The sequence below is a fragment of the Thermobia domestica genome, chromosome 6 (genome assembly GCF_964235325.1).
Source record: "Thermobia domestica chromosome 6, izTheDome1.hap1.1, whole genome shotgun sequence".
NCBI classification, from domain to species: Eukaryota; Metazoa; Arthropoda; class Insecta; order Zygentoma; family Lepismatidae; genus Thermobia; species Thermobia domestica.
The window spans coordinates 156,733,604-156,805,692 of NC_137459.1; positions in this window are offsets into that span (position 1 = coordinate 156,733,604).

Here is a 72,089-nt window from a genome sequence, read left to right on the forward strand (position 1 = left end):
ATTATGAAAACAACTGGCTTTAGTACGCAGGCCATTGACATTTTGAAAGCACAAAGAAAATGTTTGGTTTTGATGTTTTGAATTTGATGGGTCACTGATTCTACCAAAAGAATAGTTACTTACTGGAAATGTTGGCTTCTGTTGTCTCTGATGGCAATTTTCCCGGCCATTTATTTTGGCGCTTGAACTGCACCCCTAGTGCGAGGGTTCTGTTGTTTCCCTGCCCCGCCTAACACTGCCTTCCTTTTGTACCCGAGGGGTCATCCACCTTCCGTGTTTTTCGCCTTTGGATTTCTCTTGAAAGCTGTTTTCAGTATTGCTAACCACACGCACTTTTTCTCTATCCACACTCTCGCCTTTATCTTCGTTACTGGTACACACCCCAGAATTATTAGAAACACTAGCACTAGCACTAAATTCACTTCTCTTGTTATTTTCATCACTGTTACGACTTTCGCGGAAAATTTTAAACACTGTGTTACTTGTTGTGTCAGCACGATAGATATCCCCTTCAATCTTCAGTTTATTAAACACTAACACTGCGTACCTTCCTTCCTTCCTTGCCTCTTGTAGTTTTTCAGACAATAATCGTCTTTCAGCAGGCACGTAGCCAGGATTTCGTGAAGGGGGGGGGGGGTCCGAGACATGAGATACTGTGGTCATCAAACCAGAGGCTCGATCATTCTAAACTATTTTATTGAAACATATATTGGTTCGTTTAGCCTGGATTTCGTAATGAGGGGGGGGGGGGTAACAAGAAATACTGGAGGCCCAGGAGCTCGATCAATCTAATTACCTCACTGGCAACATATATTTGTTTGTTAGAAGAATAAAATGAGAATATGTTGGTAAGTATTTTAATAAACTATGAAGAAATCTCGAGTAAAATAATAAAAAGACGTATTTAAAAATATTTTACAATATTTACGTCCTTCCTCTCTTTATCCAAATATAAGAATTTTCCTTTTATTATGATCTCAACTATTACAGGGTGTTTCAAAACAATATCAACAACGTTTGGGAGATGATTCTTGATATCAAGAGGAGACAAAAAGTATAGACCAACCTGGGTGCTCAAAGGCTTCCTTTTGGAGTTATAGGTTCCCGAAAACATGAAAAAGTGAACTTTAAAGGCCCATAGCTCCAAAAGTATGGGACCTATGTGCCCTATGCAAATTTCCATGTTTCAGAATCATGTGGTACCTCCGCAACAATTTTTATAGAGGTAGTTGTGACTACTTCAAATTATATGCCCGTAACTATACCCCCTCTATAAAAATGGTTGTGGAAGTACCTCAGGATTCTGAAAAGTGCATTTTTGGATAGGGCATATAATAGTTCCTAAGTGAAGTCTTGACCCGACTACAATAGGTCCTATAATTGTGAGGCTATGGATCTTTAAAGTTAATTCTTTCATGTTTTCGCAGCCTATAAGTCCAAAAGGAAGCATTTGTGCACCCAGATAGGTCTATACTTTTTGTCTTATCCTAGTGTCAGGAATCACCTCCCAAACGTCGGTATTGTTTTGAAACACCCTGTATAAAAAGTAGATATTCACTATTATAAAAAGTGCAAGCTCAATAATGTCTTGTAAAATATTTTTCAATATCTGCATTCCTTTGTATGTTAAATCAAGTGTTAACAGAACTTTCTTTCCTCATAAATTTTTGTTTTTATTATTCCGCCAACTACTGTCTGTTCCAAATCACAGGTTAAAGGAGGAGTAGAAAATTGTTTTTGAAATAATATATTTGATACTGCAGAGAAGCGATAACAAAATACAGTACAACCCCTGAAATCCGAACCCCGGAAATCCGAAAACCCGGTAAATCCGAACACGTTCTCAGAAAAAAAAAAAATATCTACAGCTGGAAAATGAAAAAAAAATAGATTTAATCACACAAATTTAGTTTCTTTAAGGTTTTAACATTTTTAGACTTAATGCTTATTCAAAACGTTATAAAATACAGTTAAGTTTAGATAAAATAGGAAATAGTTTACGTCTACTTACGTATTTAAAAAAATCCAAAACAATGAAATCATTTTAGGTTAACTGGATTACGATTACTGATTGTACACCCGCCATTTAAGGTCACTGCCCTTTCGACCACTAGGCCACCCTGTCTAACCTCAGTCGTTGTTTTACCGCCAACTCAGTGGCGAAATAAGTACGTAATATTATTTCCCGGGTAATCCGAACCCCCCGAAATCCGAACAGGCTTCAGCCCCAATTAGTTCGGATTTGAGGGGTTGTACTGTATTATGATAAAAAATTGTCCACGCTGTTACACAACGGCACTATGCTTTCGGAAGCTTGAAATCTCCGAGACTAGTAGCAGAAATTCTGAGAATTCCGTAAGTTTTCTAGAAATTTCAAATTCCCTGACTCTGCCAGGATATCTCGCTCACCTCACCACCATATAAGCTTCCTGTAGTTTTTTGTTTTTATTTTTAACGCTGATCCTTCTTTTTCTCATTTTATTTTGTTTCATTCTTTCTTATTTTTTTCATTTCTGGTCTTGAAGGGGGGGGTCCGGACCCCCCGGACCCCCCCCCTTTGCTACGTGCCTGCTTTCAGCAAGCACTTTTTCTGAAAACTGCTCATGAATATACACACGGGATCCCTGCAACTTGGATTTCGCTTCCAAAATTTCTGCTTTCTTTTTGTACCGCAGAAATTTCACAACTATACCCGACTGGTTACGCCCCCTACCTAAGAGATGTGCACGTTCTATGTCATCATGTTCTATGTTAATCCCCAACTTTTTTTCTATAATATCTTTCACGGCCGCCTCACAGTCTTTCCATGACGGTCGCAAGCCTTCACTTTTGACCTGCACATTTCGGAAGATAAGATTGTTTCTCTTGCTCTGATTTTCGTTATATAGTCACACTTCATTTCAAGTTCATCAATTTTCTGTCGCAAATCACTGTTCTCGTCCTGCAAGTGAGCCACTTTTGCTTCTAGATTTTTCACTTCCTTTGAAAGGTCATCAAACTTCGACTGTAATTTGTCAATTTTTGCATCAATTAATCCAATCTTGTTCACATTCGGTTCCATGCTGTTTAACTTTTGAAGGATGTCTTCTATTTTTTATTCAAGAGCTTTGCTCACTGGCCCTGGATTTGTTTCAATGTTATCTATCAACAGCGCTATCAGCACAATTGCTAGGCAGATCGCCTTCCCACTTCTATATTTCTCCGTTGTTACAAGTTCTTCCTTCGAAACTTTCATTTCGAATGCTGCACTGAACCTGCCTATAGCAGCGCGCCACTGCTGAATTGTAATGCCCATTGGGATGGAAACACTGATCACTCAGAGCTAATCCAAGACACGTCTGTTCTCTTCGACGGAAGAGTGATAAAAAGTGTGTCCTATACGAAGCTCCACGGCGCCGTCATCATTGGTTAGCATCCCATGAACCGATTTCAAAACAGCAGAAACCAGCACTGTACCAGAAGAAGGTCCTTCTGTGTGTTTGGTGCATCGTGCATCGGGAACTGCTACCAGCTGGTCAGAGTATCAGTTCAACTGTGTATTGTCAGCAGTTGAGCTGTGCTCAACAAGAACTCAAAACTCTGGAGCCATCACTTCTGAATTGCAAATGGGTCCTCGTTTACGGGACAACGCTAAGTCCCACGTGGCTAGGATGACTCAGGACACCATTTTCCGCCTTGGATGGGAAACAATATTGCAACCACTATATTCCCCGGGTATTGCACTGTCCGATTATCACCTGTTCCATTCTTTGGAGAATCACCTTAGAGGACGCCAGTTCAAATCCCTAATAAAAGTCCAAAATGCACCTCATACTTTCTTCGTTTCACGGCCCACCAAGTTCTACCGCGATGGATTGCATGGCCTTCCAGAACGTCTTCAGAAGGTCGTTGATGCTGATGGGACTATTTTTTATCTTCCAGGTTAGGTGACATATCGATGTTTGAAGGTGGTGGGTGAAAAAGCAACAAAACTTTTCTTGGTTACCTTTATATTTAAATTTAAGACCTTGTATACAGAACCTGTCTACACAAGATTGGTTTTCTTTGAAATTTCACTTAATTTCTTTATGGTTTCCTGACAAAAATATGTATTTATTATTCGTGACTAAAACAAAACAGAATTATTTTATTACACTGAGTAGAAATAAAAGAGAGCGAATGAAATCCAAATTGAATAAAAACATTGTTTCTCACCAAATTTTCCATCCTCTATGTCTTTTAAAACACTTGTTAAAGCATATAAAATATACTGTACTTACAAATCAGTTTAGTACCTTTGTTTTATGGCTGTATTTGTAGTACCTTGTTAAAACGTTTGTCTTCAAACTGTCAAATATAAATCGCAGTAAATTGTGTAATCTGCTGTCACAAAAAAGTATCCTATTTTTCGATCGGTATAAGGAAGAGATACTATACTATTTTTCGATCGGTATGGAAATACAATATTTCTCCATACTATTTTACCATAAATTATTAATTGTCAATAAACTTTGTTACTTTTAAATGAATGAAGCGAGATAATTTTACTATGATGTTTTAAAAGTTGCTCATTTGGGGGGCCAGGAAACCATTTGGGGGGGCCGGGCCCCGATGGGCCCCCCTTGGCTACACCCCTGCTAAGAGGGAAGGGGGTTCAAATATTTCCCATAAACCAATTGTCCCCGTGCGAAGGATGAACGTTTTAGCTAGTCTTCTATATATATAAAAATGAATATATGTGTATGTATGTGTGCATGTATATTTCAACATAACTCTGGAACGACTGGAGCAATTTTAACCAAACTTGTTCATGCAACTCTATCCATCACGACTCTGGAATTCACAAAAGAAATAATAAACACTTCTGACCAGAGTATATACACTTGTTTATTAAAAACTAAATTACAGTGTAACGGTTTCGACAACTTAACGTTGCCTTCATCAGACACTAACTGAAAGAGATATCTTAGATATATAAACTTGATCACATATTGGCCGTATTGCCTACAATCTAGGAAAGGATACTGTTGAGAAAAGACCCCTCCTAGCACACCTAGAAGGGAGTGGGAGGTAGGGGACATTTAAAAATGATTCGGGTGGGGTAAATAAGTTGATTGGGACAATTCGGATGCCCTTTATGTCCATGTTCAGCCCACTATTTTGGTAGCACTCCCTACACCTCCTAGAGGGGCGTAGGGAGTAAGGAACGTGTAAGAATTATAAAGAAATGATCAATTATAGTCCATGCAATTCATAGTTCTTGGAGTCCCTGAGATGAATAGTAACACTCATTAAACCGTTTAAGTCCACGTTTACCCTTCATTAGCAACCCTATGGCGGTGGGAAGCAAGTGACTACAAAAAATAATCAAGAACGACTGATAACAGCATCGCATCCATAATTCTTGGCAACACTGAGATTAATAGTCACATACCCGATAGAGTAAAGTCCAAGCTCATCCTTTATCGGCATTTAGGGTGGAAACGGGGAAAATATAAAATGTAGCAAATGACCGAGATTAGCGTGGAATCCAAACTTGTCGTGGTCGCTAAGGTATTAAGTGGTAATCCTGATGACATTTAAACCCAAGTTGAGACAAGAATGGGCATGTCAGGCCATTGGAAATCTACAGGGGAGTTGCTCGTACATATTATACAGGAATTACTCAAAATATTTTGAAAAAAAAAAAAAAAAAAAAACATTCAGTTATGTATTTTACTTGCATTAAGGACACTAAAGTTGGATCAATTGTAAAATATGCAGAATGTATTTTATTACTGTGTACTTTCAGTGTGTCCCGAATTCGCTACATTCAGCAGCTAGGCTACAGTTCGCGACAGTAAAAAGTCTTTGCGTATTTAATGTTTACAATATTACAAATAATCTCTAAATTATGCAGTCAGCCTTTTATCTTAATTTCCAACTCTGTGTCATATTCTACACAGTTATAGTTTCTACTATTCGTGGAATTCTATAAATTCAAAGTGTCACAGCTCTCGAAAACCCTGATTCTCAGGCCACTTGGTCAGCAACTCACGACCGCTACATGTTGGAAACGAGTATATCGCCAGGGTTTTCTAGTCTAGGTGGCTGTCATGCCTCTACGTATCTTCCCAGTTTACCTCACGACGCTGGATAGACAGCTGAATTTGGGATGCTCCGAACAGGACTGCCCAGACAAGAATCCACTACCTAACCACCAAACCATGACCATGACCATGAATAAAATTTTAGTTCTTTAAAAAATTTCTCAGTACCTGCCCCGAATCAGTGTACGGAATAGTTTTTATTGCAGTGGAAGGTAACAATAACTTACATATATCTCATAGTACTGACTTGTAGCAATTTGTAAGGAAAAGATATGAAGTGTGTGGAATTCCACACTCTCCAGGTCTTCTCACCCCCTCTTAGGTCCGCAGTCTGGAAACTAAGACAGATTCTTAGACGATTTCTCGGGGAGCTAACTTGAATACACCTTACATTCATAAATATAAACCAATAAACAATTGAAAGTTTCAGGTGGCTGAAGTTCATCACATCTACGGGTTGGGCCTGCCTTGCTCCTGTGTCCAGTATTTCTTTCTTTCTTTCTTTTTTCAGTATAGCAATAAAAACACAATCTCTAGTGCGTATTATTTCATTATTACATATAAAAAAATATTCAATAATATTTATCAACATCTAAAAATAATAATCAATATTTTTAGATGTTGATAAATATTGCTATTATTGATAAATAATGATTATTACTGCCGAATGCTGCGAAAAATGGATACAGCACAATTTTGTAATGTCTCGAGAAACAATTGGACCAAAGTTGGCACCGTTGTGCCTATATAACGTAAGAACATTTATAAGTGTTAGACATTTTTTTATAGTGTCAATACTTTAGTGTTTTCCACAAAAATAATAGATGAAACCAAGAACACGTTGTTTTCTTGCCGCCAAAATTATCACAAAAGCAAAAGTAGACAAAATAGTCAATACATGGTTGACTAAACAGGGATGAGGTGAGCTGTACGCCGCGAATTCGTTGCAGTCAGTTTCTGCTGCTACTGTCACACATAACTTTCAGAAGCAGGAGTTAATGCTGTTTCGCGATTAGTGACTGCCATCCAAATGGGAATAAAAATGTATATTTTGATGTAGGTGTATGCATGTTTGTATATTCCGATGTAACTCTGAAACGCCTGAAGGAAATTCAACCAAACTTGCTAGACATTGACCTACAATCTGAAATGTATTGTGGGAGTAGGACATCCCAAAGAGTGGTTAGAAGGGGTGACATGTAAAACTAATTCATAACGACCGATATTAGTGCTGAATTCATAGTTTTCCGATAGCTGAAATGAACAGTGACGCTCCAAATGCGTTTAAGTTCAAGTCAGTTAATTGACAGAGAGGGAGAATAAAGGATGAAAATGGCTGAGATTAGTGTCGAATTCATAGTTTTCCGAGTCCGGAAAACGTCTAACCCACTTGAAATGACTTTTGGAAGATAGTTAGTACCCACCTGAAGCTGGATTTTTCAATCGTATCAATGTGATTAATAGCACATTCTGGAAGTATAGGTTGTTTCAAAATTTATCCCGAAAGTAGAGTATCTTCTATATTTTTATCATTACCTTTTCATTAAATTACGTACGTTAAGGGAAAGGGAATTTAAACATTTTTCATAAATCATTCTCCCCGTGCGAAGAACGAGCATTGAAGCTAGTATACACAGGTAGTTACAACAAACGAGTCCAGAGGCAGGTATGGAAAATTAATTGCTTACAAGAAAACAATAATACCATTATCAGACAACGGTAAGTCGTTTCGCTAAATGCTTCAACATATAAGGTAAAGAAAATAAAAAGGTAAAAATAGTGAAACTCCCAAATGGCATCATCCCCAACTTTGTATCCTTCTCTCCATTGATTTTTCATTTTGTTCTTTCCTTCCTATCTGATGAGGTACTTAACGAAAGCACTTGATCAAAAATATATTTTTTAAAGATAAGTTATTATTAAAAGTAAAAATAAATAAATAAATAAAAAGTGAGACTGCGATAATAGTAAAAAAAATAAAATAATGAAGACTATTTGGAAAATGTAAAATCTGAACTAAGTAAGTACAATATTGAAAATAATGTAAATAATGTGAGATCCAAGTGAGATCTAGGTAAGGTTGCAGAAAATATTAATAGATATTTCATTGAATCAATAAATAAAGATAAAGAAATGACAAAACATGTAATGGATTTCGAAAATCATATTCCTTTTTTATGAATTTTCTACATTTGTGGAACCTGAAACGTCAAAATAAATTTAAAATCTCGCAAAATAGAAATTTCAAATGGGCTTTATTTCCCTCAAAATAATGTGAATTTTATGTAAATTGTAATTCTGTCCTCTTTTTTTTTCAGAAAATAAAGTAAAAAGAAAAAATAAGCAGGCATTAAAGATATCTGAATTCCGATACAAGTTTTATGACTTAGGGGAGAACGAAAAGGACTTGAAGGAAGCACATTTTTAAACTTGAACGACCAACTGCTAAAAACATGTAAAATGCAGATAAATACATATAAAACCAAAGTGATAAAGTGCAAAAGAGCAGGAGAGGAAGGGGTAAACGTATGGCTAGATGGGAAGAATCGAAGACGTTAAGACGTTCCCCTATTTAGGAAGTCTAATATCCTCGGACGGAAGAAGTGAAAAAGACGTAAGTTCCATAATAGCTCAGGCCAAACAAGCATTCAATAGGAAAAGGGGATTGCTAACATCAAGGAATGTGTCATTGGACGTTCGGAAACTATTTATTAAGACCATGACGCTTTACGGATCAGAGACGTGGACATTGAGAAAAGATGGAAGTATTTGAAATGTGGTGTTGGCGCCGAATACTACGCATATCATGGACCGAAAGAAAAAAGAATGAAGACGTTCTAAAGAAAGCTAATGAAGGACGATAGATCATGAAGATAATAGGAAAAAGAAGAAATACCATGCTTGGCCATCTTATTCGGCACTCTGATTGGATCACCGTGCTAATAGAGGGAAAGGCAGAAGGAAAACCGGGAAGAGGAAGATCAAGGATAAAGTATGTAGATGCAGTTACGAAGAAGAGGTGTTATCAAAGTATAAAACAGCTCTCCTAAGGGAGAGAAAAGTTTTAAAATGTCCATGTTGCCCACCAACCTACGGTTGATGTGAACAAGAAGAAGTGCTCCCCCTAACACATTCACGCCTTCCTCCTCCCCAACTTCTCTGACTGGCTGCGGACTTGCTAAGCGTTCCTTGCTTCTGGCATTAGGCTATTCCATTCGCCTTTGGAAAAGGGTTCAAGAGGAAGTTCTACTTAGCGCATTTAGTTATTATTTCTTTTTAAATAACAATATACAAGATTTGACCATTTTTCAACACTGGAGCTATATGAAACGTAAACCTACAAAATAATATAAAATTTAGTTTACCTGTATTCCCTCAAGCAAAAGAGCACAAATCAGACCCGTAGCCAGCCCAAAAATGTAGCGGTCCCGATCCAACCATATTATACTTCATTTGCAAGCGTACAAAAAAATTTTAGGGGGTCCAGTAAAAATTTAGGAGGTCCTGGCTCCCTGCCCCCGTGGATAAGTGCCTGACACAAGTCTCCATAAATTAAACACACATCAAAAGCGAGCCGTTGTATATATTAATTATATAACCTCAATTAAACTTCTAATATTACTATTGTTATAATTAAAAACAATAGTTTTCGTATGTATCATGTAAGAACGTCACATTACCATTTTTAACTTCATATTTATTGTGTTAACTAGTACAATTAAATAACTTAAAATGTATATAAAAATAATAAAACTGGTATTAAACATAAACACATCGTTACGCAGGAGTATTAATTTTTCGTGTAAAAGAAATTGGTTATTCGTTTCCATATAAAAACTAGCGCCGCCTAGTAGCAAATGTATAAAATACTCGCATTTAAGTTGTAATAACAAAAAGTTCATACACAATGCAGGACTGTCATCTTTGCTATTCTTAATTGGTTCATTTTAACGATGACAGCGCTACACTATGTCTACATTTTGCGTCATTAGTTTAAATACGAGTATTTTATACATTTGCTACTAGGTGGCGCTAGTTATGTGAACAATAGTCTGATTAGGCGGGAAGCGATTCTAATTCGATCTCTCGTGACGCAACGTGAAGATTGAGATTTAAATTTGAATTCAAGGATTCTACGTAGAAATGTGATTGTCCAATGTTAGGGCTTAATTTTATCTGTTGTCTATATTTTAGTGTACCTAGCATACAGTGGTAACAGGCAAAATTTTTGCTCCCAAAAAAGATGTACTATGCAGTTGTGTATATACAACAGCTAGGTTAGTTACTGAAACACAATTGACCGTTCAGAGTTTTGATCATCATGTAATAAAGATAATACTATTTGTTTCTGAGGAGTCATCAAATTGGTCTATCATAAAGTAATACTTGCTTCTCCTGACGGTATGCATACCAAGGTGGTGAAATATGTAGTATGTTAGCCTTCTTTGTGAATACGCAAACATGATAGACAAATCCCATCTATGTATGCACTCGATTGTATACAGTGTTGCTAACAACCTCTGAAGAAAACAGGATAGATGGCCTTCAGAATTAAGCTTTTCTAAGCAAAAAATGGTTAGATGTTGAACTGCTAACTTATAACACAAATTGTGATTTTTAAACCCCTTTTTTGTGTGTGATTATAAGTGAGTTATAGTAAAATTTGAAATGTTGAATTTTATTCACTAAAGAATAACAAGCAACATACATGACTAAATTACAATAAAATCCATCAAGAACTCATGTAATTTGTGAAAGTCAACAGCCGTATTATCAGTTGAATTAAAATAAATCAACATCAATGACGTCACAGCTACCCGAGATGCTGGAACTAGATGCACCATCGTTGAATTGTGGATTGGTTGTGTTTGTAGACTACCAAGGTCCCAATTTTCAGAAGTACTTCTTTCGGCAGGTCATAGTCCTTACAAACCCTTCTTATTTCTCCGTAGACCCACACGAATCATTATGACTGCATTGGGAGTTTTCTAGCTAGTTAGATAACCTATTTATTTCCTTTAATAAACAAAAACAATCTCTGTGGCTTGAAGAACCGAACAGTTTACTAAATTTATGTTTGGTAACTTCCATTCTTGCACTGAAATGCGAAAATTAAAATAATTAAAAAGTAGCAAAAAGGGTACTTACGGAAGCGACATTGAAATTCTTTCTGAGTCGATAAATACTGTTAAGTAGATGTAAATCTGTGGGTGGGGAGCCAAGAAGAATGAATAACAAGTGTTAGTTGTGTAATAATCTTTCTGTCTAGAGAAATCAACTAATACAATAATATATAATGACAAATAGTCTATCTTTTGTTTAGAAATTACACTTTATTTTCATGGAAAGAGTATTTTTAGAATTAATTTAACGGTTAATAAAAAAAAGCTCAAAATTGCAAAACAGTTTCATAAAATAACCTGTATTTAAGGTATAAGCATTTTTTACATTTGTATGGTTAAATGCCTCACCAGTTAGGCTAGATTTAGCCAAACATAGGCTAAATTGGCATCACTGATTGTATATTTCAGATTCCCCGGAGAACTATAAATATTTAAATATATGGTGGGCTAAGGTATGGTTAAACCACATTGAGCATTGGAGATCTATCTCGGATGAAAATTCTCCCATGTCACTCTCTGAAATCCTCACTGATGATAACACTTCCAATTTATTCTCCAGATACCACGAAAAATAAATAAATAAATAAATGAATAAGCTTATTTGGATAAACTTGATGTGTGTTAGGATTTGCTCTTGAGTTTAGCCTAAACCAACACCAAAACCATTGTGCAAATAGCACACGCCCCTGTACATTCGTGCTCTCTAATCATTAAATGCTACTCGCAAGCTTTCTTTCTCTCCACTTCGAATACTTTCTGGTGGATAACTTAATCTCTGTATTGAGTTGGTAGTAGAATACAAGTTTTTAAGGCATAATAATTATTAAGTGTTCTGCCTTTTTGCAGGTCCTGGACATATTTTTTTCTTTTTTTTTATAGTTTAGTTTAGGTTTGGGCTTCGAAATGATTTTTCCACGTTTCTCGATCTTCAGTTTCTTCTTTCAACTCCCAATGTTTTTGTCTATTTTTTTCAAATCATCGATCAGCTGTGTTCTTCCTACTCGTCACATTCGTTCCATCTTTCCTTCTATGGCTGTGTGGGGAAGACAATTTCATCGCAAGGTATGTCCAATCCAATTGGCTCTCATGGGATGCTGGCTACGCGTTCTCTTCTCTCCTACCCGTTTTAAAACATATTTGTTTGTTACTCTCTCTCTGTTCATATTATCTTATCCATTCCTCTATAAGAGATAAAACTCCAGAAATATCGACTCTGTAAAATTAGTTTCTGATCGCCCCTCGTAGTAAATGTTTATTTTCCATACCATCTTTCTCAAGGAGGATTAAACCTCGAAATCCCTTTTGGTGTCCCGCTGGTTCCACCCACATGACAAATCGAACTAAGGACACTTTTGCTGTAGAGATAAGTCTTTTAGTTCTGAACTACCCTGACTCCGTAAACTTCATTGTGTATTAACAAAGGAAAAAAATACACAGGAAAAATAGGAAGAAAAGTATGTCTGAAGAATGTCATTAAAAGTTATGTGTAAACAAAAATGACAAAGTGATGATTCTACATAAAATTAGTAAAGAGAGGTATTAATTGAATACAGGTACAATTGACAATCAGTAAATAATGTTAAAAGTAATTACTAATCCCAAAATGCTAAAATTTACCATTTGAAAACTAAAATGTGTGTGAAGGAAACATAACTGTTACTTCCATTGGTTTTGCAATTGCAAGTATCCACTATGTGTCAATATACCCGTATTTAAAGCAATTAGCAGTGGTCATCAACAGGACATAGACAAGAAAGTACAAGAGTGCATAAGGAAACATGACATGAACAGTAGGGTTCTCATTTTGTCCTGGTTTGTCTCAACCCAACACAAAATTTGCGTTCTAGTCCGCGATAATTGTCATAACGGTTTAATTGATTGTCTAATTTTTGGCCATGCGTTGCGATCCGCAAGTTTTGCAAAAATCTATACAGAATGGTGTCTGAGAAATGTAAAATGATTCAAATCGCATCCCCTATAATGGAAATTGATTCCTACGTTTCGAGCGTTCTTTCTATTATTATTATTATTATTATTATTATTATTATTATTATTATTATTATTATTATTATTATTATTATTACTTCCCTTTCAGAGTACCAAGTATTGAAGATTAGAATTTTCAAAAATGCTGCAGAAGATATGGTACAATCTTGTGTTTAATGATCAGTTCATATACCACAATTTTGCCAGCTAGGCTAAAGGAAACGGTAATGATAAGAAATGTATGAAATGGTGAAGTGAAGAAAGTGGGAGGAAACGGAAAGATCCCGAGAAAATCCACGCACACGGTGTTTGTCCACCGCGAAGTCCTCTTGGCACGAGCTGGGATCGAAAGAGATACACCACGTACCAGAGGTGAAAGGCTCTACTACTAAACCATCGAGGCTTTCCCTCCTAAAGAGGGACATTTTAATGAAAATGACAGGATAAAATACCCAGTTCAAGACACAGTACATACTGTGTCCAGAAATTCGTATCAAATGGTTCATTGTTTTTCTTTATGTTGTAACATACAACGTTTTCTTATTTCATTATTGGACTATAGTAGACCAGCTGAAATGCCTATTCTTCATAGTGGTTGTGTAAATCGATGAAGAATATTTGAATTCCTTATGTATCCTTAGGATATTCATTTCAATGAAAGTGTAATGATAAAATCCGTGAAGTCCTCCCTTGCAGAAATCCTTCTCATTTTCCATGAAAGGGAATGTCACTATTCATCTCAGCCATCCCAGGAACTATAGACTGGTCACCAATTAGTCGTTTTCAATTATTTTAATTTAACTCCCTCCAATGAGGAATGAAATTCCATGCCAATGAGGAATGAATTTGTATTTAAAAGAAATCGTAGCACTATCAATTTCAGCGACCCCGAAAATGATCGATAGAACACTACTATCGGTCGATTTTGATTATTTTTGTATGTATTCCCTTCACCTCTTTACAACTCCATGACTAAAATTTAATAAGGACCTAAGTTAGGCCACGATGCGCTCATATACCAAAAGTCGTCCACATCAGTGAATGGTCTAAGAGTAGTTATCGAGAGAAAAATGGTTACATTCATCTTCATTTATATGGATATAAATGGAATTGTGACAAATTTCCGAAAGATTTTACTCACAAGCTATTCAAACCTTCAAGTAAATGTCTCTCCTAAATTCATACTATTGAAATTTTTATTTATTATCAGTGAAAAAACCTCTGCTGTAATTGTCTTCAAGGTATAATAGTTATTTGCGTTTAATTTTCTTTGTGTATCTCCACACAACAGCATCTATTGACTGTAATTTGTAATGTTACTTCAGTAGCTTGCAACAAATGCTCCTAGGTGGCACCTGCATCGCATGTGTTCTTGCAGCATTTCAAACCATCAACTCGATACATTTAATTTTCGTTATATATTTCACCACATCATCTGTTGTCTGTAACTTGCAACAATGTTTCATCTTGTTGTTTCAGTAGCTTCCAGCAAATGCTCATAGGTGGCGCATATGTTGTTTTATTAAACCATCAAAACAGTAAGTTCATTTTAAGTCTGTCATTATTATTGTTGTATTTGTGAAATTAAAAGCAATTACTGACAAATAAAGGCGTACATAATTACGCACGTACAATTCTGTGAGTGAGGAAAGGAAAATTGAGCACCCTGGTCAAATAGGCATACACGTGTAAGCACAAACAAAATAATGGCAAAATATAAATTAAAATATGACTTCATGTTGTTTACAATTACGTTTTTTTATTGCATGCACTTAAAAATAAATATGATTTCAGTTGTGAGTAAACTGGATGCAACACAGAACGTAGAAATGTTTATTGTAAGTTTTAAACTAAGTTATATTATTTATATATATATAAGGAACTTAACTATATATATATATATATATATATATATATATATATATAAGGAACTATATATAAAGGAACTTAAATATATCTTTCATCTGATGCTTAACTTGAGCAAATTTCAAATTTAAAAAATGCATATCCTAGCATGGTTTGAACCTTTCACCTTGTCCATGAGAAAAAGAAATCGGTTGGTGGTAGTGGTTTACATAGTTGGAGTAAGTTGTCCCTCCTACAGCCAGCATTAGATAGGGGAGAGGCAGGGACTTCATGCAGCACCTCATGAGACTCCGGACGCTATGTGCACCTGATCTCCCCCAGGGAACCGGAGGAGATCCTACCATTTCCGATTTCCAGCCTCCATGCACGCTGGATTACAGATGTTTGTCACAACACCCAGCCACCAAACAACAATCAAATTCCTCTACTTAAGTAAATTTGATTTGGTGTAAGAAGCAAGTGTAGTAATTTCCAGACCAGTAGGCTTAAATATCGCTATAAATGAAATAATGATTGCATAATGGGCAGATAAAACTGCTAGAAACAATGACGACCGAAGCCGTAAGGTAGATAGTTGTTCATGTGTACAATGTTTAAATATAGTATGAAAGTCCAATAGGGAATGTATTAGGTCCCATATTATTTTTAATTTATATAAATGATTTGTGTAATTTAAAAATGGACGGGCATAAACAATCATTTGCTCATGACACCTCTCATATTTACTGGTAAAATATGGACAGATGTATTCAAGAAAACTGAAGCAGAAATAAAAACAAGTGAAACAATGGCTTGATAATCATCAGTTAGTACTAAATGCTGAAAAAAAAACAAAAAAAACAAAAAAAAAACAGGTATGTAACTTTAGCAGGACAGCCGGAAAACATGTCACAAAAATTACATTATTGTCAAAATATTGAAAAATGTAACTGTAGTCCTCTTATTAGCGAAAATAAAGTAAAATACTTAGGTATATTTATTGATAAGCATCTAAAATGGTCTTCTCACATCACACATGTCGCCACAATCCTAAGAAAATTATTATATAAAGGACCTCGCACTTTTCTTATGGAAAGTGGCTTTCGGCTAATGTTGTTGAAACTTCGCTGGTTCATAGTTCTTAACATATGGATCAAAAGTCTCAATGGGCACAAAGACGGAAATCCACTCCTTCCCCCCAAAAAACCGCCTCCAAGTAGCTGGGGGGGGGGATTGAACTGATTTCAGCATGTAAAAGAATTGATTGTTTTAATCAACCCAACAAGGAATCCAAACAAGAACAGTTTTCACTGTCAAACTACTCCACTTGACACCCCCCCCCCCCACGAGTTACCCTACGGATTTTTCAGATTACTGTATTTTATAGTTGCACGTATGTGTTGAAATACCTACAGTTTTGGTATCACCGATATAATGGGTTTCGGGTATTGCTGATTACGAATCTGCGGTTAGTCGAATCTGCAACTCAGTTCTACGAAAGGAATCGCATAGCTGGAGCTATTTTGAACAGATGCCATCCCGTTATTTTCATGCAAGATGCAACCATTGAATTAGCTAGAGAAATGAGAAATAGGTCAATCATGCCGAACGTTGTTAAAGCAAGAGTGGAGGTAGATAATCCTATTAGAAGGAACGGTCAATGGGTACCGCTGAATGAGCAAGACCTAATTGATTTCCCTGTACTTAACTTCAACTACTTACGAGATTTGACTGTAGGCACATATCAAGTAGATCTCTCATCCTCTTACGTCCAAGATAAACTAATACGAGATAACGATGAGCAATTCCAGCTTGACGAAAACGTAACTGAACCGGGATTCCTGCGCATACGTCTCTACTCAAGGTTCCACAATGTAACTAAGCATCAAGTTTTCATAGCATATGTAGCCAATGATAAAGATGACCAGGATTATGATCAAAATGTTATTCAAGGTTACTACTGTACATGTCAAAGCGGTGCTCGTACATTAGGTACATGTGCGCACGTTGCAAGTGTCTTGTGGTATTTAGGCCATGCACGACATTTACAGAATATTAGATATCCCGATGACTCATTGCTAAGTACCACATTAGATGCTGCAAACCGAAATGATGAAAATAATGAACAGATAATTGATGAATTATTTTAACACCGTTCAGCATTAAGATATCTGTGGTGGGTTTTGGTAAAGGTCAAGGGTGCAGAATAATTCTACATGGTGGCTGAAGTATCAAGGAATGTTGCGTACTTAAACAGCGATCTAAAAACACTCTATTCTACTACGATTTATGGCTTCGACGTTTTTGTCCACCATATTGGATCTGCAATCTTGAATTCAAGAATTTTTACCTCAGATTCGTAACCAACGACCCAAAATACCCTAGTAAACAGCTATTTGTGGCTACATTCAGGAGTTTCGTGTTTTTGATCCGTCATATTGATCCTCCATCTTGAATTCTAGAACTATCGCCTCAGATTCGTAATCAGCGATACGTGAAACCCATTATATCGTCGGTGAGACCAAAACTTTAGGTATTTCAACACATACGCGCAACTATAAACTACAGTAATATGGAACATCCGTAAGGTAATTCCCGGGGGGGGGGGGATATGTGGGGGAAAAGGGCGGTGTCAAGTGGGGTAGTTTGATAGTCTAACATGTGGTTGTTTGGGGTCCTTGTTGGGTTGGTTAAAACAATCAATTGTTTTACATGCTGAAATCAGTTCAATCCCCCCAGCTACTCGGAGGCTGTTTTTTGGGGGGAAGGAGCGGATTTCGGTCTTTGTGCCCATTGAGACTTTTGATCCACATGTTAAGAACTATCAACCAGCGAAGTTTCAACAACATTAGCCGAAATCCACTTTCCATAAGAAAAGTGCGAGGTCCTTTGTTCATTTACGAAACATTGCAAGCATAAAAATATTACGTACTGTATATTATGCTCTTGTAAATTGTGTATTTATATATGGCATATTCATTTAGGGTGCTGCTTACCCTACTCATTTAAAACCTTTGATCATTCATAAAAATAATATTGTAAGAATATGTTTAAAAAAGGGACTTGAAAGTAGACTAGATAGACTCTATGACCAAGTTTTAGTGTTAACACTTTCAAAATTATATTTGCAGAAGGTATTAATATATGTTAAAAATAATAGTAACAAATGCGACGTAATAAAACATATGTATATAACCAGAAATGTGACAAACAAAAATTTAGAAATTAAAGCAACGAGTAAATCTATAACTCAATACCAAACATATTACAGAGCTCGGAAGATCTATAATGAACTCCCACTCCGAATCAAAGAGGAAGGTAATTTCAAAACATATAAAAGGTTAATTTTACAGTGGTTAAAAGAATCAAAAAGTATTTTAAAAAACTACTGTTAGCTAAAAGTGAGAATTATAAACCTCATATGTTACGGTAAGGAAATAAATAAATAAAACACGAGAATCAGGCTCACACACAAGCATTTGCTTATGTGAGCCATTTTCTATCTTTTCTTTATTCTCTGCTTAAGAAATACAAAAATTTCCCAATATAGAAATAAGTGCATTGAATCTGCCCGACACCGGAAGATAGACATGACTTCTGGAAGTCCGAAGTCCTGTCATCTCTGAACACCGGGTACGTTAAACTCTATTAATAAAGGGAATCTAGGAAGTCCGATTTCCTTTGGAGAAGTAATAGCACTTACAAGTAGGAAATTTGACTGGTTAATTTCTATAGCAGTTAATTTTTCCTTATACTTTTATTTTATTCCATTAATATTTTGTATATTGTTATTTTTATAATTTAGTATGTTTATGTATTTTTATGTATATTCTTCAATATGTTGGATACTATGAATATATTACATTTTCTTCTTTCTTTAAATAAATAAATAAATAAAATAAATTATAGCAAGAAAAGTCCAACTTTATTTCTGCAACAAATGTGTGTAAATTAATAATATATCAGCCGACATATGACTACAAATTCATTAATTTCTTGAAACATAAATGTGAAGAGGAAGATGTAAGGCCAATACATAATAATTGTAAATGCACCTAAAGAAATGTGGTTATTTTTTTAAAAATGTGGTTAAGTTTAAAAAAACTAGAAATAATTGCTCGAGAATTAGCGTTCTTTTATTAAATAATTCCTATTCCCTTTCGGAAAGAAAATAAAATGAAATCTTTCAGTTTAACGGTCACGATTATGCCCTTTAGGCTAAGGGAGACTGATTAAGGCAAGTGAATGATATTGAACGAATTGCGGGAGGAAACGGGAGTACCCCGAGAAAACCCACAGATACGATATTGTTCAACACAAATTTACTCGGCTGGGGAAAGAACAAGGGACCACTAAGCCACCGTGGCAACCCCATTGCAAAAGATATGCACAGTTGAACATCTATCCCTGTAGTTGGGCGCAATGTTTACCGGCTACCACAGTTTCTGAGAAGGCATTGTGCATAGTTTTCTGAGAAGAAGGCATAGTTTTGGATTTGGGGGGCCAAAATTAGATAAAAACAGAATGTTTAAGGTGAAAGTGAGTTGATGTTACGGAAATGTAATTACTAAGTGAAGCTAATACTAAGTTAACCTGAACAAACAAAAAATACACCGAGAAAGCCGATCTCTACAAACCATGAATGGAAGTACAAACCTAACCTAATCTGAGCAAACAAAAAACACAGAAAATACAACAAGAATGCAGAAATACTGAAAATAAAGAAAACAAAAATAAATGGACTCACCAGGGAAGAGCAATGATAAGCACCTTCTCCTATCGATTGTTGCTGTGACTAGGAAAGTGACTGTGGCTCGCGAGTGAAATGCCAGGTTGAAGTTGTGTTTGTTTTAAAAAAGATAAGATTACCAACTCATGTTGATTCTTTTGTTGTTATTGTTTATTGCCATCACAGGTTAAAAAATTTCGTCGCGTTTTTGGCCTACTTCTTACAAGAAGCAATGCTATTCTGATTCTAAAGATTCAAAATTCATGCATCTGCTTCTGTTACAATGTACGAAAATTCGATCATATTTTGCCTATTCTGAACAGCAATAGCATGTTGACAATATTCAGAAGACGAGATTTGCATTATTGCTCTCTCATTTATAAAATTCTTAAAACGACACGTGCAGCGTGTTTATACAAGAAACTCCCTGCTAATTCAACTATTTACACTCACTTAACACGCAAAAGAAATACCTTTGATATTCCACACCATAGACTGAAGCAAACCACTGCAACATTTTCAGTATTAGCTCCAAGGTCATGGAATGCTCTACCAAATGTAGTAAAAGAAGCTAAAACATTTAATTCCTCCAAGAAAATGTTAACAGTGTATTTACTCAGACAACAAAGTTTAAAATTCAGGTACCCATGATTTGTATTCTATCACTCTAACCACGTAAATGAAATCAGACTTGACCTGCTACACCTTTTTATTAAGTAATCATGCATTGTAGAAATACTTCATCACCCTCCCCCCCCCCTGCATTGTCAATTACATGCATAACTTATTTTGTCCCTACGTTATTGATCGGTTTGTGTTCGTTTTCATGTTTGTATTTGTATGTTTTTTTTTCTTTCTTCACTTGTAGTATTTGTGTGTGTGTGTTTTGTTAAAAGTACCACTTTTCTTCTTTTCTTTTTCTTTATCATCTTAATGTATACCTGTATTTTTTGCTGTATATCACGGTATCTTTTGAACTCGATTGATTGTCCGTGTGCGTGGGTTTTCTCGGGGTTCTCCCGTTTCCTCCCACTTTCTTCATTCCGCCATTTCATTCATTTCTCATAATCACCGTCTCCTTTAGCCTAACCGGCATAACCGTGGGACGTAAAACTCAAAGATTTCATTTCATTTCATTTTTCGATTGATTGTATCTTTTTTGTATAACTGAATGTACTTCTGTGACAAGGGTTAGGTGGTAGAGCAGCAATATGCTGAACCTCGCCCGCTTGAATAAAGCCTTTTTCAATTCAATTCAATTCAATTCGATTAAAAGTTCAAGGTTGTTTCAAGATAAATGGTCCACCATGTATCGCGTTTCCAAGGTTTCGTTACGTAAACATCCTTGGAAAAATGTGACTCACGACACAATGCGAAATATACAACAAGCAGTTATAACTTGTATGCCATCAGCGATAGATCGCTTACTACTGGTGCATGGGGTCCCTGGCTCGATTCCAGATCACAAGTGTGCTTTCTGGTAGACAAGTACCGTGTGCGTTGATTCTCCCATTTTATTCATTCCATTATTTCATATTATTTACCATCACCCTCTCTTAGTCTCGGAGCATATTCGTGGGACGTTAACTAAAGAGAGAATAAAAAGAAAACAAGCAGGTATGCCCATCCCAAATTAAAAGCTAAATTTTGCGTTACTTCGATACAAACCTATATATAATTGGGCATTGGAGTCGGTTCATGGTGAAAATTCGAGTAATTTTAACATTCATTAGTTTTAGCGTTTTTTTTTTTTCTGTACAAGATAGAAATCTAAGTCTACCAAAACCCATTTTGATATGCTTTACGTCAACTAGCTCACAAGTTTGCTGTTTTATTTCAGAATTATTATTTACAAACTGTGGAAAAGTGCCTCCCTGATAAAATGTACAAGCCACTCAGCTAACTTCTAGATAAGATAAGTGTTGTTCTAATGTAATAAGTCTCAAAGGAAATTATGCTTTGTTGATTTTGGGAGACAACAGATAATAGGTAAACAAGGATTTGCATTTTTAAGTGACCTAGAAACAGAGTCACCTAATATCTACGACAAAGCAATAGTTCGGTTTCTTCATTATTATTTTTTGCAGTCTTCGTATAAGTACTGTCTTGCACTGTTTGCGTTTTTTTATTTATTTTTTTTAAATGTTAACATATGTTCAATAAGCTCATAACATATTCCTTGACCTTCTAAACTATCACAGGTTGTTCAAAAAAAAAAAAAAAAAAATGATGTTGAACGTCGAATTTTTGCTGACAGATGTCAGCAATTTTCAAGACGTAGATAAAGTTTTCAGTCGTGATAGAATGTAAGAAATTAGTTATGTACGTTAAAACTGCTTCCTGCTCCACAAAACACACACACCTTAAATCTTTGTTTCTTTCTCAATGTTTAGTGACGAGGTTGGGGCTGGCAATGATGTTACTCCAAACTTTGTTCGAAGTACTCATGTTCTAAATTGATTCCGATCCCTCCGTTTGAGTTAAAAATTATCGCAAGCCTTTATGTGCTTCTATGAATGATAAGAACTTTTGATTCGATTAACTTAATCCGATGTTGTACTTTGTAATATTTCAAATTTTTGATAATCCTATTGTTGGGACATAGTTGTTTTTTGCATCCAGAATTTATTTTTTCTGTCTCGTTTGTGTATTCCATTTCATCATGAATATATGTGTCTTAGAATATACATGGGACTTCATAAATACTGCAAAATCAAACTGATTAGTGAGAAAACTTTTATAACTTTTTTCTTCAGTGTTCCTTGGGACCACAAATGTTGTACTAAAAATATGCTTTCTTAAAAACTTTTTGTAATTTGTTTGAAATCAAATGAAATAAAGGAAAACTTTTTATGGTATATTTGTTTTAATATTTGTTTTAATATTTTCTGTTTTGAGCGATTTTCCGAAATGGTGTAATTATTGTTCTCATGGTATAATAAAAGTGTTAATTTTAGAACAGAGAATTAATTTTCTACGTATTATTAGCTTTTGTTCTATTTGAACTTGTCAAATTTGCATTTTGTGTGTTGGGTGCCTGATACATCCTCCCGGTAAACCTTTGTGGTCTTCCTTTTGTATATATGTTTTCAAAACTCTATAGAGCACGAAGATTTTTTTTTTTTTTTTTTACGGAAGTTGCATTTTTATTATTTTTGTATCTAACCTCTATCGAGTAGGGGCTCGGTAGCTCAGTGGTAGAGCGTTCACCTCCGGTGCTTGGGGTCGTTGGTTAGATCCCAGCTCGCGCCGTGTGGACTTTGTGGTGGACAAACACCGTGCTCTTGGGTTTTCTTGGGGTTCTCTCGTTTCCTCCCACTTTCTTCATTCAACCATTTCATTCATTTTTCGTAATCACCGTCTCCTTTAGCCTAGCCGGCATAATCGTGGGACGTAAAACTCAAAGATTTCATTTCATTTTCCTCTATCGAGTTCTGAAAAAAACGCTCATGATTTGTATTCTATAAACACTGCAAATTTCGAGATTTACCAATTCTGTTTTTTTTTGGTAGCATAAAAAGCATACCTATCCCATATATACCACCCTTTTCTCAAAATTTGCTCTATCGAGTTTTGAAAAACCGGTCCTCATATCGTCAGGTCAAGAGCATATACACAATTACCAATTCTAGTTTTCTTTGTTTCGTCGATGTTGCAGTGTATGAAACTTTAGACTTCTGTATAGAAGTTCTCAGTATTTTTCTCATGTAAAGATAACATACTGTCCACAAAATGGTAATATTGTAGTAGTAATATTAGTAGTAGAGTTGTAATTGCGTAGAATTGTAATTAGAATCGTAATTGTAAAATTTCAGTTCCAAAAAGATTCAGAACTGCATTTGCTAAGAAAAAGGATTAATGATTATTTAAGGATATGAATTGACGCATGCTTATAACAATTTGTATACGTACAGTTTCATTTATCGGATTTAATAATTAATGTACTGATAAACTGTACTGTTTCGTGTTCCGTGACACCTTCTTCAGCAGATCGGGAAACTCCTAAGCAATCCATCTCACTTCTCAAAATTTATTCTTGCACAATTTTAATATGAAAACGTAAATTCCCTTCCAGTAGAAAATACAGCTGTGTCGAGTCTCTCTTAACATTTTAATTTACCCAGACACAATATTCGAGAAGTTAAACTGTTGCATTGATCGTCGTCCTACACCGAAAGAAACGTATATGGATCATTTTTCATTAGCACAAAGAGCCTAAGTTTGAATCTAGAGAAAGGAAGTTTCGATAGGAAATGAGTTTTTATTATCAAAAATAACAATTTCAAAAAAGAATCTTTCTGTCACTTAAAAATTACTTACGGTTTTAATGGAAGACAAAATTTTCTAAGTTAGTGATTTTGTAAGTGAAAGGCACGCTTTAAATCCCAGAATAAGGTTTAGGAACAAATCACAATTGTCAAGATTTAATTACTACCCAGAAATTTATCAAACCACAAAGAGACCTGGCAACAAACAATTGAAGGAAGGTTTCCACTAATTCAGCGAAACGAAAAAGAAGAAACATTCAAAAGCACTATATTCAATAAATAAGACCTTTGATTTGCCGTCCGTGTTTATTTTATTTGATTGACGTTTCAAGCACATTAAGTGCGTTTATCTTCAGACTTGTAATGATTCTGGGATCTGTTATACATTATTGTGGTATAATTTTTATTTTTACGTTGTTATGATCTTATATTCTAATATTTGACAATTAAATATTATAAGAAGTTACAATTTGATTCAAATCTATATTAACCGTTTTTGGTTAATATTAATATTAATTCATTTAAGATATTCTGTATCAACTAAAACCAATTTCAATGTACGGGGCACAAATTTCAACTCACAAGTCACTGTGTACACAAAACCATAACCATCACTCGACTTTAAGGCTCAAATCTTTTGTCAAGTGAACTTTGTGGTGGACAAACACCGTGTCTGTGGGTTTTCTCGGGGTTCTCCCGTTTCCTCCCACTTTCTTCATTCCACCATTTCACTCATCTCTCATCATCACCGTCTCCTTTAGCCTAACCGGCATAACCGTGGGACGTAAAACTCAAAGATTTCATTTCATTTCAAATCTTTTGTTTAATTTTAAGATTGTGGATTATAGGAGACTGAAATCTACGACTAGGCCCTAGAATTCTATAACTGTGGGATACAGAAGCTAGTACTCAGAATAAATAGAATACAGTGGCGGAAATTCCGTGCAAGAATAACCGCTGTTTCACTAAATATGTTGTAGTAGACATCTTGTCAAATGAGTCTGAATGAATACTAGACGTTATAACATTTTTCGGACCCGTTTCGTACTTAAATTGTTATACGTTATTGTAGCTAAGCGTAACATCATCGGCAAGGGCAGTCACTGAGACGTTTCTGAGATCAAGTAGATGATGATCTTTACGATGGTGATCTCCACGTTTATTTTTATACAAACGCGTAACAGTATGGGAGAACCGGATTCTATTTCTGGCGTGAGTTCATGTGGTTCGGATTCCACGTTAAGGTGTAGGTTCACGCCTCATATGGCCTCGCTTCTGAAGGGAACTCTGAACACAAAATGAAATGAAATGAAACAAATGCGTGAAGTGAAAGGTGTTTTGTAGTCTAATATATACGAAAAATTCATATATGTATATTATACACAATTGCAGAATATTTTGATGATGAAGTTTTTACGAAAAAATACAGATTAAGAATAAGGGAAAGGCATTATTTAGAAAATTTACTAGTAAAATCTAGTAATTTAGAAAAAAAATGTAACATTTAAGGAACTTATTTCTATAGGTGCCACATCTCTAAGTAAAGTGATAAAGTAGAAATTCCTTAATAAATTCAAATGCCTAATCATCTAATCCAAACAGATTAAGGATTAGATCACAAATATCTACAATTATCCACAATGTAAACTTTCTAACGTACAGATTGACAGGTTGTTAGCATAAAAAAAATGGTGCAAATATACGACCTTTTAAAGGAAAAATCAATACCTACTTGTAGAATAATACTAATTTGATTGGTTCATTTATATTTCATACCCCTACTCTTGTCCACGCCTATCCTTTATAATATAGATGCACAATTACATATGATGACTACAAAATAAGGGGGGAAAAGCATTAGGCCTGTAGCCACGTGTGTATGAGAATTTTCAGTCTGAACCAATTTCTGATCTGTGGACATGTATCAGATCTTCCCTTACTGTTCCTATTAACTTACAAAAATATAGATACTGGCAGTACAAGAAAACATCCAATTATGAGTAATTCACCATACATTTTAAACAACTTGTGCGGAAATTCTTTTCATGTTTTTAATATTACCTATGATACCAATACTACTGAATTCAAATTTTCAAGCGTTATTTAAATTTAATATCTGACGATGAACAAGCTGACTTAATTTAACCTCAAACTGTATAAATACACAAAATGTTTAACATCAAAAGAAACAATTCACAGAACATATGAACTAGCTCATTTCACTTAAAACGTTTATCGAATTGTGTCTATCGATTTTTTTTTTTTTTTTTTTTTTTGAACTAATGATATTTCTGCAAATAATGCAGGTAATGGCTATATTTGTATTTATTACATAAGCTTCAGGATATAGAAAATTTTCAACCCAAAATACAAAGAAGGTAGTTTTCTACAATTTGAGCTTTATTTCGTGGAAATGTTCGCATGTATGAAAAAAAAAATCTAATTTTTCAAACATTATACCTTGATTCTTAAAATCAGACCGAAAATCTAAGAAGTACTCAATGACGATTTAATCTCTTATTTCTCAAATTTGCTTCAGAATCAGCTAGTAATTACCAAGAAATAAGATACACTTTCTTTTCGTTTCTTACTTTGAATTTTTCTTCTCTTTTAACATATTAGGTTAACAAACATAAAATTATTTTATATCACAAATAGGGTTTATAATTTTTGTTACGGATCAGATAATCGATTGTTGTGAAAGTCAACAAAGTTTTTTTTATATATTATTATTATTATTATTATTATTATTATTATTATTATTATTATTATTATTATTATTATTATTATTATTATTATTATTATTATTATTATTTTGCAATATATCTCAACTACACCTTGTGGTTACCGAAATAAATGAAAGTAAAGAAATGTGGTCCGTCAAACTAATGTGGGATCCAAACCAAAATTATCAACGAATGACAGAACTTTAATTACGTAATGGTTCCTCCCTTCCACATATTAGAGTACGTTTGTTTTCGTTTGACATGCTTCCCACCTAAAGGATGGATCAGTCTGTAACGCGTTCTTGCCATGATACGATCAAGTTACGATTACAATATGCTAGGAAACACACAAAGCGCAACACCATTCCCAAATCACTGTAACACATTTGTTTGCGTGTGGCAACCAAGCACTTCAACTACCCGCCAAATAGCAATGGCCTCATTTGATGGGCTGGCTGACAACTAACGTCACCTACACGACAAAGCCAATAAGACGTCTATTGAATTAAAACATTCACGTGAGTGCAAGCAGAAAATCTTGAAAAGCCAATCATATGCACTGGAGGGAAGCGTGCAAAGATAAAACAAACATATTCTAGTTATTAACTGTGTGTTATTCACCAATTCTGCCTTTGGTTAAAAAAAAAAAAAAAAAAAAAAAAAAAAAAAAAAAAAGAACGTAATTTTTTTTAAAAATGAAAGAAATAGCCTGCAAAATGTTTCTTCTCTTAATTTAGTTTTCACGGTTTATTTCTTCATGAACTTATTTTAAACAATTACTCCTTCCTATTCAAAAATTCAAATCAAGACATAAAATTCAAACAAGTTTCAATTAATTTAAAGGTTATTCAGTCCACGGCGCACTTCCTAAAATCACAACTTTTTGAAAAAAATCACAAGAAAAAGATGCCAGTATTCATTTACTCGGAATCGCTTAGTTTAATATACGTTCTTTTTCACTGAATTTGTTTGGGTAATAATTGATTTTATTTAGGCATTTTTTTTCTTTAGGTACACACACTAAATGCTTTAAGCAACTAAACACAGCGCACAAATAATCTGCATAGAATTTCTCGGAAAATAGATGCCACTAGTTAAAAAGAAATACTTTGTTATGTACTAAAATTTGCTGTCGAGAAAATTTAGTGCGGTGGCCAGAACCTTTGAAAAAAAATTTAATGATATGATATTTTGAGTTTTATGTGCGAAAATTTTACGTCCTTTTACGGGGAAAAAAATAAATATCACGATTTTCTGGAAAACTGTGAATGTAGATTTACACTTATCCACTAATTTTGCACTTAGTTTTACCAATATCAAGCGGTTACCGAGTTGCTAGAGAAAAAAGGTATAATTACAACCGGTTCTCGGAATTCATAATTTAAGCCCGATCGCTTGGCAGGCACGGTTAAACATTTAGCAAATTCACATTCATTGTGTTCCTTATAAAATGGACTGAGAATATGATAACCTCAAGAAAACCCTTGATCTAAATATGGCATGCTATTTTCCGTCTGTTTCACGTGATTTTAAAAATGAGAGTCGTAAAAAGTTAAAAAAAAAAGCAAACATTTCCGTTTCTGCCCTTAAGAAATCGATTCAAATAAAACTTGGTGATAATGTCCTGATTCTTTCAAGAAAAATTAACATTTCTCCCAGAGGAAGGTTTCGAATGTCTTAAAAATAGTAACTATTGAACGTCTCCTTTCTCTAATATAACAATTTTTCGTTGTGAGGGGTCCAAAGTTTGGACTTAGTCTATTACAAATAACCATTTTGATTGACTAGTAATTGAACGATCCTCTTTTTGTGTGTGTGTGTTTGTGTTTGTGTGTGTTTGTGTGTGTGTGTGTGTGTGTGTGTGTGTGTGTGTGTGTACTAGAGAGAAAATTAATACTACTTACAAGAAGAGGGTACGATATCAGATCTCGAGTTGCAAATAAGAGTTATATATCCTTAAAGAGCATGAAGTGGTCAGTTAATTACCAAGTTATTACCTTCAGTCTGCCAATAGAGCAAAAGTGATGGGACTTCAAAGGTAACATGGGGTCTATGGTAAAACATAAGAAAGAAAGCGATTCTCCTGTCTCTCCTATGTATTTGGGAAGGTGAGATAGCGATTCGAATGACACGTTCAAGCCACACAATTGACGTAGAGAGTAGAAGGGATCGAATGATCCAAAGAAAAGCAGTTTGCACAATGTGCACATCTTACAACAACGAACAAAAACAACGAGCTTTACAACAAATTTGTTCCTGCGAATGTCACATTCACAAAGAAATTGATCTTGGCTGGATGCATAGGACTAGTGCAGCCCCTGGACGTGTACTTTTTCCGTCCTTACAAGAACTTTTCCAAGTTCGTCACTGACACAATCGTACCTTCCCAGCACCGTGACAAATTCTTGAATCTCCAATCGTTTACGCTGTATCAGCTCTGTGCTTCCCCGTTCCACAACATAGTTCGATTTGCTTTCTACAAAACAGGATACCTGGATATCGAACCGGAAGCATTCCAGACACCCATTCAGTATTCCTTCCACTTTCTTACCACTCAACTGTGTTATCACTGCGAGTCGATGGCCATTGTAAGATGTGCATATTCTACAAACTGCTTTTCTTTGGATTTTTCGATCCTTTCTACTCTCCACATCAACTGTGTGGCTTAAACATGTTTGAGTCGCTATCTCACCTTCCGAATTGCATGGGAAAGATGGGAGAAATGCTTTCTTTCTTGTCTTTGCCATATCTCCCCATGTTACATTTAAAGTCCCATTACTTTATCCGTATTGGTGGACAGCAGCTAATAACTTGGAAATTAACTGACTACTTAATGCTCTTTAAGGATATATAAGTCTTATTGCGCAACTCGAGTCCTTGTATTGTACCCTCTGCTTGATAGTAGTATTCACTTTCTCTTTAGAACAAAAATAAATAAATAAATAAATAAATAAATAAATAAATAAAATTTAAAAAAATAAGGACGGATCGTTCAATTACGAGTCAATCGAAATGGTTATTCCTTATCATCTTTTGTCAGAGGACGTGTACAAGGTAGAAGTAATAACAGGTAATTAAAGGAGGAGAGAGAGTGAGAGGAAATTAAAATTATGTAAATCCTGAATTAAAGATGTTGATTCTCCACTTCATTTGTACTCTTTCTGCTCTTAACTAACTAACTAACTCTATGGCCTATGGAACCCGGAGGTTAAGTGCCGCGTTCACAAAAGCTCTCCACTGACTTCTATCCTTAGCTAATTGCATCCAGTTTCTACTTTGTATTCCTATCTCTGCGAGATCCATCTTAATATTATCCTCCCATCTGCGCCTAGGTCTTCCTAATGGTCGTTTTCCTATGGGTCTACCAGTTAAGACTTTGAAAGCGTTTCTACTTTCTTCCATTCTAGCTACATGACCTGCCCACCTAAGCCTCCTAGACTTGACGACCCTAACAATGTTGGGTAAACCGTATAAACTATGTAGTTCCTCGTTATGAAGCTTCCGCCATTCCCCATTCTCGTTCCTCTTGGGTCCGAATATTCTTCTCAGGATCCTGTTCTCAAATACTTTCAGTCTATGTTCTTCCCTCAGAGTAAGCGACCATGTTTCACAACCATACAGAACAACAGGCATGATTATCGTTTTATATATTTTAAGCTTCAAATTCCTCGACAGAATTCGCGACGACAAGAGATTTTGAACCGAGTAGTAACACGAGTTCCCTGCTTTTAGTCGACATTTAATTTCTTCGTGAATATGATTTTCGTCTGTTAATATTGATCCTAAATATTTGAAAGTATCCACTTTATCAAAAGCATTATTTAATATTTTAACGCCTCCACAATTTGCCGTATTACGGTCCCGACGCACTTGCATGTATTTAGTTTTCTCTGCATTTACTTCTAAACCCATGTCCCTGCAAGCGTTTAATAAGATCTCTGCATTTATTTCTACTGTTCTTCTATCATCCCCTATTAAATTTACATCATCAGCATATGCCATAACCTGGTGAATGCCGTTCAACTCTAGGCCCTGGTTGCTATCTTTGATTTTCCTTATGGCGTATTCCAGCACGAAGTTAAATAATAATGGCGACAACGCATCTCCTTGTTTCAGGCCATTTTCGACGTGAAAGCTCGTGGACAAAAATTTTCCTACCCGGACTTTACTTTGCTCTTATATAAACACTCTTTCTGCTCTTATAAAAACAATTTAGTTCTATTATTTTTTCTGAAAATGGAAATTTAAAAATGTTATTTTATTAAAACTGTTCTAATGATTGTTTTATGCCTCCGATTTCGTATATATATATATATATATATATATATATATATATATATATATATATATATATATATATATATTTTTTTTTTTTTTGAGTGGAAACGAAAATGCTAGATAAAACGTAGAAAGATTCTAACTTGGTTTCACAGTACTTTCATAACATTCTTCAAACTTACTTGGTTTGAAATCGCACCAGACAATCCCCACGCACGGGGAATCTGTTTTCTTTTTTTTTCAATTATCTCAAAAAGTGTTTTCAAGATATTTGTCTGTGAGGCTCTAGGTTCCTAGCCAATCTTCTTTTTTTTTTTTTTTTTTAAAACTCCAACTATCTGGAAAACGGCCAAAATTTTCGGCTTTATGATTAAAAGAATACTTTTTTTTTTTTTTTTAATGTTTTCGGAAACTAGTGTGTACTATCCCGATGGTGAAGAATATTGTCTCATACATTTATTTTGCTAACACACGGATTAAATTTTCTGGAAAAATGTATGACGTTTACTTAATTGTCTATAATATCACCAATTATTAATTTAATATTGTCAAGATTTTTGTAAATGAAAAAAAATGTATGAAATCAGTTCTCATAATTTATTTTCCGAGTAATATTCTAAGTTTTTATTTATTGTTTTAAATCTAAAGCATTTACAATTTATCACTTGTATCTAGAAAGGTTCCATCTCCACCCTTAGTACTGAAAAAAGAAATTGTGATGATGAAATGAGGAGAGAAATTTAGACGATAGAAGAAGTACAACATAAAGAAGAATTTACTAAGTATATCACTATCAGGGAAAGTACACAAAAAGTCAAAATCGGTTCTGTAAGTCATACCTGGTGAACAGTTCAAGTGGTCAAAGAGAGCATTCAGATGAACAGACACGGAAAAACAAGAGACATGTATTGCAAGAGATGAAAGAAATAAATTACAAAAAGTGGAACTGTGTAGATACACGGATACTACATAATGAAAACAGTTAATGTATGTAAAATAATATGCTGTTTGATGAACTAGACAAAATCTAATTTTTCTTCATTCCACTAACTTGAGATGTGTATACCACCACAGACATGTAGGAACTCCTGCATTTTGAGTGGAAATGCGTCTGAAACCACAACTACGTTGCTGTACACGTAGCTGTTAGATTCAATAATTTTAAAGTTCCGTGGTGATCTCTTAAACTACTTATCACTAACGAATTAAACTCAGGAATTAAAGATGTCAAAGTCACCATTTGAAAATGTAAATTCCAATTCTACGCTGTGTGGGATCTAATCAACTTTTGTCATCAGAGAAAAATAATTAAAGAAGAATAAAATTTAATAAATTATAAATGGTAAAAGCATATGGGATATGTACTAGTGCACTAAGTAGATTCTATAGTGTTGAATATGTGCTGAATATAGTGTTGAATATGTGCACCGGATTTTCGATTTAAGTCTATAACTGTGCTCTGACCCTGTTCAAAGTGATCCAAGTACAAATTTAATATAAACGGTTTTATTTTAATAAAATATGCCTGCATCGTTTTCTTTTAGAACTATTCAAACATTTAAAACGTAATAATTAACATTATATAAAGAAGGAAATCAAAATGTTACTAAACTCGGATAGCAATATTGAAACAAAAACAATAACTTTGGAGTTGGGTGATCTTAACAAGAGTTTAACACAGTTACAGATCCATATGTACAGGACAAAAGTAGTACACGTGTGCGTGGAGGACTTTATCTTAACTTACTAATAGAATACTTCTAATCTAACGCACTAAGATAAACATTTTATATGTTTTTACATATATTTTTACCTTCCTTTTAATTTTCACACCTGATGATAGGAACCAAACTGATTCATAAACTGAAACTTTCACTTTCGAATAATGAGTTTGACATTTTTAATTTGTTCATTTCATTTAATACATTTATTTATGTATTTGTTGAAGTCTTCACTTTATTTGTCATAATTGAAACAGGACAAAAGACCTTTAGTTCCAGATTTAAAAAAAAAAAATATCTTCTACTAGGATTTAATACTAGTTTATGAAATGAATTTTATTTGGAGAAGTAGGCTCATACTTACTTGTTTTAGAGATGCACATCCTTTCATCAATCACTTCCGCAAATCGACTATTTCTCGCGTAATTCAGTTTGTCATATGGTGTAAACCCGGTATTACCTTGTTGTGAGATCATGTACCATTGCGATCGGAAATGGAGATTCTGAAGTTTCCACTTCCTGGAAAAAAGTCATTTTAATTTTTTTAGTAATTAAGTGCTTCAAGTCATCCATACCAGCTTTTTGTTTTTCTTTCCGTTTGATAATTGATAAATTACAAGATACTGGTTATCAATTTGTACTCTCGTGAAGAAGAAGCTGCCTCCTTCAGCTACTTACATTGACCTTAGTCTAGCTGCTGTTCTGTATACAGTTTGTTTTACAGGGCACTAAACCATAATTTTCTTATTTTCTCATCCGGGTTCAGGTACAGCAACGGTGGAATCTTGTAAATCCTGAACTTTAAATACGAACCAACGAAAGAAATGCATATGAAAAAAAGTAGAAGAATTATAAGAGGAAATTCAGTAAATACAAGAGATGGTTCAGCTACATTACAAGAATACATTGAAGAAGTACCCCTAGTAGCAAGGAAGCTTTCGGGCGCGTGCTTGGCTTTTGGCTTTCTACGCTTACACCTGAAACACTTGCTTTCATACAAGCTGCCTTTTGTTGTACTTGTAAGCGATGCTTTAGACCCTTCACAGCATCACTGGCCGTTCATTGGCTATTGACTTTACTTGACTTGACTTGTTAAACGCTTGCGTCAAGCTTGAATGGAACACTGAATGCAAGGATGCCCCCATGTAACTTCGTTACTGGAATCCAGCTTCCGACATGCTTGCACGTTTTCCAATCAAGTTGGATGCAAGCGTGGCCGACTTGTAATTCAAGCTTACAGCAAGCGGTTTGCAAGTTTTCTCTGCTACTAGGAACATGAAACATTTTTTTTTTTTAAGACCGAGGAAAACACGGTTGGAAGGTGTATCTATACATTTAAAATGCTAGGTTTATATGTATTTCTCCAATCCTTTCGAAAATGAGATCTCGAAAGCCACAAGTGCTAGAAACGTGCCGTTCTCACTGATGTATTCCAAATTTTGTGTAGATTGTTCAGGTCTAATTGAATATTTTTAATGGCATTTTATTACATTCTTTAGAGGTAAACTGGAAGTGTTTAAATTTAAAAAAAGTAAAGCATCATATTCTACGAGCTCCAACACCACGTATCTGTATATATGGAGTTTCATATCTCTCCGGCGTTTGTTTCATGCCCAAATGATAATGAAAAACGAAGGATAACCATTTCTCCAGGCTAAGATGAATCTTTATTGTTTGGAGTGTTTTGCCCAATGAACACCATATATCACTAACATTATAATTAATTGTGTGTGTAATGTATTTACTGCATGCTGCATGCAAGAAGAAAGAAACAACTGATCATACATGAATTAGAAATTCCTACAAGAAGTAGACTCAAATCTAGTAAAGGTGAAAGATATTCAATAAATATTCGAAAAATCTCTCCTTTATGATAGCTCTTGCCGATTTTTATCAAGACATCTTTCACTTGTCTCCGTAAAGGAGCATGTACAAATGTTGTGAGGAATGACGAGAATATTAATGCTCATATGTGAATGACGCGCTGTGTAGAGAGCGCAGATTCAGCTAGTATATATAAAAGTACAGAAGCTTCCGTCGAAGAAACCAGGTGCAGTAAAAAAATAAAAGAGAACATATAAACTATGTATATACGTATTTAAGTAATGTGAATAGCCATACAGTCACCCAAACGTCAGCTCATGTAAGTCATGTAATTTTAATTTCTAATACCCTTACTCAATGGCTTAAGAAACGGCAAGGTTAATCGCAGCAGAAACAGAACCTTGCTGTTGGAAGAAGGCGCGAGTACTCGGCCACTAGACCAACAGGGCGGGCTACCCAGGTTAAATAAGACACTGTCGGGAAAAGAAACTGCGAACACTAATGACACGGTTATATAAGTTACACAACAACTATGTGATATTTATGTGATACCTTATACCATTGGTTCCAATCTTGTATCATGGCACACTAGTGTGTCGTGCAGTCTCATAAGATATGTCGAGAAATTTTAGAATTTCAAAGTCATGGTGCATTTAATATTAAAGAGTTAAAACTAATTTTGAGACAAGCTGTACCAATTAACGCCTCCAGTGCTAGCAACAGTGTCCAGTACTACATAGAGTCGTTCAGTGAAATGTGTCATCGGACAAGAAAGGTTGGAAACCACTGCCTTAAACCTTGCATGAATGACTGACAGATGGAGCTTCTTCCTGGCATAAAATCCTTAAAGACATTATATTATATGATATTTGCTTAATAGACATACATTTTCGTATTAACAATATGACATAATAACTAGTAAATTCCCTAAGATGTATATCTAAACATAGAAAAGAACTTATCTTGCATCTGCTGCTAGCTGCTACTGTATCCGTTTTAAAACTTCGTAATATTCGATATTTCGGCCCGCATTGTGCCCATGGAAGCGAATCCTTCAACCGAAAACTGGAAGAAATTACTGCAACTTTTTTTTTTTTTTTTTTTTTTTTTTTGTGGGGGGTTTGAAGGTTTGAACTTTCACGTCTAATGTGTGAAGGTAATATTTATACAAGATTTGTCCTAATGTACCGTAAGACGGGGTACTACTTTGCACCAGAATTAAGGAATTTTAAAGGAAATCACATACAACTTACAAACGTAATGATCTAGAACACTGTATTTTAAACATATAATAGCTATATATATATATATATATATATATATATATATATATATATATAAGGAAAACATTTGTGCAAGTGCATTAGTAAATATTTAGTGTGACCATAGTTATTGAAATATAAACTTTGGAGCAAAGTAACTCCATAAGAGAGGATACTTTGCACAACATACAAAAAAGTATGATCAACATACGAACATAACGTTTCTGTGCAATGTTTTCCCTTTAGTATTTATACATTTTACTTCCTACACAAAACTGCATGCAGTCCTAAATATTGATAATAAAATGATGGTACTGATACCAGTACTTAGTATGAATTATCGATATTTATAAAGAAAATCATGTATTTTTTGGTACCGGCACAGGAACAACATTCTGGTAGTTGAGCATATGTCCCAGAAAAATGCCAACTCAGGTACAGAAAAAGTAACAGTGAATTGATTTGCCTTGGTTGCACTTTATGTCCGAGAATATCATCCCAAACATAATCAGTGAAATATTTACGGGTTTGGGACTTTCAGGCTGAAACCCACCCATACTGCATGATTTCCTTTTTTTAAAAAAATCTAATGTTAGTCATCCTTATGCGTATAAGCTTCAAGTCCCCCTCCGACAAAAGTCTAATGATTTCTTAAAAAAAAAAAAAAAACTTTTTTTGAGTTAAGCCCCTCTCAAACTATTTTTGGATCCGCCACTGTTCGTAATTTATTTTCCAACAAGAAATCCATTCCGGCATCTAACTAAATAGGAAATTTACCTAAAATTAGAAAGCAGGAGGTACCAGCAGTAGTCATTTCCTATCTAAGGTGTTACTTTGGACCGGTAAAAGTAACCCTGCTTAGAGTCTGAAACAGCCTTCTCCCAGTTTTATCTTTTTTATGACTTTAAAACGTTTCACACTTCAATTTCAACTATTGTTTCAAAGTCCCATTATTAGAGATGCAAAAAAGCCGGCTTTTTTGAATCGATGGTTTTTTTCACATAAAAAGCCGGCTTTTTTGAAAAAAAACCGAGAATTTTGGAAATTTTGGCTTTTTTCATTTTCATGATTTTTCTATCCAAATAGCTTTCTTATAGTATATTCTATAGTTAGATAAGATTTCCACGACCTGAATGCCATATTTAGCTCTGTAATTCACCATCAAGATGGATGGAGCACATATTTTACGAATTAAAGCTAACATGAAGAATGTAGTATTTGAGGGCAATTTTACAGGTTATTTAACTTTATTTTAACTTTTGAGTTATCGACATTTTTTCCTTCTCTAGATCATTTTAGTTTGTCATCCGTGTTTCATTTCTAAGAGCTTAGTACTCCAGCTTCTAGCACGAAAGTTAAACTTACGTTTTTCTATATATCCATCAAAGCATACGTTTTTCAATATGTCCGTCAAACCGTATTTCCACATTTCTGTCATACTGTAGTTGTGCAATGATTTAGCAATACTTTTCCAGATACAACCTTGAATACCAATTTATACAAATAATCAATAGCGGATTTAGAAAAGTACTTTGGGAGGGGTTTCTCTGATTGTTTCGTTTTCTAAAAAGTCCTAATTTTATTTGGGAGGTGCTTGAAGTTTATGAGTACAGGCATAACTAATATTTCGTTTCGTTTATATCTTTAGCAATAATCTTCCGGATACAACCTTGAAGATCATTTTATACTGAGAATCAGTGGCGAATTTAAAAAAGTGTTTTGGGAGGGGTTTTCTTACTACTAATGTTTAGTTTTTCTAAATATTCGTAATTTTTATTTGACGGGAGCTTAAAGTTTATGAGTAAAGGCATAACTAATAGATATTTCGTTCGTTTTAGACATTCCACAACTTTGGAGAACAGGCTTCAGTCCGAAAGACCGATCCTCTAACCTTCGCAAAACCGTCACTGCTGGTAATTAGTAATAATAACGATTTAAAGACAATAAGAAAGGAAGTCGGCCAACTCCTACACTCCTAGTCGGCCAGTACACGCACTATTTCTACATTCTCAGATGGAATGAAGGAAGGCTTTGTCAGAATGGTCGAATGCTGGGTTGAATCGCGGACTTCCCGATAGAAGCGCAAAAGCCAACCACTCAGTCACGTTTGTTGTGTAGTTGTATTTAGCTTAACTTAAATATATTCCGTAGTCTTTTTTTTTTTTTTGTTCCGTAATGATATGTTGAATCCCTCTTGTTAAAAATTCAGAAAACTTGAGGACTGGGTAAACCGTGATGGTGGTCAAGGGCGCCCATGTTGTGGTTTCCAAGGAGGGGAAGTATAAGCGACGTTTCAAAAATAGTTTCAAATTTTGCTGTAACTAATGTAAAAACCCTATTGGATTTTCAATATTCTGAAGTACATTTTCCTCTAGGGGGGCAAGCGCCCCCTTAACCCCCCTGAAGGGCGCCCTTGATGGTGGTTATAAAAAACTTGACTGTAGAATTTCAAGAATATACAGAACCATGTGCAGCCTTTAATTGTATCATACAAATCTAAGTATTTCTCTTATGTTTAATTTTAATTTTAATTTGTTTCAAAAAGAGGGTATGGAATATTTTGAAGTAAAAATACTACATACAATTTTGCTAGTTATTTGTGTATTTTTTGAAAGAAGTTTTTACTCTTAGGGTTGGCTCGTTTACACCAGCTGTTTTTTTTTAAATAACTGGTTTAAACTAAAAAAATTAAAAGAACAAAAATGCGAATCGTGTGAACTTCATAGTGACGTTTCACATGTCAAACCATCTACATTAGTCTTATTTCCTTTTCACCTTTTAATCAAGGTGTCCCATGTTCAATTCTCGGTCGAACCACAACCCTTCTTTCATGTGTAAACCAAGTACTCTTTCGGATGTCACTTTAAGCGAAAGTCTTCTCCTTGATAACCTCGGTATTACGTAAGGATGTTAAGCCTAAACATACAAAACGAAACCAAATTATATATTTCTGCATGCCTGTTGTTTTATAAAGAAGCGAAGGTTGCTTAAATATATTGATTAAAATTGGTAAAATTTATCGATTGCCTACTTAGCTTCCAACATTAGCTTGGATTGGACTTTCAATGATACCTACATACTAAATTTGTAATTTAATAACTCAGTTTTAGAAAAATAAACACACTGCTGAACAAGACTGCACTTATTTAATATAAAAACACATTTAACCTGACGTTTCGATCTTCTATCCAAGATCCTCATCAGACGTGAGTGTACGTCTGATGAGGATCTTGGATAGAAGATCGAAACGTCACGTGTAAATGTGTTTTTATATTAAATAAGTGCAGTCTTGTTCAGCAGTGTGTTTATTTTTCTGATTTTATTCGCAAGACGTTGACTATGATTGTGTGTCACTCAGTTTTAGCGTACTGATTATAATACGTTGACCTTTAAATTTTACATGCAAATTAAATTTTACAGGATTTTCCCGTTATTGTTTTACATTTAAAAGAATGACGGGATTTTCCCGATGGCTAGGGCGAGAGTTTCTCAATTTAAGAAATTTACTGACCGGACTTCTTTAAGCTTATGGGGCCTCTTCCAGCATAACCCCGTTGTTGAATAATAACACCAAGGCGAAACAATCTTATTTCTGAGAATATGTAATACAAATACATAAAGCAAAATATCTAAATCAAAAAACCTGGTTTAAACCCCAAAAAAGCCGGGTTTAAACTGCCCCCCCAAAACGGGTTTTTGGCATTTTCAGAAACAACCATGGTTCTTGCCAACTCTGCTTACTTTTGTATATAGGAAGTTAAAATGTGTTTATTATTTACATTGGTTAATCCTTTGGAATTCATAATGTAAAAATGTTGAAGTAAAATTGTTTAAAATATCTTTTCGAAATTCATGGTTTACTTTCGAGGTTTTATATTATTATCGGCATCAACCACTAATTAAATGACTTTCTGTGTTATAGAGAAGCGAAACAAAGTCTACTTTATCGATTTAAAGCAGAATTTTGAAAAAAGCCCAAAATTTCCCAAGCAAAAAAGCAAAGCAGAAAAAACCGAGTTTTTTTCCAAAAAAGCCGGTTTTTTTCCGAGCCCTTGCATCTCTACCCATTATACACAGTAGCATTCTACTAAACTGACTTGACTTTGACGGAAACTTTTGTAGGTGATATCTTTCAAATTTTGTCGGACTTGGAGTTGTTGAGTTGAGTTTAGTTTAGCGTCCATTTCATCAGCAAGGCTATATGAGACGAGGACATACAGCTTAATGTGGAATCCGCACATAACTCTGTTAATATTGGCCTTATAAAGTTGTATATGTACAAATTAGCTTTTTGTAAAAATTAGGAAATCTCGGATAAATAAAGAAATTATGCACTGGTATATACTATTTAATTTTTGTTGATGAAAAAATTTGTAACTATGGTATCCTATTCAGGTCCAGGTTCCCTTTTTCAGTGTTAAATTTTGGTTTTATTATCGTTCCAAGATGTTCATATTGAGTTAACTGAAACGAATATTAACACAGAGTTGAAGGTACATTTAAGGGAGTAAGAAAAATTAAAGAAGCGGTTTCTGGATTTTCTAAACATTAGGAAAAAAACATAAAGGACATGGTGTGTAGTGCATAAATATTTTCCATCGTGCAACATCAGCAATAGTAAGGAACGGTTTTTAGATCTAGGATGAGAAACCATTTCTGAACACAGAAAACGGAAACCTTGAGAAGAGCTGGGATACGATTATTACAAATTACACCAAGGAAAAAAAATTGAAGATTGTAAATACTTTATCAATAATTTTAAAAATTTACAAAATAACAAATTGGGGGTTGAATTTGTACATAAATTGGTAACAGTGTTAAATATGCCAACATTGTAGATACCAGGATTCAACTTGCGAAGTGTTGGAAGACATGGAACGCACAAGATCACAGAATTGTATGTTAATGAACAATGTGCAATACATGATGACATCTTCTACTGGTAAAATTCCAGAAATTTGGTATTAGAGGTGTAGTACGTGAATGGTTTTCCTCGTACCTGGTAAACAGAAAACAAATAGTTAAAATACAAAAAGCAGTTAACAATAAGCAAGTCACATTTTCATTCAAAACTGCTATCTCTGCTGGTGTTCCTCAAGGCTCAACTCTTGGGCCAATTTTTTTATTGTACATAAGTGATCTTGTTCAATTTATGTATCTTCAACATATTATACTATATGCTGATGATGTAAATGTCCTTGTAACGGCGGACAATACAGATGAACTAGAATGTAAATTAAAACAAACTGTGGATCGTTTGAGAAAATGGGCATCTCAGAATCAATTGATGATAAATGCAAAGAAAACAGAAGCACTAAATTTTCATTACTCATGTACACCTCCAATAGTACCTCCCATTGTGATAAGTTCAACTTTTGTAGACTATTCAAAGTCCAGTAAATTTTTAGGAGTTATAATAATCAATAGATTTACATGGGTTGTGCATATTACTGATCTAAATAACACATTAAGCCGTATCTGTTTTGCGAATTATAGACTACATGATTCTGTGTTAAAAGAAACCTTCCTGTTGTTGTACTATGATAAGTTTCAATCTATGTTATGGAATAATTTTCTGGGGAGCTTCCTATTTCAGTGTTACTATTTTTCGTCTACAGAAAAAGACAATAAAATCTATTTTTAATCTATTGCCAAGAGCCTCATGCAAAAGAGTCTTTCAGTCAAATAAAATTTTAACTGTGCCTTGCCTGTACGTATACAAAATCAGACATATGTAAAGAGGATTGAAAGTAGTTTTCTTCATGTTGACGATGTACATTCATATAACACACGACAAAAGGAACATATTTACATCATATCAAAACTATATGTGCAAGAAAAGAAATGTGCTTTCCATGTCCACTAAGTTGTATAATGAGCTCCCGACTTACTTGAAGGATATCAAAACCATAGCAAAATTCAAAAATAAACTGTTCAGTTTTTTATGTAACAAAATATATTAGATATTAATGCATATTTGGGTGATAATTTGTAAAATTAATGTAATATCAATTATTTGAAATATCTTAATATTATTTGGAGTCCTATATACTAATCTCTGACTAATAATGTACGAAATGGATGAATAAAGAATGAATTAAACTAACTATCTACATATTAAAATGCTAGGTTTATGTGTTTGTCTCCAAAGAAAAGTTAATGTTTGTCTCCAATCCTTTTCACAATGAGATCTCGAAAACCACAATGGCTACAAACGTGCAGTTTTCACTGGTCGATTCCAAATTTTGTCTTGATTGTCTAGTTCTAATTGAATATTTAACCCTTAACGAGTTTTCGTAACCATTTGGTTACACATGTTTTGATCTTGCCTATTGCGTTTGAAGACTATTATTTTTAGGTATTGTTCCTTGTGGTTATTTGTGTACATGCTTTCCGCGATCCAGAGAAGCTATTGCTTCCTGGTGACAACTCTGGTAAATTTTACGCGGAAGGTAGTCTGTGGATATATTGTTTTGCAAGCAGTGCCGGAAACAGACAGAAAAGATAGTGAACCGTTAAGGGTTAAAAAATGGCCGTTATTTCTTTATTAGATATTTTAGAGTTACACTGGAAGTGTTGAGATTTTAAAAAAGTAAAGCATCATATCATAGAATTATACATTCCAACACAACACAATTGTATACGGGAGTAGTATATCTATCAGGCGTTTGTTTCATGGCCAAATGATAATGAAAAACGACGGACAACCATTTCTCCAGGCTAAGATGAATCTTTTTCGTTTGGAGTGTTTTGCACACTGAACAGCATATGTCACTGACATTACAATTAACTGTGTATATGTAATGTATTTGCTTATTACATACTGCATGCAAGAAGAAAGTAAACACTGATCATACATGAATTAGAAAGTCTAACCAGAAGTAGGATCAAATCTTGCAAACGGTGCGAGATATTGAAAAAAAAAATCAAGAAAAATCTCCCCTTTATGGTATCCCTTGCTGATTTTTATCGAGACGTGTTTCACTTATGTTTGTAAAGTGACATGTACAGATGTTGTGAGGAATGACAAGGAGATTCATGCTCGTGTGTGAGTGACGCGCTGTGTAGAGAGTGCAGGTTCAGCTGGTTATAATATAAAGAGTTTGTATAGATTTTTCCACACTGTTTATTGTAACATAAACATTTGAAGAACAGTATAGAGCATATTCCTAAATCTTAGCCCTGAAGAAGAGTGCTTGTGGCAAGTACTGGAAATATCGACTAAAATTTCATTAAAAAGGAAAATTATACAGGTTTGTTTTTGATCTAAACCATACAACCAAGAATAGCTTACTTTAGAATATACGACATGGATAAACATGCCATTCTGGATGTCTGGCTACACAGAAAACCATCATAGTGTGTGATAAATCACAAGAAGAAAAGTTTATATTTACAAAAAGAGAAGCAAGTGTGTTCATAAATTAAAATGAAAAATGTTTCAAATTTAACGACACCACTAGAAATGAATTGTCATTTAATAATAATAATAATAATAATAATAATAATAATAATAATAATAATAATAATAATAATAATAATAATAATAATAATAATAATAATAATAATTTAAGGATAGAATTTGCATCGCGACCCTGTCGGAAGTATGTCGGTCAAGAGGGGCGACAGCAAGCAGGGGACTGGTACAATGTGAGGGTGCTGAAAGTGTTGAAACAGGCTCTTTCCGAAGTCTTGGTTGCTGCGCCCTGAAGTACATAAACGCGGATATCATGAAATTTATAATTTTATTAAAGCATACAACCAATTTATACTTAGTCATGTAGTGGACTCTCCCAAATTTGCCTACAGCTTTTCAAAAACGAAAAGTACCAAACAGAATAGGAATTTCAATAAGGTGTCATTGGACATTGTTTGTAAATTTAATATCACAATTATGCTAATCAGATACGTCTTCAGGGTCGTACTGACCAGGCGGGAAGCCGGGAAATTTCCCGCTGGGCCCTGGACGGTGATTTTCTTTAGTAGACCTTCCACCTTGTATCGTAAGTAGCGGTATATGTACAAAAAGGCACATGTCACACACTCCTCGCATACAAGAGTAACGGAACGGAGGACGATAACACGTAAAATACCAGCAATACAGTCAACTAATCCCAAACCAGCGTTATCAGCCCACGATGTTGCGAAAACAATCTTTTACATTTTTCGTAATTCAACCCTTGAAAGGTTTCTGATTGCCCACTTTGCTTTATAATTTTGCTAATACTGAAGTATTCAGCTAAATATAAATCTCAAATGATGCCATAACTTGAAACTAAATCATAATTTACATTTTGCAGCACCGTTGTTTTTCGTATAGAAAATATGCAGGGCCGGAGTAAGACCATTGGGGACCCTGGAGCGAGAAAATACAAGGGGGACCCCCGTCAAAATCTTTTATGATGAGCCCTCTCTCAACATGTTCGAAAGGGTCCATAAATTATAAAGGAGTGACTCACGTTATGTTTTTTAAGGTTAGTCTAAAGACATGAAATAGTGTCGTCAGAAAGAAATACAATTTTACGTTCGTAGGGGGCATAGTTTGTATTTTTTACGAAACTTACAAAAATTGATGGCAGTGTTGTCGAACCCAACTTGGAAGATAGGACAAGACCTTTGAGTTAGAAGTTTACTTCCCCTTCTTTATTTTTTTTCCTTGCGAAGGATGGGGTAGAGGGTGTGGGATGTCGTTTGTCTACGACCTTCGTAGGAATTTTCTTTTTCGATACTTTCATCCCTCTAAGTAACCCGCTACCACTGATCACTGTCTAGTAATCTGCAGCTTGTGCGAAAAGAGAAGTTTAAAGCTAATCTTGCTATTTCTTGTGAAGAACGCTGAATAGCGAAAATGCCGATTGCTGAGAGCACTTTGAAATGAAATGAAATGAAATCTTTGAGTTTTACGTCCCACGCTTATGCCGGTTAGGCTAAAGGAGACGGTGATGATGAGATATGAGTGAAATGGTGGAATGAAGGAAGTGGGAGGAAACGGGAGAACCCCGAGAAAAGCCACGAGCACGTTGTTTGTCCACCACAGAGAGAGCACTTTGTTTTCGATATTAGCAGTATATTGTTTGTCTTTGTTCACGTGATACTAGAATTACAATTAAATACACATTTGCGGAGCATAGATTTAATCAAAGATGTCGTAAATGGCAACTCAAATTGAACAAAAGAACCTCCAGTGGCGTACACACAACGTTATAAAGAGGAGTTCAAGCACCCAAGTTAATATCGTATGCCATTGATCTGTACAATATATTAACGGGTAAAGTACAAAAATTTGAATGATTTATTCAGTATAGGAGTTTTGAAATGCGTTACTCCTTTAATACTTAATGTACTGTCGGTGTGGAGTCATAACGCTATTTAGCGATGACGACAATATAAGAAAGAGAGAGAAAGAAAGAAAATAGCTTTAACGGCAGGGTTAGCGAGCGAGAGAGAGAGAGTGGTGTTGTATTTACGAAGATACAATAGTTATTATCAACTACTTGGAATTAACGAAAGAAGTGGCTAAATTGTTAGTCAATTGTAGAGTGGTATCATATTTGCAAAAATAGCAAAATACCAATGTATAAATTATATCAAATCACTTCGTAAATAAATATTTCATTAGATTCCCCACAGTATTACGTAAGTTATTTCTCATGAAAAGGAGTAGTATACACTTTAGGGTGGGTTTTCATCTGACGTAGTTTTCCGAAAACGTCTATTATGATTTTGTTCATATTTCGTAAGTGATAACTTATTCCAGTATTAAGTGCAGCATGTCCTGATTTAATTTTAAAGATCGGTTTGAGTTTGAAGTTTTGTGCTTTTCGTTTTTATGCAACAATGCAACTTAGAAATTATAAAGGACGGAACCAACTATTAATTCCGAACCACAAATGGGGCTTGAGTGCTGCGTAATTGGTTAGTGCATAGATCATCATGAAAGATCGAACCTTACATTGTATTCCATTACCCACCATAATCTCACGTCCAGGAAATACAAGAAAGGGGAACGAGACCCGTACTTTTTATTTTTTTCAGATGAAGAAAACAAATATAGTGAGATTTCTTTCCAAGTTTATTGTTGTATATAAAATCTGTACTCTTACATGATAGAGAATATATTTTTATATATGAACTTTCTTCCTATACATTATAAGATGCAGAAAAAGATGAAAGGTGTAAATTCGATTTTTTGTTACGAAAGCATGTAACGTAAATACATGCAATGAAGCAATAGCGGTGAGTGTCAGTGTTGTATTTATGGAGAAAAGAGCTGTTACAGTGTATCCATTTTTTTTTCAAAGTAGTAATTTAGATACTATATGCCTAAGCTATGTAAACACAAAATAGTCTATAACCTATTGCCTATATGCTTAGCGTAAGCGTCTTCGGCGCAGGAGACCCGAATTTGATTCCCGGTGGGAGCTCATATGGTTTGGATTCCACGTAGGCCGTAGATTCAGGCCCCCTACTATAACCATTCAACAAAAAAAAAAAAAAAAAAAAAAAAAGTTCTGTAGATCATATCAACTGAAGAGTGAAGCATCGATATACATCATACGATTGTCCTAGTTGTGTAAAATGGAGTAGTTTTAAATTTTACTCGTAGTTTTGGCTACCAGGGAGAATATATGTATGCACAGAATGATAAAATAAAGCTGTCGCACAACTGTATAAAAATAAATGCATCAACAACAATATATCGGTATTTTGATATGTGTATGGAGCCTCTCCCATTTCAAATTTCGATTCAAAGGCAAAATCAATCCTTTGTTATTGACAGTTTTGAAAAAAAATATATGGTTTGGTTCGGAAAAAAATTCAATATATATTTACAAAATGAAGTTGGTAGCCAACTTCACACTGATCCCTCTTTTAGACTTTGCATAAGGGGCGATGTCCGTTTGTTGACAAGTATCAGAGCAAAAACGTCAAGAGATATCGAGATGCGATTTTTTGCAATCGATTTAGCATACCAAGGATAGTTTCCATCTCCTCCGTTAACTCTATTCAAAGCGGAAGTGGTTCAAATTAGACACTTTCCGTTTCAACGTTTATCTCCATAGAACGAAAACGGTAACAGAATCGAAAAGCGTTTTTTTGAAAACGATTTATCGTTTCAAGAGTAAGTTCCACTTGCTTCGTACTCTCTTTTGGTACTGGAAGTGGTTCAAATTAGCTTTTTCTGGTTTTGGTTTCAACGTTTATCACCATAAACAAAAACGGTAAGAGATAGGCAAAAGTTTTTTTTTTTTTTTTTTTGGTGTGTGTGTGAACGACTAAGCGTCTCAAGACAACGTATCATGACAAACCACAACAATCTACCGAAACCCAAAGTGGTTAAAATTTAGTATTTCTTTCGGTTTCAGAATTAATTTCTGCAGAGCAAAAATAGGGCATGCTATCAACATGCGGTTTTCTGCAATCGATTCAGCGTCCTAAGAATTCAAATTTAATATTACTTCCGGTTTCATTGTTTACGACCATAACTTGTGTCGAAAACGAAAACGTTAACAGATACCCAAAAGTTTTTTTTTTTTTTTTTTTTTTTTTTTTGTAAACGATTGAGCGTCTCAAGATGCTATCAAGATGTGGTTTTTGGCAATTGATTCAGTGTCCCAAAAATAGGTTTGATCTCCTTCCCTAGGCCTCTATTCAATCCGAAAGTGGTTTAAATAAATGATTTTTAGTTTCAACCTTTATCGCCATAGAACAGAAACAATAAATGACAGCGACTAATGGCTTTTTGATATGAATTCAGCGTCCGAGTAACAGCTTCTATCTTTGATCTTATTACTCTATTGCAAAAAGTACTTCATGTTTGAGTGTTGAATTCACATAGTTTGGAAGTCTTAGTTCCACACTGTAAAACGATATTCACTTATTTTCAACTTTCGATTCAAAGCCCAAGCCTATCTTTACATATATATATATCCTATAATTAGAACAAACGAGTTCAGAGGGAGGCATGGAAAACTAATTGCTTACAAGAATACAATAATATCATTATCAGACAACGGTAAGTCATTTCGCTAAATGTTTCATCATATAAGGTAAAAAATAAATAAATAAATAAATAAAAATTTAAAACTAGTGAAATTCCCAAATCCCAAAATTTAAAAGTAGTGATATCCCCAATATGCATATGTATTCTGTCTACATTTATTTTTTTATATTTTTGAAACAAACGATGGCTTTAAATTTTGAATCTGCCGAGTCGAGACACCATTTTCTCGATACGAGTAGAGACAGACTTAAATTTCTACTCGTCTCATCTTGTGCGCGTCCCTAGATTTGAATCAAATTTTGAAAATTGAGGGTAGTATGAAGCGTGAACTTTATTTTTCAAATATTTCGTTTCTGTTTTTTGAAATAAACTATTATTTCTTCAAAACAATCAGTTACAAATAGAATACAAACGATTGATTTTGGCTTTGAATCGAAATTTAGAAGGGGGATAATTTTACACACGTGCATCTGACGTATTTCTAATTGTTTTGAGTGCTTTAACATATTTTAATGTGTTGTAAAATTTGTACTGCCTACTGATTTTTGTCAGTCATCAACCGTTGCCAAACTACTTCTGTTAACTACCGAAAGTTAGTTTCGACAATGTTATCGTTAGATAACATTACGGTGTATATATAATCTGGCCAGTTTCTACAATGCTGTTGTTGTATTATCGTTATTTCAAAATGAGGAATCAACATATTTGTAACAGCATACGATGTGAAGAAGTGCCATAATTCTAGTAAGGTCGGGAATATACAACGCATCCTAATTTTTCACAATTGAAATGGTGATAAAATGTTCGGCTTATATTACGGCCAATACGGTATTTGGTTTATCATAATGCAAGCTTGAGTTGTATATGATGAAAAAGCAAAGATCAGGTAGAGAACGTCACTTGTTTTCCATATTTAATAACAAAGTTAATTATTGACAACACACAAATTGGGTTATCGCGGGTTCAGAAACTAAAATAATTCTGTGGTAGAAATTCTACTTTGAAGACCAAGCCAAATTACGAGTTTGATACTAGACAGTGTATTTGATCATCGTTTGTTTGGAGAATGCGAGAACGAGTCTATATGAGACGTGTAGTAAGATGCTCATCTGCATCCTAACTAGCTGTGCGATATTTCGATATATTGATCCATCCATAAGATATTTTCGAATATCTAAACATCAATACCGAAATATTTACGAATCGATGTTTTCGGTATTTGATATTTTCAATATTCAATGTTTTCGATTTTTTTTTCATATTTCAATATCTTTCCATATTTCTGTTTTTCGTTTTTCTTATAACATGTTTGATGTTGCCATATAGATAGTCTACCACTGATGGAATAGGTCACGAATTTCGTGTAACATGACTCGGAAGACACACTGCAATCAGACCCAGGAAGACCCATGATTGAGAAACCACGACCAATCATCCGGAGTGACCCAATGATTCGAAAGAACCCAGATACGGAATGTCGTCATATACATGAGAAGTGTGTGTGAGGCTACTAATGCAGTTCTAACAAACCTGATTCTCTCCTCTCTCATCGCCTTTTCACTAAATATATTTTTATTGTTCGCTTGTTTGCTTCTGTGTGTCAAGTATTGCACTGAAAGATAACGACAACGTTTATAAGTGTACCAACATTCAAAATCGCAAAGAATAGATAAGTCACATGTTTCTCTTATGAGAGATCGTTAATGTTAATCGACCTGTATAGCTCCTTGTTTTGAATATTAAAAAATACCGCTGAAGTTAATCAGTTTTTGTTAACTCTTTTCTGTATAAGCCATAATGAAAAACCGCGTGTTTGAAGACGAATAAACATAAAAATATATTTGAAATTTTCAAAACATGCTATCTTGATTAAGAAATGTCACATCAAGAATGGAACAAATGAATGTTCGAGTTCTAGCAGTGATAAAATTTTGCAGTAATTCTGCAGAGCTATTTCGGTTGCTTCTCAGTCACCAGCCGTATCTGAGTTTCCGGGTATGACTGGGTCTCCGGGTTCGTTCAGTCACCGAATAAGACCGAGCCTGAGAAGCGAGACCCAGACCCGGATGACTCAGACAAAAGTCGAGACCCAAGTGGCCCATGTCCCATTCCATCACTGCCATATGCATGATAGAATAGTTCGATTTCTCAGTAATGCTTTAATTCAACAACACTTTTCGTGGCTTTCGGGATAATTTTTACTTTCCAGTAACGATAAGGGAGAAGAAAACATGATGACTGTAACGGAAGTGGATGATTATGATAGAATTGTCGGAATGTGAATGTTCTTGGAAATGGAAATGCCCCGAGAAAACTACGGCTACAGCGTTGTCCACCACAAAATTGCGTTGGCGGGATCAAAGCAGGGACGCCTCACACTAGAGGTGAGCGCTCTACCAGTGACTGATCGTATCGTCCTCCAAGCGACAAAGATTGAATTGAAATTGGAAGTGAGTACTTTATCTTACTAAAATCTTATGATCTCAGTCTCTAAGCGTGTATATAGCTGGAAAAGTGGCGTGCGTAGTCCTGCCCCCCCAACATCACCTCCGTTTGCTCCCTTACCGTTCCCGAGAAAATGGAACATTAAAGTGGAGGGCCAGAACAACATCGTCTCAGCACCCCCAGCCAACTAAAAATAATCGCTGAGGGGAACGGATGGTTGCATTCGCTTGTACTTCGTTTGCTACCATTTGCTCCACAGTTTCTTCGTTTGTTCCCCTATCGTTCCCGAGAAAACAGAAATTTAACGTGGGGGGCCAGAACAACATGCTCCCAGCCCCCTACCCAATAACAGAGAGAAACGGATGGTGATATTCGTTTGTACTTTGTTTGTTCCCATTTGCTCCGTAGTTTCTACGTTTGCTTCCCTGCCGTTTCCGAGAAAATATAAATTTAAACTGAGGGGCCAGAAAAAGGTGGTTCCAGACCCTCGAATTAAAAACAGTCACATAGAGGAACAGATGGTCGCATTCGTTTGTACTTCGTTTGCTCTCATTTGGTCCGCAATTTGTCCCGTTGCCCCCCTTCCGTTCGCGAGAAAATTTAATTTTAAAGTGGGGGAGCCAAAACAATATGGTCCTAGCCCCCCACCCAATGGTAGAGAGGAACGGATGGTGGCATTCGCTTCTACTTCATTTGCTTCCATTTGCTCCGCAGTTTCTCAATTTGCTCCCCCTCTGGTGCTTGGGGTCCCGGGTTCGATCCCAGCCTCCGCCAAGTGAACTTTGTGGTGGACAAACACCGTGCTCGTGGGTTTTCTCGGGGTTCTCCCGTTTCCTCCCACTTTCTTCATTCCACCATTTCACTCATCTCTCATAATCACCGTCTCCTTTAGCCTAACCGGCATAACCGTGGGACGTAAAGCTTAAAGATTTCATTTCATTTTTTCAATTTGCTCCCCTGCCGTTCCCGAGAAAATGGAACATTAAACCGGTGGTCCAGGAAAGCCTAGTCCCAGCACCTCGAATTGAAAATAATTTCAAAGAGGAACAGATGGCGGCATTCGTTTGTAGTTGGTTTGCTTCGCGGTAGCTACGTTTACTCCCTTACCAGTCCCGAAGAAATGGAACTTTAAAGTGGAGACTAGAACAAAATTGTCCCAGCATCCCACTCAAATAAACATAACATAGGGGAGCGGATGGTGGCATTATTTTTCACTTTGTTAACTTCGATTTGCTTCGCAGTTGAATGGGTTGTTTCCCCTAGCGTTCTCGAGTAAACAGAACTTAAACACGTGATCTCAGCCACCCTCCCAACTTATATAATCGCAGAGGGAAGTGAATGTTGGCTAAATCTCGTTTGTTCATATTTGCTCCACGATTGTTCTGAGTACTCGTCTACTCCGATTATTGTTAAGAAAGTGGAATTTTGAAGCGGTTGGTCTGGAAATGTGATCCCAGTCCTCAACCTCCTAAAAATTGTAGTAAGAAATAATTCGTTGTGTGATTTATCCCGAAGTGCTCTGGAATTGTTTCACTTTCTTCCCTACTGTTCCCTGAAAAATGCCATTTTAAAGTGGGAGGTGAAACAATATTGACCCAAGCCCCGTGTTACTACAATTAATCGCAGAGAAGAATAGAAGGAGGCGTTTCTTTGTACTGCCTTCGTTTCGATTTAGTGCACCAGAGTTTAACGCTCTATCACTGAACCACCGCGGCCGCCTACAAAAACCAGAGTTTAACGCTCTACCACTTGAACCACCGCGGCCGTCTACAAAATCAAAACAAACACAAGATCAATAGTTGCCAGTTGCTTTGCATATAGAGTAACATAAAATTGCATTTTCTTTGGAACATTAAAGGAACACACAAACAACTTCGGAGCAAATCGGAGCATACGCGGCAAAAACAAACACCAGCTTCCATTATTTCTGAAACTACATGTAGTGAGATAGGAGGAGGGCTGAGAATATCTTATTCTAGAACAAATTTAAAATTGCATTTTTTGGAGAACTATAAGGCAGAAAAAAGAGGAAATGTACTCTAAATGGAAGTACTCTAAATTGAAGGCAGTACAAAGAAACGCCACTTTCTATTCTCCTCTGCCATTAATTTTAGTAACGAGGGGCTTGGGTCAAGGTTGTTCCACCTCTTGCTTTGAAAGAGTATTTGTCTAGTGTTTATTATTATTATTATTATTATTATTATTATTATTATTATTATTATTATTATTATTATTATTATTATTATTATTATTATTATTAATCAAAGATAGAAAACAGGGCCTAGAGTTGAACGGTATTCAGGTTATGACATATGCTGATGTAAATTTAATAGAGGATGATAGGAGAACAATAGAAAGAAATACAGAGATCTTATTAAACGCTTGCAGGGACATGGGTTTAGAAGTAAATGCAGAGAAAACTAAATACATGGAAGTGAGTCTGGATCGTAATACGGCAAATTATGAATGCTTTAAAATATTAAATAATACTTTTGGTAAAGTGGATACTTTCAAATACCTAGGATCAATATTAACAGACGACAATCATATTCAAGAAAAAATTAAATGTCGACTAAAAGCAGGGAGTTTTTCTTATTTTTCAGTTCAGAAACTCTTGTTGCGAATTCTGTAGAGGAATTTGAAGCTTAAAATATATAAAACGATAATCATGGCTGTTGTTCTGTATGGTTGTGAAACATGGTCAATTACTCTGAGGGAAGAATATAGTTTGAAAGTATTTGAGAACAAGATCCTGAGACGAATATTCGGGCCCAAGAGGCACGGGAATGGGGAATGGCGGAAACTTCATAACGAGGAACTACATAATTTATACGGTTTACTCAACATTGTTAGGGTCGTCAAGTCTAGGAGGCTTAGGTGGGCGGGTCATGTAGCTAGAATGGAAGAAAGTAGAAACGCTTTCAAAGCCTTGACTGGAAGACCAATCGGAAAACGACCATTAGGAAGACCTAGACGCAGATGGGAAGACAATATTAAGATGGATCTCGCAGAGATAGGAATACAAAGTAGAAACTGGATCCAATTGGCTAAGGATAGAAGTCAGTGGAGAGCTTTTGTGAACACGGCATTGAACCTCCGGGTTCCATAGGCCATAGAGTTAGTTAGTTAGTTAGTTCCTGAACCTTCCTCCACAAGCACTAATTAAAATGGAATTTACACCCACTAATGTGCGTTTCCTGGAACAGTGTTCTTAGAGATGTTATTGCGGTTTGCTCGAAATGTAATTTGTTTAATTTCGGATTCCAATCATTAATATTAGCCTTCCCCATACTTAAAAACTCTGATATGTCTTACTATCTCTTTCTGGTAAGATGAAAGGGACAATAATTGTTTCCTCCAAGTCATGTTCCCGTTCTTGAAATTTTGATACTGTCTGTACTGAAAACCCTGATGAAAAGTGCGTTGTTTCTGTTTAGAGGTTTCGATTACTGTGATAATTTCCATTAGGCGGCCAGCGTGATCTCCTCTTATATATCCATAACCTACTAAAATCAGCCAATCAGAATGAATCGCATATATTAGGCTGTCCCATCTGTACACCCATCCCCTTTATTAATGTATTCATTCTAATTTAGATTAACGGGGCTGAAATGGACGACTTTGGCGCACGTTCCACGGTGTGCACCGCAAATACCCCACTGTCTAAGGGAAAGTTTTTAACAGTACCGCAAATGTCCCACAAAAACTGGTTTTCTGGTTGTACCGCAAATGACCTGATACCTGTATATGAATGCTGACAAGCAGTGTTGAATTCAGACATTTTCACCCGGGGGGGGGGGGATGTCAACTCCTCGAGGGGGAGGATTGTTTTTCTGTATTTTTGCAAGAAAGCAGCACATTTAACAATTCCATTCACATACACATCTTACCTAATATTGAGACTAATTGCTGATAAATATTAAATGTGAGATTATAATTTAGAAAAAAAAAAACAAAACAATCGTTTGATTTCATCTAAAACATTAAATAAAGACTGGCAAAAATATTTTACACTAAACTTTAACTGCTATTTACAGTAGCTATTTTTGTTATTATTTCCTATATTCAGTAATTACTGTTTGTTACTAATGTAGAAGTTTTTTAAAAAGATTTAAATTAACTCAAATATTTTTTGTCCTAAAACAAACATACATAGGAATATCTTAACAAAAAGTTATCATTCTTTCTCACACTTCTGATTCTAAATCAAGCATATTTAGCCTTGGTTTCTTCACTGCATACACATCAATAGTTTAGTTTACGAAATCTTCAGTAGGATTAGTGCCATGTCGTGGAAAATCAGCGCTTGGCGCGAGAGTATACGACGGCACCCCCGTATATATGAGTGAGGTCGACAGACCAGCCGCGAAAGGTGAGAAAATTTTAAAAAGTAAACCCTGCTTTTCCTTGATTTTGAGCACTTTTCATTACTTTTTTCCTTTCATTTTAAATATGTTTTTTTTTTTTTTAAAGCCTCCACTTTTCCCTGCCTTTGCCATTTCATATGGTCTTATTAAATGGCAGACGCTACTGCCTCTTACTCGTAATTCTCTCTCTACTACTTTTTAATTATTTTTTTCGTATGTTTTCTCTCCTCTTTTTATGATTGGCCTCAGTTAGGGTGAGGCGAGGCTTACCTTTTATTGGCATGATACCTAAAACAAAATTTAAATCATGCCCTATTCTTTATTTTTTTCTTTCTTTTTTCTTATTGTTTTATTTCCCTTTTTTTAAAAAAAAAATTGAAAAATACACAAAGACACATACACACACACACACATACATACATACATATACATGAGCAGGAAACACCTTGCATAAAATGTAAAGGTAAGCTGAAAAGAGAAAAGAAATAATTAGTAAATAATTTAAACAAGTATTACCAGGATCTTTTTTTTTTTTTTAAGTAGTTATCTCCCCTGTATGAATTTATTTCTTGATGTTATTCATACCTGCTTTTCCCACTAAAAAGAAAATTCTTTGAAAGGAAATCGGACTTCCAGATTTCCAATTTTTCGTTAGTTGTTAGTTCTGGAAATCAACATCAGAACTGTTTTGGTCTGTCTGAATTTCTCTCACCAGCTTTGTAAAGTCTTCTTATTTTCTTTCTTCTTCTAAAACACTTGTTATATTTTAAAATCCTGCCACACTAGCAAAACACTAAACAAGGCACTATACACTAACACAAATAAGGAACGTGAAGGTTTAAGTTCTGGAATTGTCATCAGAACTTAGTTTTTTTTTTCTGTTTGATTACTTTACTTTCTTCTAATTCTTTATTTCTTTATATTTACAATATAGGGTGTGGGTCTTGTTAATTTCTTCTTCTTTCATCGTTTCTTTCCTTCCACAAGTTTCTTGATACATGTCTTGCAACAAATTGTAATTTTCCTAATTTAATTTTATCGCTTATTAAAGTTTGTATATTATCCCTTTTTAATTGGTCTCTTATTTCTCTTATTTTGTTATTTGTTATATAATTATTGCAATTCCAGAAGACATGTTCTGGTGTTTGTACTTCATTACACGTACATTTATCGTCGTTAATTATATTAAGTCTTCTCAGATGAGATTTATACGGTCCATGTCCCGAGATGTATTCTATTAATTCACTGCTTATTGTTCCCATTTCTTCTCTTATTTTTAAGTTTGGGATAATGGTTCTTGTTCTTTGTCCCTTTATCGAATCCCTCCATTCATCTTCCCACTTCCGTTTAATCAGTTTGTTAATATCGTCTTCGGTGCTTGGCAATTCTTCCGTAATTTCCAATATCTTCGTTCTCTCATTATTCTTTAGCCACGTCTTAATACATCTTCTTAATATCTGAAGGTGTATGGGTTCTTCATTGGCCAAAAGTTGTATTGTTTCTGCAGAGATAGTTTTTATGATGCCATGGGTTCTAATTAGCATTAATCGCTGCACTCTTATTAATTTTTGCCTTAAGTTTTTGTTTAGAAACAGTCCATGACCCCAGATTCCGGCACAATATTGTGCAATAGCCATTAGAATAGCTTTGTTATACAATTTAAAAATTTTTCTGTCAATTTTAAAATCTTTTATAGCGACTGTTAATAGTTTGTTGGCTATTTTTTTCATCTTCTTTGTTGTTTGAGTTATATGTTTTTCGTAGTTTAGCCGTTTGTCTAGCCATACACCTAAATATTTGAATTCATTCACAATTCCTATTTTAGTGTTCCTAATTTTGATTATGGGTTCTCTCTGTAGAGTTTGGCCAAATACTGTAATTTTCGTTTTATTAACCGATAGAGTTAATTTATTTTCTATACACCATCTTTCTAGATTTTCTAATATTATATTTCCTTTTTGCTCTATTTGTCTTCTTGAGGATGCTGTCATCACAATTGCTAAATCGTCCGCATATCCAACTACACCTAATGTTTCTTTTAGATTGTTTAGTTTTCTTAAACATGGTTGGAAAGTAATGTCCCACATTGTAGATCCGCATATTGAACCCTGTGGGCATCCTTTGGTGCTTATTGTTGTTATATCTTTTCCTGGACATTTTAATGTAATCGTTCCGTCAGTACAGTAATCCAGCATGATGTTGTAAAGAGCTTTACTAATTTTTAGTTTTTTGAGTTCTTTAAATAGTGCGGGCCACCATAGATTGTCAAAAGCACCACTAATGTCGGCATAAATAACAACTTGGTACTTTTCCAGTTTATCTTCTTCTATGAGGTCAATTAGTCTTTTTACAGCTGTTTCGGTGCCTTTTCCTTTCCTGAAACCATATTGCAATTTGTCATTATTTAAAATTCTGTTTTTGTTTATTCTTTCCACAATGGTTCGTTCGAAAAGTTTACTTATTACATTTAATAAGCAGATAGGTCGATAAGATTTTGGATCGTCATTTTTCTTGTCATCTGGCTTTTTGAATTAAATTTGCTTGTTTCCACCTTTTTGGAATTCGTCCGTTTTTAAAACACAAGTTGAAGAGTTTTGCTAGGTATGGTGCCCATGTGTCAGCATTATGTTTAAAAATTTCCGATTTTATTCCATCCGGTCCAGGAGCTTTTTTGCTTTTAAGTCGTTTTATGTGATTTATTATTTCTTGGTTTTCTATTCTGTCTTCTAAAGGTGGTAATTGCATTTCTCTTCTTATGAAACTTTCTGAGTTATTATCTTCTTCAGGTATATCCTGTGGTAATAGAGATTTTATTAGATAGTCTATTGTTTCTTCCCAATTATTTGTATATGTACCATTTGTTCTTTTTAGAGTTGAGAGGGTGGTAGGTATTTTAACTTTATTACTTATAATTTTGTAGGGTTCACCCCAGGGATCTAGATTTAAATTAGTTTCAATGTATGTTTTCCAGCTATTTTTCTTTGATTCTATTATTTTGTTTTCATATTTTTGTTTTAAGTCTCTATATTTGTTTAATCTGTTTTGTCTTAGATTATTTTCTGATGTATGTTGATAAAGTTTCCTAGCTTTACGTGTTTTTCTTTTCAGGTCTTGTAATTCATTGGTCCAAAAGGTATTTGTTTTCGTGTGTAATCCTTTAGTTGTCTTTTTTGTTTTTGTTGAGCTTTTAATTGCTAATTTTATTGTATCTTCTATTTTCTGGGCTAATTCATCTAAGTTACTCTCTTCTTCTATCTGTGGTAGATTTATCGTTTGCCAGAACTTTGTCCAATTTATCTTCTCTGGTTTATATATTAATGTTTCGTCTGAAGATTGAAAATAATTTGTTTCTTCTTGTTTGGTTGGTTTTACGATATCAAATATTATTATATTATGATCGCTTATTGTTGCTGAATCGAGTACTTTCCAATTTTTTATTTTATTACTCAATCTTGTAGAAGCTATTGTCTGATCAATGTTTGATTCCCCCTGACTGTTCTTAAATGTTGGTGGATTCCCTTCCTCATTTATTATTATTAGGTTATTATTCATGACCAATTCTTCAACCCTTTCCCCTCTATTGTCCGTTTTATTGCCGTGCCATAGTGTTGATTTGGCATTTGAATCCATGCATATTAAGATGTTCTCTTCTTTATACATTTGACAAAATCTTTCTATATTATCCAAAAAAGGTTGTATGTCCATGCAAAATTGACAATAACAGTTGATTAATTTAATGTTCCCTAGATGCGTTCTCAATTCCACACATACCGTCCAATTATTTCCAAATTGTGTTATATTTAATGTTTTGATGTTTTTATTTCTGTTAATGATTGCAGCTTTTGGTTTCTAACCTACGTTTTGAGGAATCTGGATCTCTTCTGTGTGGTTTTTCGCAATAATTGTTTCACAGTCTCCCATGTTAATCAACTTGTCATTTCTTGTGTAAGGCTCTTGTACAACTATTATGTCTGCTTCTACTTTATTTGCTAGTTCTTTAATTTCATCCATAGCCGTCTTTGCTCCCATAGCGTTGATTTGAATGATTGTTAACTTTTCTTCATTTAAGAAATTTGTCATAAAATGCTTTTGAGTTTGTCTGCGATTGTGCGCTCGTATAGCATTTTATATGTTGCACACTCTTGTTCGGTTTTAGCATTGCACTTTTTCTATCTCTTGGTGCATGGGATACAAACCTTGGCTTTATCTTTATTCACACATCCCGACTTATCGTGCCCCCCCTGTCCACAGAAAAAACACACTTTCTCTTCTTTGCAGTGTTTACTGATGTGACCATAATCAAGACAAATATTGCATTTTGAGACAGTAATAAAGACTTTCATTCCAAGAGCTTCGAACATTAGATATACTCGTCCTTTCAAAAGTTTTCTTCTGATTTGGGAAGTTGCTTCAATAACTAGATGACATTTATTTTGGTTTTTTGGTCCGGTTCTAAGTCTAGGTTTAATTTCTTTGATTGCTTCTGTCATTTCTTGCTCTTCAAAGTTTTGCTCCACTAAAGTTTCGACGATCTCTTCATCTTTGAAATCAGCTGGAATGTTGTATATAATCAATAACAGTTTCTTCTTCTTCGGTTTTTCTACCACAACGGTTTCGTTTAGTTTCTTGTTATTTACTAAGCTTCTCATGTCTTTTTCAGTGGCTGTTTCTACAATGATTGCATTTTTCATTGTTTTAACCGATGAAATTTTGATTTTCTCTTTAGCTGGATTGACAGCTTGAAACAATTTTCTCTTTACCTCCTTTATTTCCTCATTCCCATTCGCTTTTAGAAAGATGGTTGGCTTTTGTTTCGTTCGTGCTTGTTCAATTTCCTGAGTTCTTTTACTGATTTGTACTTGTTCCTTTGATCCTGCAAGGATTGCGGAATACAGTGGCCTCTCTTCTGTGGTTTTTCCCTTGTCGTTTTGTAATTTGGTGATTTCGATCTTTAATTTTTCATTCTCCTCTCTGAGCTTATTTATTTCGGTCCTTAGGTATTGGTTGACACCTTCTGTTTTTGATTGTTTCATTAACCATTTGGCTAAATGCTTCTTAATGTTTTAGCTATTGTTGAACTGGCTTTGCTTTTTCTGACTGCTTGGTCAACAAAATCCATGGCCGTTTCGTAGTCCTTACTAATTTCAACATCGTTATCTTCTTCTTGATCCTTTTCTCCTTCGACCTCATCTCCAGAGCTATTTCCCTCTTGCTCATTTAAACTCATGCTGACATTGAGTTTGGTTGGTGAAACTTCTTTTTTCCCTTTCCCAATCTTTTCCTTCTCAGCTGGTGAATTTACCTTTCGTTTTTCATTCAATGTCTTTCCTTTATCTTCTGGATTCTCTCTTCGAGTTGTGTTTGATCTGTTTCTGTTCACTTGTGCGTTAGTGTTGGTTGTTTGTCTTTGTTTCTGTTCGTACTTATCTAGCATATCCTAATAAGAACTGCCCGAAAAGTTTGGCCTCCTATCCATTGGGATTTTGGCTTGTATCTTTGTTTCCCTATGATCATATTTAGTTTGGTTAGTGTAGAAAATAACGCCTTACTATTATGCAACCCGCATGCCCCTAAGAACGTAGTAGCCGCATCTCCTGTATATATACTAGTTTTCCCGCCAATTTCCCCCGACAACAGCAAAAGGGGTTATATGTTTAAAGGTATTACTCACTATTGAACCACGCTGCACCAAAACTAAAACTTCAACTCACACAAACACTCACTTTTGTTTCTCAGGAACCACTGATTACACCCCGTGCCTTTGCATGTATACAAAAGCACGTGTTTTTACTCACTCATTCACAAGATACTATGTAGTACTATAAACTGCACACGTAGTATTTTCTTCCATTTACAATTCACACACAAACTAAAAAGAAAAAAAAAATGTTTTCTTGAAGAAAGATGATTCTGCGTTTGTCGAACGATAAAAGTCTTTGCTCTTCTTTTCAGCAAGATTGCAGTTTTTACTTTCTAGAGGAAGGAATTTCCTGACAACTTATCGACAGAAAATGTCTTCAATATTGCACTGTAACTTTTAGAAATGGTTATTGTTCTTGTTAATATATTAAAAACAATGTTTTTTTCTCTAGATTTCACTACACGTAAATGGTCACTTGATCTTCACGAGCTTGTGGGTCGGCGGATAATAGCCTGCTTTCCCTACAACCTCTTTTTTCGATATATTCTTCCAGAGCAACATAGCACAGGTCACTCGGGGTTGGTTACACGTTACACCTCAGAGGGATTGTGGTGGATGATCCAACCAATTAACGCACTGAAGCACTATGCTCACACACAGTATGTGTCAAGAAATTAATGAGACTCGCCGCTGCGTGGCGCTCCATTCGCTAGAAGCAAGCTACCCGGAGGGATTGTGGTGAATGATCAAAATAATTAACGCACTGAAGCATTATGCTCACACACAGTATGTGTCAAGAAAGTAATGAGACTCGCCGCTGAGTGGTTCTCCATTCGCTAGAAGCAAGCTACGCGGAGGGATTGTGGTGGATGATCAATACCATTAACGCACTGACGAACTATGCCCTCATAAAGTGTATGCAGAAACTAATGAGACTCGCCGCTGCGTGGCGCTCCATTCGCTTGAAGCTAGCTCCCCAGATGGATTGTGGTGGATGATCCAACCAATTAACGCATAAGCACTATGCTCACACACAGTATGTGTCAAGAAATTAATGAGACTCGCCGCTGCGTGGCGCTCATTCGAGAGAAGCAAGCTACCCGGAGAGACTGTGGTGGATGATCAAAACAACGCACTGAAGCACTATGCTCACACACTGCATGTTTCAAGAAAGTAATGAGACTCGCCGCTGAGTGGCGCTCCGTTGGCTAGAAGCAAGCTACCCGGAAGGATTGTGGTGGATCATCCAACCAATTAACGCACTGAAGCTCTATGCTCACACACAGTATGTGTAAAGAAATTAATGAGACTCGCTGCTGCGTGGCGCTCCATTCGCTAGAAGCAAGCTACCCGGAGGGATTGTGGTGAATGATCAAAACAATTAACGCACTGAAGCACTATGCTCACACAAAGTATGTGTCAAGAAAGTAATGAGACTCGCCGCTGCGTGGCTCTCCATTCGCTAGAAGCAAGGTACGCGGAGGGATTGTGGTGGATGATCAAAACCATTAACGAACTGACGAACTATGCCCTTATAAAGTGTATGGAGAAAGTAATGATACTCGCCGCTGCGTGGCGCTCCATTCGCTCTAAGCAAGCTCCCCAGAGGGATTGTGGTGGATGATCCAACGAATTAACGCATAAGCACTATGCTCACACACAGTATGTGTCAAGAAAGTAATGAGACTCGCAGCTGCGTGGCGCTCCATTCGAGACAATCAAGCTACCCGGAGGGATTGTGGTGGATGATCAAAACAAGGCACTGAAGCACTATGCTCACACACAGTATGTGTCGAGAAAGTAATGAGACTCGCCGCTGCGTGGCGCTCCTTTCCCTTGAAGCAAGCTACCCGGAGGGATTGTGGTGGATGATCAAAACAATTAACGCACTGACGAACTATGCCCTCATAAAATGTATGCAGAAAGTAATGAGACTCGCCGCTGCGTAGCGCTCCATTCGCTAGAAGCAAGCTACCCGGAGGGATTGTGGTGAATGATCAAAACAATTAACGCACTGAAGCACTATGCTCACACAAAGTATGTGTCAAGAAAGTAATGAGACTCGCCGCTGCGTGGCTCTCCATTCGCTAGAAGCAAGCTACGCGGAGGGATTGTGGTGGATGATCAAAACCATTAACGCACTGACGAACTATGCCCTCATAAAGTGTATGCAGAAAGTAATGAGACTCGCCGCTGCGTGGCGCTCCATTCGCTCTAACAAGCTCTCCAGAGGGATTGTGGTGGATGATCCAACCCATTAACGCATAAACACTATGCTCACACACAGTATGTGTCAAGAAAGTAATGAGACTCGCAGGTGCGTGGCGCTCCATTCGAGAGAATCAAGCTACCCGGAGGGATTGTGGTGGATGATCAAAACAACGCACTGAAGCACTATGCTCACACACAGTATGTGTCGAGAAAGTAATGAGACTCGCCGCTGCGTGGCGCTCCATTCCCTTGAAGCAAGCTCCCCGGAGGGATTGTGGTGGATGGTCCAACCAATTAACGCACTGAATCACTATGCCCACACACAGTATGCGTCAAGAAACTAATGAGACTCGCCTCTGCGTGGCGCTCCATTCACTTCAAGCAAGCTTCCCGGAAGGATTGTGGTGGATGATCCAACCAATTAACGCAGTGAAGCAATATGCTCACACACAGTATGTGTCAAGAAAGTAATGAGAGTCGCGGCTGCGTGCCGCTCCATTCGCTAGAAGCTAGCTACCCGGATTGATTGTGGTGGATGATCCAAACAATTAACGAACAGAAGCACTATGCCCTCATAAAGTGTATACAGAAAGTAATGATACTCGCCGCTGCGTGGCGCTCCATTCGCTAGAAGCAAGCTAACCGGAGGGATTGTGGTGGATGATCCAAAGCATTAACGCATTGACGAACTATGCCCTTATAAAGTGTATGTAGAAAGTAATGAGAGTCGCCGCTGCGTGCCGCTCCATTCGCTAGAAGCTAGCTACCCGGATTGATTGTGGTGGATGATCCAAACAATTAACGAACAGAAGCACTATGCCCTCATAAAGTGTATGTAGAAAGTAATGAGACTCGCCGCTGCGTAGCGCTCCATTCGCTAGAAGCAAGCTATGCGGAGGGATTGTGGTGGATGATCAAACAATTAACGCACTGACAGACTATGCCCTTATAAAATGTATGCAGAAAGTAATGATACTCGCCGCTTCGTGGCGCTCCATTCGCTAGAAGCAAGCTACGCGGAGGGATTGTGGTGGATGATCAAAACAATTAACGCACTGAATCACTATGCTCTAGTGATGTGAGGTGGAAAATTTTCCGCGGAAAATTTTCCATTTCGGACAATTTTCCGGAAAATTTTCCCCTATATTTTTCCGGAAAATTTTCCGTTCTAAAAAAAATACAAAAATCAATTAATAATTCCTCAGCAATCATGAAATTGATTTAATTCGTGTATAGAAATGTTAAAAAGTGAAAGATCGTTTAAAGAATCTGAAAATTTTCATGGCTCAGAAAATTTTCAGAACGATGTAGGAACTAGTGGAACAATTTTTCATAAATCGAAAAATTGTCTGTCCTGTTACAGTGATGAAAATTTTCCGGAAAAGTTTCCGATTCATAAAAACATACTCCACTAACACCTACATCGTTGTTTAGTCGTGATGTGAGGTGGAAAATTTTCTTCTATATTTTTCCGGAAAATTTTCCGTTCTTAACAAATATCAGTGATTAAGTAAATATTCGTCAGTATTCATAAAATTGATTGAATTCATATATAGAAACGTTAAAAAATGAAAGATCGTTTAAAGAATCTGAAAATTTTCATGGCTCAGACAATTTTCAGTACGATGTAGGAACTAGTGGAACAATTTTTCATAAATCGAAAAATTGTCTGTCCTGTTACAGTGATGAAAAAATTTTCCGGAAAAGTTTCCGATTCATAAAAACATACTCCACTTACTCCTACATCGTTGTTTAGTCGTGATGTGAGGTGGAAAATTTTCTTCTATATTTTTCCGGAAAATTTTCCGTTCTTAACAAATATCAGTGATTAAGTAACAATTCGCCAGTATTCATAAAATTGATTGAATTCATATATAGAAACGTTAAAAAGTGAAAGATTGTTTAAAGAATCTGAAAATTTTCATGGCTCAGACAATTTTCAATACGATGTAGGAACTAGTGGAACAATTTTTCGTGAATCGAAAAATTGTCTGCCCTACAGTGATGAAAATTTTCCGATTCATAATAACACACTCCACTTATTCCTGCATCGTTGTTTAGTCGAGATTGGAGGTGGAAAATTTTCTTCTATATTTGTCCGGAAAATTTTCCGTTCTTAACAAATATCAGTGATTAAGTAACAATTCCTCAGCAATCATGAAATTGATTGAATACATGTATAGAAATGTTAAAAAAAAGTGAAAGATCGTTTAAAGAATCTGAAAATTTTCATGACTCAGACAATTTTCAGTACTATGAAGGAACAATTGTTCATGAATCGATACATTTTCGGCCTTATATGGAAAAATTGAAGAACTTTTTATGAGTCGGAAAATTTTCATCATTTTGAAGCAAAAGTAAAACAACTTTTTTGTGAATCAGAAAGTTTTATTGCTCTGTAGAAACAAGTGAAAGGAATTTTCATAGATCGGAGAATTTTCATCGCGATGTAGAAACAAGTGGAAAACACTTTTCATAGGCCATACAATTTTGGATATTATGTATAGTGATGTTAGGTGGAAAATTTTCCACTATATTTAACTGCACATAGAGCTACAAAGTTGAATTTCAGTAGAGGAAAGTTAGTCAGCAACAAATTATAATTTTCCAATTAGCTTTCGGGAACCGGAAAATCTTCTATTTCAAGTTGGGAAATAAAATTTTACACTGTTTCTGTGTCTCTCTTGCTCTGCCAGCTCCTTCGTTGCTTTGGCATGGAAAACCTGGCTTCGATTCCCAGCGGGAGCTCATGTAGTTCGGATTCCACGTTAATCAGTTGGTACCGTTTTATATAGTCTCGCTGCTGAAAGAGACGTTAAACTCAAAATCAACTCAATTCAACTACTCTCTCCCTCTCTTTCTCTCTCTCAGTATATATATATATATATATATATATATATATATGTGTGTGTGTGTGTGTGTGTATGCAAAGTGCAGAGAACATACATTGAGTTCGTAGAGTACAAATATCCCATTCTATTATTTAAAATTTCAATTTATTAAAAGTCATGAATATTTTCCGGTTCATAAAAACATACTCCACTTATTCATTCGATTCATGAAAAATTGTTCCACTTGTTCCTACATCGTACTGAAAATTGTCTAAGCCATGAAAATTTCAGATTCTTTAAACAATCTTTCACTTTTTAACGTTTCTATATATAAATTCAATCAATTTTATGAATACTGACGAATTGTTACTTAATCACTGATATTTGTTAACGGAAAATTTTCCGGAAAAATATAGAAGAAAATTATCCACCTCATATCTCAACTAAACAACGATGTAGGAATAAGTGGAGTATGTTTTTATGAATCGGAATATTTTAATCACTGTAGGACAGACAATTTTTCGATTCATGAAAAATTGTTTCACTAGTTCCTACATAGTACTGAAAATTGTCTGAGCCATGAACATTTTCAGATTCTTTAAACGATCTTTCACTTTTTAACGTTTCTATATATGAATTCAATCAATTTTATGAATACTGACAAAATGTTACTTAATCACTGATATTTATTAAGAACGGGAAATTTTCAGTAAAAATATAGAAGAAAATTTTCCACCTCACATCTCGACTAAACAACGATGTTGGAATAAGTGGAGTATATTATTATGAATCGCAAAATTTTCCGGAAAATTTTCATTACTGTTCAGGACAGACAATTTTTCAATTTATGAAAAATTGTTCCACTAGTTCCTACATCGTACTGAAAATTGTCTGAGCCATGAAAATTTTCAAATTCTTTAAACGATCTTTCACTTTTTAATTTTTCTATATATGAATTCAATCAATTTTATTAATACTGACGAATTGTTACTTAATCACTGATATTTGTTAAGAACGGAAAATTTTCCGGAAAAATATAGAAGAAAATTTTCCACCTCACATTTCGACTAAACAACGATGTAGGAATAGGTGGAGTATGTTTTTATGAATCAGAAAATTTTCCCGGAAAATTTTCCGTTCCAAAATTTTCCGGAAAATTTTCATCACTACTATGCTCACACACAGTATGTGTCAAGAAAGTAATGAGACTCGCCGCTGCGTGGCGCTCCATTCGCTAGATGCAAGCTACTCGGAGGGATTGTGGTGGATGATCCAACCAATTAACGCACTGAAGCAATATATTCACACACTGCATGTTTCAAGAACGTAATGAGACTCGCCGCTGAGTGGCGCTCCGTTCGCTAGAGGCAAGCTACCCGGGAGCATTGTGGTGGATCATCCAACCAATTAACGCACTGAAGCACTATGCTCACACACAGTATGTGTCAAGAAAGTAATGAGACTCGCCGCTGCGTGGCGCTCCATTCGCTAGAAGCGAGCTACCCGGAGCAATTGTGGAAATGAACAAAACATTTAACGCACTGAAGCACTATGCTCACACACAGTATGTGTCAAGAAATTAATGAGATTCACTGGTGCGTGGCGCTCCATTCGCTAGAAGCAAGCTACCCGGAAGGATTGTATTGGATGATCAAAACAATTAAAGCACTGAAGCACTATGCTAACACACAGTATGTGTCAAGAAAGTAATGAGACTCGCCGCTGCGTGGCGCTCCATTCGATTGAAGCAAGCTACCCGGAGGGATTGTGGTGATTGATCAAAACAATTAACGCACTGAAGCACTATGCTCACACACAGTATGTGTCAAGAAAGTAATGAGACTCGCCGCTGCGTGGCTCTCCATTCGCTAGAAGCAAGCTTCGCGGAGGGATTGTGGTGGATGAACCAACCAACTAACGCATAAGCACTATGCTCACACATAGTATGTGTAAGAAAGTAATGAGACTCGCCGCTGCGTGGCGCTCCATTCGAGAGAAGCAAGCTACCCGGAGGGATTGTGGTGGATGATCAAAACAACGCACTGAAGCACTATGCTCACACAAAGTATGTGTCAAGAAAGTAATGAGACTCGCCGCTGCGTGGCTCTCCATTCGCTAGAAGCAAGCTAAGCGGAGGGATTGTGGTGGATGATCAAAACCATTAACGAACTGACGAACTATGCCCTCATAAAGTGTATGCAGAAAGTAATGAGACTCGCCGCTGCGTGGCGTTCCATTCGCTCTAACAAGCTAACCAGAGGGATTGTGGTGGATGATACAACCAATTAACGCATAAGCACTATGCTCACACACAGTATGTGTCAAGAAAGTAATGAGACTCGCCGCAGCCTGGCTCTCCATTCGCTAGAAGCAAGCTAAGCGGAGGGATTGTGGTGGATGATCAAAACCATTAACGAACTGACGAACTATGCCCTCATAAAGTGTATGCAGAAAGTAATGAGACTCGCCACTTCGTGGCGCTCCATTCGCTCTAACAAGCTAACCAGAGGGATTGTGGTGGATGATCCAACCAATTAACGCATAAGCACTATGCTCACACACAGTATGTGTCAAAAATGTAATGAGACTCGCAGCTGCGTAGCGCTCCATTCGAGAGAATCAAGCTACCAGGAGGGATTGTGGTGGATGATCAAAACAACGCACTGAAGCACTATGCTCACACACAGCATGTGTCGAGAAAGTAATGAGGCTCGCCGCTGCGTGGCGCTCAATTCTCTTGAAGCAAGCTCCCCGGAGGGATTGTGGTGGATGATCCAACCAATTAACGCACTGAATCACTATGCTCACACACAGTATGCGTCAAGAAACTAATGAGACTCGCCTCTGCGTGGCGCTACATTCACTTGAAGCAAGCTTCCCGGAAGGATTGTGGTGGATGATCCAATCAATTAACGCAGTGAAGCAATATGCTCACACATAGTATGTGTCAAGAAAGTAATGAGACTCGCCGCTGCGTGGCGCTCCATTCGCTAGAAGCTAGCTACCCGGTTTGATTGTGGTGGATGATTCAAACAATTAAAGAACAGAAGCACTATGCCCTCAAAAAGTGTATACAGAAAGTAATGATACTTGCCGCTGCGTGGCGCTCCATTCGCTAGAAGCAAGCTAACCGGAGGGATTATGGTGGATGATCCAAAGCATTAACGCATTGGCGAGCTATGCCCTTATAAAATGTATGTAGAAAGTAATGAGACTCGCCGTTGCGTGGCGTTCCATTCGCTAGAAGCAAGCTACCCGGAGGGATTGTCGTGGATGATCAAAACAAGTAACGCACTAAAGCACTATGCTCACACACAGAGTATGGGTACAGAAGTAATGAGACTCGCCGCTGCGTGGCGCTCCATTTGCTAGAAGCAAGCTACCCGGAGGGGTTCTGGTGGATGATCCAAACAACTAACGCACTGAAGCACTATGCTCACACACAGAGTGTGTCCAGAAAGTAATGAGACACGCCGCTGCATAGCGCTCCATTCGCTAGAAGCAAGCTATCCGGAGGGATTGTGGTGGATGATCAAACAATTAACGCACTGACAAACTATGCCCTTATAAAGTGTATGCAGAAAGTAATGAGACTCGCCGCTTCGTGGCGCTCCATTCCCTAGAAGCAAGCTACCCGGAGGGATTGTGGTGGATGATCAAAACAATTAACGCACTAACGAACTATGCTCACACACAGTATGTGTCAAAGAAGTAATGAGACTCGCCGCTGAGTGGCGCTCCGTTCGCTAGAAGCAAGCTTACCGGAAGGATTGTGGTGGATCATCCAAACAACTAACGCACTTAAGCACTATGCTCACACACAGAGTATGTGTCCAGAAAGTAATGAGACTCGCCGCTGCGTAGCGCTCCATTTGCTAGAAGCAAGCTACTCGGAGGGATTGTGGTGGATGATCCAACCAATTAACGCACTGAAGCAATATATTCACACACTGCATGTTTCAAGAAAGTAATGAGACTCGCCGCTGAGTGGCGCTCCGTTCGCTAGAAGCAAGCTACCCGGAAGGATTGTGGTGGATCATCCAACCAATTAACGCACTGAAGCACTATGCTCACACACATTATGTGTCAAGAAAGTAATGACACTCGCCGCTGCGTGGCGCTCCATTCGCTAGAAGCGAGCTACCCGGAGCAATTGTGGAAATGAACAAAACATTTAACGCACTGAAGTACTATGCTCACACACAGTATGTGTCAAGGAAGTAATGGGACTCGCCGCTGCGTGGCTCTCCATTCGCTAGAAGCAAGCTACGCGGAGGGATTGTGGTGGATGATCAAAACCATTAACGCACTGACGAACTATGCCATCATAAAGTGTATGCAGAAACTAATGAGACTCGCCGCTGCGTGGCGCTCCATTCGCTTGAAGCTAGCTCCCCAGAGGGATTGTGGTGGATGATTCAACCAATTAACGCATAAGCACTATGCTCACACACAGTATGTGTCAAGAAAGTAATGAGACTCGCCGCTGCGTGGCTCTCCATTCGCTAGAAGCAAGCTAAGCGGAGGGATTGTGGTGGATGATCAAAACCATTAACGAACTGACGAACTATGCCCTCATAAAGTGTATGCAGAAAGTTATGAGACTCGCCGCTGCGTGGCGCTCCATTCGCTCTAACAAGCTAACCAGAGGGATTGTGGTGGATGATCCAACCAATTAACGCATAAGCACTATGCTCACACACAGTATGTGTCAAGAAAGTAATGAGACTCGCCGCTGCGTGGCTCTCCATTCGCTAGAAGCAAGCTACCCGGAATGATTGTGGTGGATGATCCAAACAATTAACGAACAGAAGCACTATGCCCTCATAAAGTGTATACAGAAAGTAATGATACTTGCCGCTGCGTGGCGCTCCATTCGCTAGAAGCAAGCTAACCGGAGGGATTATGGTGGATGATCCAAAGCATTAACGCATTGACGAGCTATGCCCTTATAAAATGTATGTAGAAAGTAATGAGACTCGCCGTTGCTTGGCGCTCCATTCGCTAGAAGCAAGCTACCCAGGGGGATTCTGGTAGATGATCAAAACAAGTAACGCACTAAAGCACTATGCTCACACACAGAGTATGGGTACAGAGGTAATGAGACTCGCCGCTGCGTGGCGCTCCATTTGCTAGAAGCAAGCTACCCGGAGGGATTCTGGTGGATGATCCAAACAACTAACGCACTGAAGCACTATGCTCACACAGAGTATGTGTCCAGAAAGTAATGAGACTCGCCGCTGCGTAGCGCTCCATTCGCTAGAAGCAAGCTATCCGGAGGGATTGTGGTGGATGATCAAACAATTAACGCACTGACAAACTATGCCCTTATAAAGTGTATGCAGAAAGTAATGAGACTCGCCGTTGCGTGGCGCTCCATTCGCTAGAAGCAAGCTACCCAGGGGGATTGTGGTAGATGATCAAAACAAGTAACGCACTAAAGCACTATGCTCACACACAGAGTATGGGTACAGAAGTAATGAGACTCGCCGCTGAGTGGCGCTCCGTTCGCTAGAAGCAAGCTACTCGGAGGGATTGTGGTGGATGATCCAACCAATTAACGCACTGAAGCAATATATTCACACACTGCATGTTTCAAGAAAGTAATGAGACTCGCCGCTGAGTGGCGCTCCGTTCGCTAGAAGCAAGCTACCCGGAAGGATTGTGGTGGATCATCCAACCAATTAACGCACTGAAGCACTATGCTCACACAGAGTATGTGTCAAGAAAGTAATGAGACTCGCCGCTGCGTGGCGCTCCATTCGCTAGAAGGGATCTACCCGGAGCAATTGTGGAAATGAACATAACATTTAACGCACTGAAGCACTATGCTCACACACAGTATGTGTCAAGAAATTAATGAGACTCGCTGGTGCGTGGCGCTCCATTCGCTAGAAGCAAGCTACCTTGAAGGATTGTATTGGATGATCAAAACAATTAAAGCACTGAAGCACTATGCTCACACACAGTATGCGTCAAGAAAGTAATGTGACTCGCCGCTGCGTGGCGCTCCATTCGATTGAAGCAAGCTACCCGGAGAGATTGTGGTGAATGATCAAAACAATTAACGCACTGAGCACTATGCCCACACACAGTATGTGTCAAGAAAGTAATGAGACTCGCCGCTGCGTGGCTCTCCATTCGCTAGAAGCAAGCTACGCGGAGGGATTGTGGTGGATGATCAAAACCATTAACGCACTGACGAACTATGCCATCATAAAGCGTATGCAGAAACTAATGAGACTCGCCGCTGCGTGGCGCTCCATTCGCTTGAAGCTAGCTCCCCAGAGGGATTGTGGTGGATGATCCAACCAATTAACGCATAAGCACTATGCTCACACACAGTATGTGTCAAGAAACTAATGAGACTCGCCGCTGCGTGGCGCTCCATTCGCTTGAAGCAAGCTTCCCGAAAGGATTGTGGTGGATGACCCAACCAATTAACGCAGTGAAGCAATATGCTCACAAACAGTATGTGTCAAGAAAGTAATGAGACTCGCCGCTGCGTGGCGCTCCATTCGCTAGAAGCTAGCTACCCGGATTGATTGTGGTGGATGATCCAAACAATTAACGAACAGAAGCACTATGCCCTCATAAAGTGTATACAGAAAGTAATGATACTCGCCGGTGCGTGGCGCTCCATTCGCTAGAAGCAAGCTAACCGGAGGGATTGTGGTGGATGATGCAAAGCATTAACGCATTGACGAACTATGCCCTTATAAAGTGTATGGAGAAAGTAATGAGACTCGCCGTTGCGTGG